The sequence below is a fragment of the Chionomys nivalis genome, chromosome 3 (genome assembly GCF_950005125.1).
Source record: "Chionomys nivalis chromosome 3, mChiNiv1.1, whole genome shotgun sequence".
In the NCBI taxonomy this organism is placed as follows: Eukaryota; Metazoa; Chordata; class Mammalia; order Rodentia; family Cricetidae; genus Chionomys; species Chionomys nivalis.
The window spans coordinates 9,386,072-9,458,160 of NC_080088.1; the positions used below are offsets into that span (position 1 = coordinate 9,386,072).

The 72,089-nt window shown below is 37.2% G+C and overlaps 3 protein-coding genes across 3 annotated transcripts; 2 read left to right on the plus strand and 1 right to left on the minus strand.

The window, feature by feature from the left end:
• Positions 1 to 21,931: 21,931 nt before the first annotated feature.
• LOC130870882 (keratin-associated protein 6-3-like) lies at positions 21,932 to 32,367 on the minus strand. The gene is made up of 3 exons (XM_057763823.1): positions 32,303 to 32,367; positions 31,615 to 31,724; positions 21,932 to 22,119 (listed from the first exon to the last, which is right to left on the minus strand). Exons 1-3 carry the CDS (start codon positions 32,365 to 32,367, stop codon positions 21,932 to 21,934), a joined length of 363 nt encoding a protein of 120 aa, XP_057619806.1.
• A 2,016-nt stretch (positions 32,368 to 34,383) lies between these two features.
• On the plus strand, positions 34,384 to 34,599 carry LOC130870781 (keratin-associated protein 16-3-like). Its single transcript, XM_057763601.1, has one exon. The coding sequence runs from the start codon at positions 34,384 to 34,386 to the stop codon at positions 34,597 to 34,599; it is 216 nt and encodes a 71-aa protein (XP_057619584.1).
• A 30,635-nt stretch (positions 34,600 to 65,234) lies between these two features.
• On the plus strand, positions 65,235 to 65,489 carry LOC130870704 (keratin-associated protein 19-3-like). Its single transcript, XM_057763447.1, has one exon. The coding sequence runs from the start codon at positions 65,235 to 65,237 to the stop codon at positions 65,487 to 65,489; it is 255 nt and encodes an 84-aa protein (XP_057619430.1).
• Positions 65,490 to 72,089: the final 6,600 nt, after the last annotated feature.

Here is a 72,089-nt window from a genome sequence, read left to right on the forward strand (position 1 = left end):
TTACTTCTCTGTATGTGACTCCTGAGAATGAAGAGCATTTAGAACTCATCCTGTGAACTTCTATATATCTTTTAACAGAATACTGTCAAAAGCTTTGCATTTATATTTTCCTCTTTTCTTAATAAACTTACTCAATATCATGAATTACTATACTTGGTATTTATTTATTTACTTATTTTTTGTGCATGTGTGTCTGTCCGTGTTCCATAACACATATATGGAAGTCAGAGGTAAACCTGAGATAGTTGAATGTTGGTCCCTTTTCTCCACCACCTGAGTGGTGTTGAATTCATGTTTCCTCACTTACAGACATGCTCCTATACCCCTTGGGCCATCGTCTTGGCACTATGATTCTATGACTTTTATATACTTATATTTCTTTGTTAAAAGATAAATGTATTTTAGGTTATACCTTTAAAATTTCTACTTCACTTGTGCTACCCCATCCTTTGTTTGTGGCATTAAGAACATAAAAATCTTTGCAATGCAAGGCTCTTATCCTGTTGAAAGTGTATTTATATGTGTTATATTAGTGTTAGAAAAATGCTTCAGCATGAAAAGAATAGGACCACTCTGTCCCTCCAGAATTGACTATTGATTGTTGATTGGTCCAGTCTTGTGCAGGCCCATTATAAGTAGCTACTGATGCTTTGAGCCCATGATTATATTGACTGTGTTATGACTACAAGAGAGTTTTTCACAGCAATTATACCTATCTTCAAGCTCTTGTATTATTTCTGCCTTTTTTTCATATTGCCCCCCCCCAGTTTTAGAGGGGATAATATCAGTATCTTATTTAAGGCTGAGCACTGCACAGCCACTTATTCTCACTACCTTGAGCAGCTATTAGTCTCCATATTCATCACTGTTATTTTGAGTTAATCTGATGAAAACTGAGAGTACTACTTGTATATGGGTAGAAACATAAATATTTAGAAGACAGTTTGGTGTTGTGCCAATTTAGCTAGATAATTATGGTTAAACTCTTCCTAGGACCTAAGAACTCCATCAGCCACTAGACTGTCACTGGATTAATAACTATATTTTTTTTCCTGTGGAATGGTCTTTAGCCAATTATAGAGCCCTTGGTTGCCCCTATAGCTCTTATGCTCCTTTTACACCAGTGGGCACATCTTGCCTGGGAGATTGATATTGTATTTCATGCAGTTCTTACCTTGGTAAGACCACTTAAGCCCTCTGTCCTTGACACCTACATTGCATCTTCTGTCCTAATGAAACATGGCCAGTAGGAGAAAACCTCTAGTTCAGTTTCAGAATGATCTTGCATCCAAGGTGTGTTGTCTCTAGCAACAGGGTCCTATCAATAGCTGTAGAAAATCCTATGGCCGGTAGTTACCCGGCCACTGGGGAATGGCCTCTTATACTACTTATGCTGATGTAGAGCATGCATCTGCCCTCTTTTTCAGCTCGAGATTTGGTTTCTGTTCTCCATTCCAGCAGAGGATTCTGATTTGTAAGTCTACCCCTAAATAAATAATCGTGTATTATCCTCAATTCTGAGTTAGTGTGAGATTTCTTTTAAGCATCCTTCTTCAATCAACTAACTAGAGAGGACAACCAAAAGGGATGTTAAAACCATGTTTAAGGGAGGCTCTGTGGATCCTTGTAGTCAAACTGTTGACTCCGCAAAAGAAATTCAGTTCTCTAGAAAGAGTTAAATTTTGGTAAGAAAATAGTCCCTGCAAGTGATGTTCATCTATGGCCTTTTAATTCTTATTATTTTATTCTTGAATCTTAAAATTTAAAATCACTACTAAGCAAAGCATCCATAGTATGTGCTTATATTTAAAAATACAAGTTTAATAATCTTGGTTTCCTGAAGAGAACTGAGCATGAAATAATGGCTCGGAAAGAAAGCATCCATGATTATTGTTAAGATTTTTTTAATACTTATACATGACTCATGTGTTAACAGCGCCAGAAATGATTGATAATATTTTATAATGCTCAAAACCTGAACTTAAATGTCAGTATTGATATTACCAAACGTGTTTTTACTCACATTGATTTGTTCACCTCTTTCTATTCATTAAATTATGAAATCTAGAATAGAAATAGGAACATGAAAGCGCTCTTTTGCCATTAACTCTGTATTTTACTTGTGCAATTCATTTCCTATACCCTTGAACCTCATCTCTAACATCATTATATTTACTTTTATCAAAAATATGCATGTAATTATTCCAGATTTATTGCATTGAGACATGGATCTGCTTCTCAATAGATATTGGCTTTGGGCATAGTATATACCTTTGGGATTGGTATATACTAATTAAATGGAGTAATGGAACCTCATGAAGGGTTCCTATGAGATATAAATATATTAAAATACATAAGAAAATAAGAATAAAGTTTGATATTTAGTTAAAGTGACATTTTACTATTACATGCATGATTTATTTTTGATTCCTTGCATATAAAATATTTTGTTGTCAAATTTGATTAATGTTGTTTACAAAAATTGCATTAAAACCATAGAAATAAACTACATTTATAGTCTAAATAATGACATTTAGGTAGCATTTAGTATATGTTTGTTATAGAATCATCATAATACCAGGGTTTTTTTTGTTGTTGATTTTTCTTTTCTTTTTCTTTTTTTTTTTTTGTTTTGTTTTGTTTTTCAAGACAGGGTTTCTCTGTAGCTTTGGTGCCTTTCCCGGAACTAGCTCTTGTAGACCAGGCTGGCCTCAAACTCCCAGAGATCCGCCTGCCTTTGCCTCCCAAGTGCTGGGATTAAAGGTGTGCGCCACCACCTCCCGGCTCATAATACCAGGTTTTTAAGATGTATCCTTAACCTTCCTGGAACATTTGTTAATACAACTAACAATATGATATCTTCATATTTAAGTTAAATGTGATATTTTCTTACATAATTGCTGATTGTTTCAGGTCAGGGTTCATTATTAGTGCCTCTTAATTATTAAAGTCTAGTTTTAATGAAAATACATCTGAAAATCAAGATTATTTTAATCTTTCCTCTGCAACAAGTTACTCCTCCCATCTTCCTCCTCTCATCTGTTGATTTGTGGAAACCAACCTCTCTAACAGAGCTATCTAGAACTTTATTGTGAGTCTTTTATACTTTTGATTTTATGTTTTCTTGCCTTAATTATAATTTTTAGGGTAATTGTTCAAACTTTCTTCATCTTATCTCAAGTTCAATTGAGTAAAGAGAAGGCACACTAAATGGGAAAGAATATTTGTCAGCTAAACATCTGACAGAAAGTTAATAGCCAGAATATACAAAGAACTCAAAAAGCAAATAGTTAAGCAATACAACAATGCATTAACAATGGGCTATTGTTCAGAACAGAGAATTGTCAAAAGAAGAACTAAAAGCAATTAAGAAAAATCTCAACATGTTCTTTGTTCCTAGCAATAGAGAACTTCAAATCAAAACGACTTTGATTTCTCATCTGTGGTGTACGGTTCTAAATCTTCAGATGTGATTCTATGTCCTCAAGTAACTGCAGAAACCATGAAAGCAAAAATAAATGAATGAATAAATAAATAAGACCATGGGAGTAGGAGCATTAGGGAAACAAGAAAGAAATAGGGGATACAAGAGATACAAAGGGGGTACTCGGAAAAAAAGGGGTTTTATTTAGAGAGAGGGAGGTAGGTCAATACAGAAGTAGAAGAAGAAGGATAAAATAACAGTAAAGCTGCCTGGAAAAAGTCATAAGGAAACATATTACATTAACTCATGTAAATTGCATATAATACATAAACATCTATTGTATGTGTTTGATTAGAGAAATCCAAGAGACTCCAAAACCATTACAGGCCATTACTATTGCACTTGATCACCCCCACTGCAAAGGTTGAAAGTAAGTCTGTCTTACTGAAAACACCTTGCACTCTGGATGCAGGGCCTTGAACATCTGAGCTGGATCTGGCCTGAGAGCTTATTCCCTTGAGAAATTGTTACAGAAAACCACAACTGATAAAACACACAGAACAAGTGACCTTCTAGTGCCCAGCTTCAACTGATGTATGCACAATGGAATTGCTGCACCTGAGGCTGGTTGTCCAGCTTCTAGAAGAAAGGAAACTGAGCAAGCCAGTAAGCTGCACTCCTCCAGAGCCTCTGTATCAGCTCCTGCCTCCAGGCTACTGCCCTGTTTGAGTTCCTGACATTTTTCAGTGATGAACTATGATGTGTAAGCACAATCCAAATAAATCCTTTCCTTTCTAAACTGCTTATGGTCATGGTGTTTCAGCACAGCAATAGCAACCATAACTAAGACACATACTAACATGGAAGGGGTAAATCTCAAGGTGTTCCATCCCCAGACATAGAACTACAGGGAAATAAGGAATACAGAGGTGGGTAAAATAGTCTCCCTCTGGGAAGATTCCCTGCATTGTTTAAACAATGCAAAGTGTCTTTTCCTGAAAGCATATCCACAAAAGTGTCAAAAAATTTTAAAAGATAACACCTTAGTTGTTTATAAATTTGTAACAAATATCAATTAAGATGCCATAAACACCTGCTCTAAAAGGGCACAAAATAGACAATAGGAAATCTCTCTGTAGGAGAGCATGCAGAGTCAGGGAAAGGCTCCTGATGGACAGCCAATGCAACCCCAGAGGGATACGTGAAGGATACCCACCCTTCATTGCAAAAACTTGATGTTATTTCCTTTAATGTGCGTAATGGAAAAACATATCATTTGGTGTCCCTAGAAACTGTGGGCTTTGCCTTGGTGATATTAGCTATCTATGTATTTAAAGATAAAGAATTAAATCATTCACCAGTTAGGATACATATACATATATATCAAGAATATGTTTGAGATTGAGTTAAAACTCTATAAACAATTAGTGAAAGAAATCACAAGAAATGTAGTTGGATACTGAGTGTTCCAGGGTTTTATATAGTTGACCAGTCTGACCGTGTCTCAGAACTTAAACAAAATATCAAAAACTAAACTGAGATGGAATTGGGGTAGGCTCCACAGGAATGCTGAGTGTCAAAAGTTCAAGTGGTTGAAGAAAAGGAGGTTAAAAGTGGAGCATGTATTTTAGAAATACACTTTGTAAATGAATTCTTCATATAGTATAATAGTGAATGATGTAAACACCTGGAAAAACTAAAGACAATTTCACTAGGTAAAGAGTTCTTTTGGCTTGTTTGTGGGAAATAATATTTAATTATATTTCAGAGCAGTAGGCGTGCAGAACCTTTTGAAAAAGCTACGCTGCAACATCCACGCAGGCATAAGAAAGAATTTGCAGGGCTATAAAACAATAAAACTGTAGTGGTGAATGCAGGCCACACAACACTTGTCAACGTCAAAGAAGATTTATTATTAAGAGTGAACATTAACTATGGACTCTGGGAGATAATGATGCATGGGCGTAATTCATATGTTGCAATGGGTGTGCCACTGTGTATAGCATACTGATGATGGGTGATGTTGGCAAGTGGAGCATAGAGATGGTCAATGAAAGATTTCTGTAATTCTCAATTATGACACAAATGCAAACATTCTCAGGAATAAATGTTATTCATTAAAACAGATCGTTTTAATGCACATAAACCACTCACTAATTATAAAACTAAACATTAATACTTTAGAAGACAAAAATGACTCGTTAAATTTGATTCTAAATTTTCTAACCTTGACTTATGTGGAAAACTGTAATTTCTATTAACATTTACCAGTTGTGAAAGTATTTACATGATTACTCTCTTCACTATTTGCAATTTTACAAAAACTTTTTACATATAAAATTGAAAATGACTTCATATTATTTTAATTAGTGACCATTTCAAAATTCAGGTTTTATCATGACAGCTGGTTGACTTTAAAGTATGAGATCTGAGGCAATTGATATTAACTTTTGGAAAATTTAAAGTGACAGAGTACAGACTTCCTATGAGTCACTAAGGAGGGACTGAAATAATATGTTGGCACATTATTGCATGTTGTTTACAAAGCGACATTTGGTAACCAAATAAAGAGAAAGACTGCTAGAGTGTATGGAGAATGATTGCATTTTATTTACTAAGAGGGAGATACTGCTTTATTATTTGGATTATTTTATTTTTTCTAATTTGCATTGCTTTTCAGGGTAGATAAACCAGACTGAATTTATCTTGTGTCTGGAATCCCAAAGGCTATTTAGCTTCATGTATATGGCTTCCTGCCTTCAACCTGATTCACTGCTTCATAATGAAATACCGGCTATTTAGCCTTTCTGGGAAACCATGGGAAAACTATATTTCATCACAAAGCACCTTTGACCCATGCTTCAGTTCTTTGTTTAGGACATGTTTGTAGAATGAAGTGATCTTCCTCCACCTTTCAAAGCTGTGCTTGGTTGTTTTTACACAATGGGAAAATGCTCTGTTGTGTGTCTTCACAGCCTGGGCAGTTCAGTGAAAATAACAAAGTCATGTAATATTTAATGGTTATTACAAAAAGTTCCAGATGGATGACTAAAAGCAGTTTTTCTGCTCAACATTATTTCATGTTGTAAAGGAATTTAATTTTGAAGAATATATTGGTGAAATCAATTGTCTGAAGGGAGAAATGCCCCAGACAATATTAACTTACTATAAATCACAAAATATGGACAATTTTCTTAGCAATTGCTGATCAATAATTTTTTTTTATTGTTGATTTTTGTAATTATTTTTTTTCTCATTTTTTTATTCTTTTTTAATTAAAATTTCCAACTGCTCCCCGTTTCCCATTTCCCTCCCCCCTCCTCCCACATATTGCCCACTCCTCCCGCTCCCCTCCCCCTATCCCCACTCCTCTTCTCCTCCCCCCAGTCCATTCCCCCTCTCTCTCGATACTGAAGAGCAGTCCAAATTCCCTGCCCTACAGGAAGACCAAGGTCCTCCCACTTCTATCTAGGTCCAGGAAGGTGAGCATCCAAACAGGCTAAACTCCCACAAAGCCAGTTCATGTATTAGGATCGAAACCTAGTGCCATTGTCCTTGGCTTCTCATCAGCCTTCATTGTCCGCCATGTACAGAGAGTCCAGGTTCAACCCATGCTTATTCAGTCCCAGTCCAGCTGGCCTTGGAGAGCTCCCAATAGATCAGTTCCACTGTCACAGTGGGTGGGTGCACGCCTCGTGGTCCTGATTTCTTTGCTCATGTTCTCCCTCCTTCTGCTCCTCATTTGGACCTTAAGAGCTCAGACAGTTGCTCCAAATTGGGTCTCTGTCTCTCTCAATAATTTTTTAAGTCATAGAAAAAATAACATTTCAGGTCTCACAAATTTTATAAACATAACTGGCAAAATCACATAAATTTCACAAAGCTAAAATACGGTATTTAGCAAAAACCATAATTTATGACGTTTAATTTATTGTATAATATCATTATCATTTATAATGATAGACCTGAGGAAAAATTGAAAACTGTAAAGGAAGCTAGTAGTTTCCTTTTATGTTCATGAAAAGAATAATCAAAAATCTAAAAGAAAAATTGATGTAATTAAAATTTCAGACACAAAATTGCCTCAACCTATTGCTTCACTGCAAGTTTTTACAAAGTTTTTTAAAAATAAATAAAAATTTAAAATAAAATGCAGGGATCCTTGTTAATTGCATTATAGAAATGAAATGGCATCGCAAATTCCTCTGTTGTTATTGGTAGACAGTAAAAACACTAAAGAACAAAAAATATTTTGAGTAAATAACAAGGATGAAGTGTACTGCTTCAAATAGCTACTTTGGGATGCTCAAGGGAAAGAAAGACATTTCATTTTGTGATAAACTATCACACATGTAGCTTCCAAAGATCACGGATGCATGCAGCAGGCACAATAAACATTTCTGTGTATCAGTATTCCCTCATCATTAGTGTGGAATTGTTTCATGGGACACCTAGCTTCCTTAATAACTTTGAGGTTTTGTCATATGGTCGAGGAAAAAAAATTCAATTAACTTAGATCAGTCTTAAAATTAGCCTATGGCATGAGCACATGGTCAGTTCCACCCATACTGAGAGCATATAAAAAGCCTCTCTGCAGGCAGAACCATACAGACTCAACTCTCTTCCACTCCTTCTCTACCAAGAACAACCTCAACGACCAGCACCATGTGTGGCTACTACGGAAATTACTATGGAGGCAGAGGCTATGGCTGCTGTGGCTATGGAGGCCTGGGTTACGGCTATGGAGGTCTGGGTTATGGCTATGGAGGTCTGGGCTGTGGCTATGGCTCCTACAGTGGCTGTGGCTACCGTGGGCTGGGCTGTGGCTATGGCTGTGGCTATGGCTATGGTTCACGCTCTCTCTGTGGTTGTGGCTATGGATATGGCTCTGGCTATGGATCTGGATTTGGCTACTACTATTAAGGAGCTCAAGCATAGCTTGCTCCCTACTTGTATGATATGCAGATCCTCCAGCTTTAGATCCCAAGGCCTAGCAGCACCGCACAAAACTGAAATAAGAAGCTGTGATGGTCAGAAATACATTGGCCTCCATCTGTACCCAGCATTGCTGGCTATTTATTCCATAGCTTTGCTTAAAGACAAAAAGATTAATTTTATTCTGCATATTTACAATAAACTTTGTTAAGCTAAGACCTGGTTCTCCTTCTATTTATTATTTATTCATATCAATTTATTATTTTATACTGTATAACTTCTTTTATATTTTTGGATTTTTTAAAAATTTATTCTTTTTTCATATATTACCCCTCATTCCACTCCCCAAGTCCCTCCCTCCCACCTTCCTTCTCTCTCAGATCCACTCTTCCTCTCTTTCCTGCGAGAAAAGAGCAGATCTCCCAGACATATCAGCCAAACATGGCGTAACAAGTTACAATAAGACTAGGCGCAAACTCTCATATCAATTCTAAATGAGGCAACCCAGTAAGAGGAAAAGGGTTCCAAAAGCAGGAAAAAGATCCAGACACACCCTGACTCCCTTTGTTAGGTGTCCCACAAAAAAAAAAAAAAAAAAACCCAAGCTACACAATCATAACATTTATGCAGAGGACCTAGAACAGACCATGCAGGCTCTGTGGTTGCCACTTAAGTGTCTGTGAGCCCCCACGAGCCATGGTAGTTGATTCTGTGGACCATGTTCTTGTGGTGTTCTCTAACCCTCTGGCTTCTACAATCATTCCTGTGTCTCTTATGCAGGATCTGCGTGTAGGATATGCAAGCTCTGCCTAATGTTTGTCTGTGATCTGAATCTGTTCCTCTTAGTTGCTGGATGAGGCCTCTCTGATAATATAACAGAATATCATTAGAAATCATTTCACATAATAAAATAGTAACATTACATTCAAAGGACATAAGAAGAAAAGACAAGCAAATGCCTTAATGTATTTATGTGTTGATTTTCTCATATTCTCTCCCAGTCATGACTCAAGCTTTACCTCAAACAGAAGCCAGATAAACTCATTGTTCTTGCAAAGTGAACCCCTTTATTATTCAATCCTGAGTGCTTTTCCTAAAGACGGATTTGAAAAAAATAAGCAAAACTTAAGATTCTCAAAAAAAAAGCATCTGTTCAGAAAGGACTACCTTGTTGGCACAAATGATTCAGGTCCAGAGAATCAACATTATCCTTTAGGGAATCACAGAAACACTTCTGAGTACTTCATGTTTCAGTCTGACATCAGAACAAGGTTTCATAACTTGAATGTGGAAGAGTCCTCTCTCCCATCTCTCCATCTTCTCTCTCTTCATTTTTAGTTTTAAGGTGTTTATCATAAAGTGTGTTTTATTTCTTCTTTACAGAACTGATGGATCATCAACTCCTAATGGTGAAACCTTAGCACGGCACTATTTGGAGGAAGTAGAACAGTATGGGTTCTGATAGGAGATCTGTGGTCATTGAACTTGAACCACAGGAGGAGGTTGTGGATCTGTAATGACCTGTAATGCTGCCCCATTCTCTTTTCCTTCTTTAGCATGAGGCACACTCTTTGTCATGATCCGTTGACTTGCCACAGATCCACACAATAGGATAATCAGTATTGACCTAAAAATCTGTCAGCCAACATTTGTCTCTTTCTCTTTATAAGTTGATTTATATTAGGCCTTTGCTATGATGGAAGAAATCTAATTCAGAATTCATTATCCAGAGTAGGGTGTTTGTTATTGCTTGCATGCCTTGTGCCTTTGGAATATGTTTTCAGGAAGAATTTGAAGAAGGAAGCTAGAACAATATAATACTTAGTGATTGTTCTAGTTCAGAAGACCAGGTCACTGATAGAAGCATTTATACTGGCAAAATTTCAGATGAAAATAAGTATCTTTCAGGAACTTGACCAACTCTTCTCCTTATGCCACAAGCAAACACATTGTTCTTTTGTTTTTTCTGTTTTCACATATTTTATGGAAAGTTAAACTTGAATGCTATGAACTAGTTTATCAGGTGTGGGGATCAGAACATTCAAACAACACTATCGTTCGACTTTTACCAAAGGCAAGAAGATTATAAAAATCTTTCACTTTGACCATATCTATGCATATAGATAACATTGCCTCTAATCCATGGGCCTTACTAGAACAATAGCACAGATGACTTGAATGCACATCAAGAATCTACATGAACTGCTAAAGCTTCCAAAAGATAAACATATTTCCAAAGTTAATTCTTCATAGAAAACAATCCAGAGAAATTCAAACCCATCAGACATATGGGTATTTATTTCTTCAAATTCAACTAAGAAAAACATAGGTTCACAGGGTCTTCAACTAATACTGCGAAGGATATTGATGAGTCCAGGTGAGCTGACTCCCTGCAAACAGTCTGCCCTGAGCCAATGTACAGGGAGATTTGGGAATGAAACTGTGGCTAGAGTTCAGACCCAAGGAGGATGAAGATCCCAACCATAGGTAGCACTTGGCAAGAGAAGCTGTAGCCAGTAAGATAACTAGTCCTAGAGAGTGATAATATTTGCTTTGGAGATCTTCATACTCTTGTGAGTTTACATCCTGGTTCAGTGCATAGAGAAGCCATATGTGAACATTTATTATATGATACTTTGGTTTTGTATTTTCTTTATATCACCTAATACTTTCCTTTGGAATAAGAATGTATATCTTTTGCCTTTCTTCCCACAGAATCCTGGGTACATATACTTCACTGTAATTTTTATAGAAGCTTACAAATAAACTAACCATAGATCTTGAAGAAAAGTTTGGGTATTTAAACAATGCTGTAAGAGTTAGAACATTATTGTTGGGGTGGAGTAGACTAAAATGTTATACTCCGTAAAACTGACAAGCACCTTGGAGGGTTGGGCAAAATGGAGTGAGTATACCTTATGTTTCCATGTGGAAACAGTTTGATCTCCAGATGACTATGCTTAGAGGCAGTGGGAATTTATAAATGTAGGATCAGAGGGAGGTCCTTCATGGCATGTTCTCAATTGTGGGTCCCAGCCTCTACCTTACTAGTTCTCCCTCATGTTCTGGCCATGACATTATCAGTTTTACTTTGTTACACACAGAAGCTGTGTGTGCAACTGGCACATATTCAGTATATTGATGTTATTTGACCATGGACTAAGACCTCTGACATGTTATCCCAAATTAACTCATTGTCTTTTAAAGGTTTTTTTTACATAAATATTTTATTTTGCTTTATTTTCCATAAGGAAGATTATTGTTTGATATAGAGTATTGGAAACTCTTGTGCATGCAGTGAACATTTTTCCTTTCTCTTTTAGACTATAATTTCTCATGAGGAATCAACGGAAATTAATTTTCTTTGCAAGCAGTGTATTGTTTATTTTTAACTGCTTCTGGTATGTTGTGCATTTTGGTTATCAAAAACACAGTTGTGATAAAGGCAGACATTCTTTACTTTGACTCTCCTCAATTGCTACCTTTTTTCAGTTTTGGAAATTTAAAACTTTCCATTATTACATTTTTTCTCACTTCAACTATTTCATTCCAGTATAAAATGCATTCTGATTTTTCTTAATGTCACCTTCTCTTTCCTCTTTCCCTTACCATTCAACTCCAGCTCAACTTCCTTTCTACAAGTTCTTTTCCCACTTTCATGTTTAGCGATTTGCTGAGTTTACTTAGGGTTGTCCATGTAGCTTTATGTATATAAATATGAGCTAAATATATTTTTACAACAATGTATGTCTTACTTGATATTCCATCGCTATGAATGGTTTCAATTTTCAATGTTATCAATGGTAGAACTTCAGATATGATCTCTATTTTACTCAATTTATACTCTAAAATTTCCAGAAGAAAAGGTTATACAATGCAATCAAATGGTCTCAAACATAAATTGGTGTGGGAAGTTTTTCTGTATATGTGTTGATTTTATTGGTTAATAAAAAAATTCTTTCAACCAATTGCTTAACAGAATATAACCTGATGGAGGAAGGTCATTGGTTAAATAATAAAGAAACTGCTTGGCCCTCATAGGTTAGAACATAGGTGGGTGGAGTAAACAGAACAGAATGCTGGGAGGAAGAGGAAGTGAGCTCAGACTCGATAGCTCTCCTCTCTGGGGCAGATGCGATGAAGCTCTGACCCAGGATGGACGTAGGCTAGAATCTTCCTGGTAAGTGCACCTTGGGGTGCTACACACATTATTAGAAATGGGCTAGTCCAGGTGCGAGAGTTAGCGAGAAGAGGCTATATATAATGGGCCAAGCAGTGTTTAAAAGAATACAGTTTGTGTGTTGTTATTTCTGGGCATAAGCTAGCCAGGCGACCAGGAGCTGGAGTGGCAGGAACACAGCCTGCAGATCCTACTACAGAATGGCACCTGACGTGGTAGCAGCAATTTCTTGGGTCTGCTCTACTTACTAGAGGCAAGCAAGTGCTCTCATCTAAGAGAAGCTGCCTGACTCAGCTTTAGTGGCAAATCTTGCAGCTCTTTTAAGAGATCGTGCCATGAAACACTTAAATGCTATCGATAAAAGCTGACTGCTTGCTTGTTTGTTTTCTGCCGTAGCAGGAAAAAAGTTGTGTTGTTTTAAAATGCAGACTTTCTGGGCCATCCTGCCAGGGCAAACTTTGACTGTTTGAGGCAGGAGGGCCGACTACAGAGAGAGGACTTGAGTGTTGTCTGTTGCAGCTTGCTTGCTGGCAGGGACCTTGAAATGCCATAGACTTAGACTTGTGGCAATAAAAATGGCTACAGCTGTTACCTCTACCATGAGGCTGGAAAGCTAAGGAATGGGCTGGATCCAGCCTCAAAAGCCACAGCTTTAATCCTACCCATATTGCTCAGTAATTTAAAGGCTCGTGTGGTCAGAAAAAGAGAGAGATACAGTAAAGAGAGATTCAAAGACAAATAAAACCTTTAAATGATTTACAGTGTGTTAAAGATATATGTAGGCTAAAAGTTAAAGTTCTTAAAGTAAAAGAAAAAACAAAAACAAAAATAAGGAAGAAAGAGTAGTTGGGTGTGGTAGTACACATCTTTAATCCCAACACTTGGGAGGCAGAGGGAGATTGACCTTTGTGACTTCAAGGTGTGGTAGCACACTCCTTTAATCCCAATGCCTGGGAGGCAGAGACAGAAGGATCTCTGAGAGTTCAAGGACAGCCTGGTCTACAGAGTTATTCCAGGTCAAAGATATACAGAGAACCTGTCTCAAAAAGCAAAAAGTTAAAAGTAAAAATAAGCGAAATAAAGGTTAAAACAAAGCTGCACAAAGATGGAAATTACACAGAGAATCTTGATACTGCATGCTATTATGCTCTCTTTGAATTGTTTGAATTCTGAGGAAAGAGCAACAGATGCTAAAGGATATTTGTTTATAAATGCTACTGAACTAATCCAACATAGATATTTTGAAAATACCTTGAATTTGGATCTAAGGATATGATACTTTGGAAAAGAGATTCTTCTTTTGTTTTCACAGACGATGACACCCTGCGGATTGCTTCCATTCCAATATGGTATGATAGACCATGCCCTCCTGAAAGGTTGCTGTGAACACCCTCAAAAAATTACTTTGCTCAACTGCCAACTGAGATGAACCTAGCAGACAAGTTATCCCATAAAAGACCCAAATAACAGCACCCCCATTCAGCAGGAAGCAGTTTAGAGAAAAAACTGCACCCATGTTCCCATATATTGTTTATAAATGTTCTTTTACATTTATAGGGGGAGATGATATAGGTGTGAATAATTTGCATTGATATGGATTTTGCTTTAGTGATTTAGATTTAAGATCAATTTTGTTATATGTATATGTATTTCTGATCTTGATTAAGGTATTGTGATTGTGTAGTTCATTTAAAAATGTAATGTATATAGGTTGTTAATGGATAATTATCAATAATAGTCAAGCTTGTAGTCATGTTAGTTAGATTTTCTAGATGTACATAGATATATTTTAGATAAGCATTCTTCATATCTTTCAAAGATTATAGAATATGGCATTTTAAATGTTTTAATAACTTAGGGTTTTTCATGACAATGAGACACTCTGCTCCTGGTAGCACCAATCTACTTCAAGCAGAAGATGGGCATCGAAGAGGCACCTTATGGAGTTTGATAGCCATTTGGGCAAAAAACCGCTCTTGCCTGGACTATTGCATAAACTGGATACAGAGAACCCGCAGAGAGAGGACTGCTGAACTTGCCTAAAGGTGAGATGATCTTTCGGGGTTCCTGATTTATGAAAGAGTCTGCGAGACATTCTGCAGGACACAGCAGATAGTGACTGAACTGCCTTTGAAATTTCCTGCTTCATGAAAACGTCTCTGGATACTATGGGACTGAAGGCTGAAGACTGATGCCCCAACGGTGCAGAGGAACTTTGGGTGACTGTCCAGGCAGCGAGATGTCTCTGTGATTTCTAGAGTTTTGTAAGTTTCTTACTTCTCATTTACTCAGGTAATATTATATCCTTCAGGAGTCTTTGATGGAGTTGAAGAATAGATAGATAGTTATAGTTTTTCTTAGTTATGATAAAGATAAAATAGATGTAAATATTGTAACTGTAATTCTTACTTGATAACTGTTTTGTTATATGTAATTTTGCTATGTTAAAGTTAAAGCCTTCCTTTTTTGTTTAAACAGAAAAAGGGCAAATGATGGAGGAAGGTCATTGGGTAAATAATAAAGAAACTGCTTGGCCCTCATAGGTTAGAACATAGGTGGGTGGAGTAAACAGAACAGAATGCTGGGAGGAAGAAGAAGTGAGCTTAGATGCCATGCAGCTGCTCCCCAGGGCAGATGCGATGAAGCTCCGACCCTGGATGGACGTAGGCTAGAATCTTCCCGGTAAGCGCACTTTGGGGTGCTACACACATTATTAGAAATGGGCTAGTCCAGGTGCGAAAGTTAGCGAGAAGAGGCTAGATATAATGGGCCAAGCAATGTTTAAAATAATACAGCTTGTGTGTTGTTATTTAGGGGCATAAGCTAGCCAGGCGACCAGGAGCTGGGGCGGCAGGAACACAGCCCACAGCTCCCACTACAATAACCAGGCTAGAGGATATATATATATATATATATATATATATATATATATATATATAGATAGATATAGATATAGATATAGAGAGTAGGCAGAGTCAATGAGAAGTCTTGTAGCTGCCCATTGGAGACAGACACAATGGAACCTTGCTGGTAAACCACAGGCACCTGGTGATATACAGATTCATAGAAATGGCTTAATTTAAGATATAAGAGCTAGTTAGTAATATGCTTAAGTGATTAGTCAAGCAGTGATTTAAATAATATAATTTCTGTATGATTATTTGAAGTGTGAGCAACCTCTGTCAACAAATTGGCATCCAACATGGGTAGGTGACTACATCCATAAAACCTGAAAGAGTATTTTTTGATGGGTTCTGTTAGCTTGCAAGGAGTAGATGTACCATGGTTTCTTTAAGAGAGGACTGCCTGATTCAGTGGTAGAAAAAAAAAACCAAAAAATATGAGGTTTCAAAATGGCAGCTTCCTGGTCTGTGCTGCCAGCATAAACTCTGGCTCTTTCAGGACACCAAGCACATTAATGGGTTTGTGAGCAGCGTGCTGCAAGTTACTTGGTGGCAGGATGGGACAACTGGTTACCAGAGTTGAGGTAGTGAGCATGGCTCCCACCTGGTAGTCTTAGAGGCAGTAAACAGACCTCTGCATGTTGGACTTGGCAGTGCTAAAAGGCAAAGCAACCTTAGTCCTAGCTATGCTGCTTTGCATTTTAAAAATTGGTCCTGGTCAGAAAATAATTAAGACTACACAATAAAGACAGATTCAGATTTAAAAGACCTCTAAATGGGTCACAGTGTTAGATAAATGTACATAGGCTTGGGAGAGAAAAGCAAAAGAATGTAGACAGTTATAAAAAAAAATAAATGGCTATAAAAATTAAAACAAAGTCTTTAAAGATAAAGAGTACAAAAAGTCATAGATAAAAGGACTGAAGAAAAATAAGCTACATAAAAATAGAATAGAGAGTCTGGATTAAGTACATTATTGAGTTTTCTTTGAATTTTTTTAACTGTGCAGGAGCTAAGTACAGAGAGACATTTCATTGTATGGTCTGCTAAACTAAACCAACATATATAATTTAAAGTTATCTTGACTTCAAAATTTAAGTCTAAGCATATGTTGCTTTGGAAAAGAGGTTCTGCTTTTGTTTCCACAGAGGATGAAAACCTATGTATTCCTTCCAGACTAATGTGGTTTGATAGGCCAAGAATTCCTGAAAGGTCACCATGAAAACCCCCAAACATTGCTTTGCCCAACAAAAAGTAGGAAATAGTTTGGAGAGAATTACACCCAAATTACCCAATATTGTTTATAAATGTTTCTTTATAAAGTTTCTTTCTGTTTAAAGTGGGATTTGTTATAGATATAAATACTTGGAATGGTATGGACCTTGATCTATTGATATAAATTTTAGGTCAAATGTATATAACTTGATTAGGGTATTGCATTTGTACAGCTTATTTTAAAATGTAATGTATAATTAAGAAATATAGGTTAATAGTGAGTCATATGTAATAATCTAGCTTGTAGTCACATTAGTTAGGTTTTCTAGATTATAGAGATATATTTCAGATGAATAGATATTATTCAAATCTTTCAAAGACTACATAATATGGCATATAAAATGTTTTAAGAACTTACGAATTTTCATGACAATGAGACACATTTGCTCCTGGCAGAACCAGTTACTTCAAGAGGAAGATGGGCACAGAAAAGGCTCCTTATGGAGATTGTGAGCCATTTGGGAAAGAAACTACTCTTGCCTGGAGTACTTAATGTTATGCTATATTAACTGGACTTGCCGGATGTACAGAATAATGACTGCTGAAGCTGCCTAAAGAAGGTGAGACAGTCCATTGGGGTTCCTGATTCATGAAAGAGTCTGGTAGACATTCTGCAAGACACAAAAGAAAGTGACAGACCAACTGCCAATATAGGCAGAACTGTCTGAAATTTTCTGCTTCATGGAAAAGTCTGCCGGATACTATGGGTCAGTAGGCTGATGGTGGGTGCCCTCAATATTAAAGACTAACTTTAGGTGACCGTTCAGGCAGTGATATGTCTCTGTCATTTCTATAGTTTTAGAAGTTGCTTACAATGCACTTCCTGTGTACTTAAGTAATATTATATCCTTCTGGAGTCTTTGATGGAATTGAAGAATAGGTAGTTATAGTTTTTCTTAGTTATGATAAAAGATAAAGTAGATATAAATCTCGTAACTGTAGACTTTGCTTGCTACCTGTTTTGTTATATGTAATTTTACTATGTTATATTTAAAACCTTCCTTTTTATTTAAACAGAAAAGGGGAAAGTTTGTCAGAAGTCCTTCTGTGTATGAAGCTGCTTTTGCCCAAAGGTGTAACAGAATATAATCAGGTTGGAAGATATATATATATATATATATATATTAGGCAGAGTCAATTAGAAGTCATGTAGCTTCCTACAGGAGACAGACACACCAAACCTTGTCAGTAAGCCATAGCCACATGATGATACACGGATTAATAGAAATGGGTTAACTTAAGATATAAGAGCTAGCTAGCAATATGCTTAAGTGATTATTGAGTAGTTATTTAAATAGTATAGTTTCTTTGTGATTGTTTGAGTCTAAGCAGCCTCAATCAATAAATGTCAATTCTAGAGTTTTGGAAATTGCTTACAATGCAGTTCCTGTTAACTTAGTTAATATTATATCCTTCTGCAGTTCTTGATGGAATTGAAAAATAGATAGTTATAGTTTTCCTTAGGTATGATAAAATATAATGTAGACATAAATATTGTAACTGTAATTCTTGCTTGAATTTTGTTATATGTAATTTTACTATGTTAAAATGAGAATCTTCCATTTCATTTAGACAGAAAAGGGAAAATGGTGTGGGAAATCCTTCTGTATGTGCTACTTTTATTGACTAATAAAAAACTATTTTGGCCAATGGCTTAAGAGAGTATAGCCAGGCAGGAAAAGATATATAGAGGGAGTAGGCAGAGTCAGTGAGGTGCCATGTGGCCGCCAAAAAAGAAAGACACTCACATGCTGGTACTGGTAAACCATGAGCCTCATGGAAAAATATAAAATAATAGGCATGTGTTAATTTAAGATATAAGAGCTAGACAATAAGAAACATGAGCAAATAGTCTAAGCAGTGTTATAATAATACAGTTTCTATGTATATAACAAATACAGCCTCTGCCTATAACAAATAAAGGATTTTACTTAATCTATTACTTTTCCAAAATGTTTAGAATATTTCAAAGTCATATAAAATTAGATGGAAGAGGAGAATGTTTACATCTCTATATCTCTTGGTATAGGACGCTATAAGGAATACTGCTGGTTTAAATATGTCACAAACTCAGAGTTTGTATAAAATAAGTATAAAATAAGGTGATGGAGGAAGGTCATTGGGTAAATAATAAAGAAACTGCTTGGCCCTCATAGGTTAGAACATAGGTGGGTGGAGTAAACAGAACAGAATGCTGGGAGGAAGAGGAAGTGAGCTTAGATGCCATGCAGCTGCTCCCCAGGGCAGATGCGATGAAGCTCCAACCCTGGATGGACGTAGGCTAGAATCTTCCCGGTTAGCGCACCTTGAGGTGCTACACACATTATTAGAAATGGGCTAGTCCAGGTGCGAGAGTTAGCGAGAAGAGGCTAGATATAATGGGCCAAGCAGTGTTTAAAAGAATACAGTTTGTGTGTTGTTATTTCGGGGCATAAGCTAGCCAGGTGACCAGGAGCTGGGGTGGCAGGAACACAGCCTGCAGCTCCTACTACAATAAGGTGCCAAACTTCATGTTTTTAAAAGGGTTTCAGAGAAAGACTTTTGCAAAATTGAACTTATGAATACATAGAGCTTGAAGGCACCTGTTAACTTAATTGACAAATTCAATCTCCTTTAGCACAAATACAACCCATCATTATGCTTGACGTAGCTCATTTAAGGTTAAAAGTATTTTTTAGTGCTTTCATTAGCATATGTGCCAATAATGGGTTTGATTATGACATTTTCATAGATGTATACATACATTTTAATGATGTTCTCACTGTTAATCTCTTTTCCCCACTCACTGCTAATAATTTCCTTCTTTCTTAACAGCCCCTTTCTACTCTAATGTCTTTTTTCTTTTATGATGCACCATTGTCATTAGGGTTGCTTAAAGAAACATAGGTGAGATTTTGCTCACTGATAGGTACACTTCTGCAACAGAAATCTCTCTCCTTTCTTTATTGATCCTATCTCTTCAGGGAAGGATTGACTTCAATATGCCACTGACCCTTCAGTGATGAGCGTTGACATGTTCAATATTGTGCGAATCATGGGAAGTTAATCATAGCTTCTGTGAGTTCAAGAATACAATGGTCATGCCAGAAAGTCAGTGTTTCACACCTCTCTTTTTACATTTGTTTTATCATTTCCAAGATAATCCTTGAGCTTTGGCAGTGATGATATAGATGTTCATTTTAGGGATGGATTTTCAATTGCAATTTATTTTTAGTATTTTGAACAGTTAGGGGTCTGTTGAGTCACTACTGATCACTTCAAAGACTAAATTTTATTTTATTATTTGAGATTATAATGTAATTATAGTACTTCCACTTCCTTCTCTTCAAACTTCCCATATAACCCTCTTAGTTTTTTCTCAAATTTATGGCATCATTTTCCAGTAATTCTTAATACATTTATCTATTCATATATATATATATATATATATATATATATATATATATATATATATATATATATATATATACTGTTCTGTTCTGTCTGTATAAACTTACTTGTACGTGTGTTGCTGGGGTTGACTTTTGGCACTGAAAAACCAGCTGATGTGCTCTTCTTTGGACAAGATCATGTCTCCTGCTACCAGCTTTCCTCAGTTGCTTTTAGTTCTTTGTGAAAGGTTGAGACCTCATAGGCTTGAACCCATGAGTTTGTTTAGTTCATGTTTGAGCAGTCATATTAGTGAGATGTTTATGGGTACAGCTTTTGACAATATAAAGAGACACTCTATTACTGCAAACTCTTTATCTTCTGGTTATTACAATATTTCTGCCCCCACTTCCATAATATTTCCTGAGCTTTAGGTGCAAGTATGAATTTACTAAACCAGCATAATTCCTAACAACAATCTATAAATATTTGTCCCATTTACCACAGATAAATGTAGTCTTCATACCTCATCAAGAAACCTTTCTCCAAAAGATAGAAATCACTTAAACCAACATACACACACACACACACATACACACACACACATCAATGCAGAGATGTACAGCCAAGTCCCAATAGATACAGGTACAGAGAGAAGATTGTCTCCTTAAGATAAGATCAGTGCAATAATTCTGACCAGCTACACAAAGTGATCCTACTGGTACAATGATGGCAAGGCCATTAACAGGAAACCAACTACTTTCTTAATGAATTTGATGCCCACTCTTCAGAAAGTAATATTGTTGACAGAGTTTTCTGCCACAACTGGTCCTATAGCTGTTAAGTCCCAAATAATACACAGAGGCATGCATTAATTATAAACTGATTGGCCCAGTATCTCAGGGTCTTTGTATTAACTAATTATTGTAACTTATTAGCCCATAATTCTTGTCTGTGTTAGCCATGTGGCTTGGTACCTTATTTGGTGAGGCAGATACATCTTGCTTTCTCTGCAGCTAGGTCATGACTGCAGACTGTGCATTCCTATTCCCAGATTTCTCCTGTTTCCATTGTTCCACCTCTACTTTCTTCATGGTTGCCTTGCCTATACTTACTGCCTGGCTACTGGCCAATTAGTGTTTTATTAAAAATATGATTGGCAGGGTACAAACCACTGTCCCACAGCAAAATATGAATTCCTTACTACTGTAAAAATGGTTAAAAAATAAATCCTGGATGGTAATAGGCTATAGATAGAAATTTACTGCTGTTGTTTTGCTAAATGAACATAATATGCCTGTCATTTTTTCTGAATAGTTATGCTTATGCCCAAAAAATGTTGTTTTGTTGCTACAATTTGACTCTATCATGAGGCAAATGTTTCTTTCCATAATTATCACTTTCAAAATCATTTATGTAAAACAGATAGTTCAAAAATCTCTACAAAGAGAATTTTAATTCATTTAGAAAAATAATAATTACTGGAATTTTAAATGAAAAGAAAACCACATTTATAGATTCAGTTGTGTAATTTTATTGGAAAAAGAAAACCTTGGTTGAAAGCTGGTAGAATATGTGACAAATCATCCCATGATGAAATGATAAAAACTTAGGTACCCAGAGCATGCATTTCACATTCTTCCTCTTTTTACAAGAAATTCTCGAAAGAATAAATTGAATGTACTAGGTCCAGAAGGAAGCAGAAGACAAGACTTCAGTAAAATTGTATCAGAAACCTGAGGTAGATCCTCACCATCTAAGCAAGAGGCTGATAATATATTAGGTTCAGAATGGCCTAACCCTTACATTGCAGTTGGAGAAGGTTTAGAGTCTTCTGTGGTGTCTTCAGTAGTAATAGCCAAATCCAGATCCATAGCCAGAGCCACATCCATAGCCACAGCCACAGAGAGAGCGTGAGCCATAACCATAGCCACAGCCCAGCCCATGGTAGCCACAGCCGCCGTAGGAGCCATAGCCACAGCCCAGACCTCCATAGCCATAGCCCAGGCCTCCATAGCCACAGCAGCCATAGCCTCTGCCTCCATAGTAATTTCCGTAGTAGCCGCACATGGTGCTGGTTCTTAACGTTGGTCTTCGTAGAGAAGGAGTGTAAGTGACTTGTGTCTGGATACTTCTCCCTGAAGAGGTCCTTTTATATGCTCTCAGTCTGGGTGGAGCCCACCATGTACCCATGCTATTCACTAATTTTGTGACTAATCTAATTATTTTGTTGTTTTTCAACCATAAAAATGCTTCACAGTCATTAAGGAAGCTTGCTTGGCTTGCTATCTCATGTGAGCATTCCTTATCTAGTTTAGGGTTTCAGTGAAGCAGCACACATCCCATACTCTCATAGCTAGACAATTCTGAAACAAATGAAGCTTTGATGACGATGCTACAGGCAGAGGCAACACTTTCCTGGTCAAAATATCATTTGCTTTGTATCTCCATTCCACAAAATCATACCTCCTCTTTGAATCAATTCTTCTTCACTCACATTGAAAATTCATTTTCTGCTCCAGGTTTCAATTTCTTTTATTTTCTGAAAGCAAACATATTTCTATCCCCTTGATGGTAATGGCAATTCAACTAATAAGTATTTCAGAAAATCACTCTAAGCCAAATGTATTGTTTTATTGTTATACAGCCTAGCCTAACCCCATTTGGATTTAATTTCTATAAACCAAAAAGAAATTTTATTTATCACATGAGATCTTATTTCTCCACTTATTTTTTACAAATAAAATCATGATGATTTAGTCAGTACTTTAATGCAATGATATTTCATGTAAGGAACTATACAATGACTTATAGTTGCCATCATGTATTTACATTGACCAAATTATTTAAGCATTCTTGCCTTATCAAGATTTGGCATCAAATACTGAACTTTCACAGTTTTGTAATAAGTCCTTAAACCTTCAGTGTGTGTGATAATACATCCTCCTACTGAAGGTAAAACAAAGCAAGGTTAGTTTTATATTTCAGTGGAACTCTGTGCTTTCATTGTAATAGGGACTAGGTCAGAAGTGAAATTGTCCTCATTGTAGCACATCTACCTTGGTTAATGGAGAAAAAGAGTCAAAAAGTCTCCCATAAAGTATTTTCCTATTGTTGTTCAAGTCAAACACATTTATTTCTTCATTTGTGTGTATGTGTGTGTGTAGAGATCATGATGGTCTCATAATGATGTCCACGAAGGCGTCAGACATGTAATTATACCACCACTACCTCCTGAGTACCAGGACTGCAGGATTTGTGCCATGATTCTCAAATAAATCTGTGTTTTTGAATGTACTTTGATTAAATAGGTATTGTTATATTGATTTTGTTAAAAAAACAGCATTATGACATTTTATCAGAAATATCACGATGTTTGAGAATTTTGAATTAGATGATATTTTCATTATGTATTTTTCAGATTTCACATAGTGACCTCTTTTATCACAATGTACTCAACCAATCAATAGCTCAGAATACATTTTCAGGAAAAAAGATTATTTTAATGACATGGTGGTTTGTCTTTCTCTAGTCCAAGACTTTTAAAAAGTCTTGTCAATTAACATGGCTGAAATTCTTTTGGCAAATAATAAAAAAAAGTATACTTAACTTTTAAAATATTTGACTAAAGTAGTTGTAAAATTTTATTATAATGAATAACATATTGGAATTGTAATACTGTAATGGAATAATCCCTTTGAGGAACTGTGTTTCTTATAGGAAATTTTTACTTAATTTTATCTCCATAGAAACTTTCTCAAATTAATCTCTTCATTTTTAAAATAATTGAGTTTCTCTTCCTACCCAAACAGAGCATTCACTCAAAAAGATTGCCCTCATTTTTTCCTATGGTGGTTTTCCAAACTCAGTGGCTTTCTTAAGTACAGTTGTTGATAATACTCTTTTAAAAGGAGCAAAATGGCTTCCCTTGGGCTTTTGTATCTTTCCCACAAATCTTAGATTTATTTTATCTAGTATTTAATACAATTTCATGTTTTAATCTCTGTCTATTCCCATACATTGTGATTTTTTTTTATTTTGATAGGCATATATTCTCCTGAAATTGCTAATATAGGATCATTAAGACTACTGTCTCAATAAATGTTAAACCTAAGTTCTCTCCATTTTTTTTTTTGAGTTTTGGGAATTCTTTTATTGCTGAGTGACGACCAACCATGTCTCTTCTCACAGCTTCACACATTTGCTTTAGTTTCAATATTTTTTTAACCTACTGCACCTATTCAATTGTTCAGCATCACTTTTTATTTTTTTTATTTTATTTTTTTTTTTTTTTGTTTTTTGAGACAGGGTTTCTCTGTAGCTTTTGGTGCCTGTCCCAGAACTAGCTCTTGTAGACCAGGCTGGCCTCGAACTCACAGAGATCCGCCTGCCTCTGCCTCCCAAGTGCTGGGATTAAAAGCGTGTGCCACCACCGCCTTTTCATTCTTATTTTCTTCTATGTTTTGCTCACAGTTGTGATGGCAAATGCTTATCTTGGGGTTTCTATTGCTGTGAAGAGACTCCATGACCATGGCAATTTCTTTTTCTTTTCTTTTCTTTTTTTTTTTTTTTGAGTTTGGATATAGTTTATTCAGTAAAAGTAAGAGACAGAGAGACAGAGAGACACACAGGGAGAGACAGAACGAGAGAGAGAGAGAGAGAGAGAGAGAGAAAGAGAGAGAGAGAGAGAGAGAGAGAGAGAGAGCAGAGGTAGGGGAGAGGAGAGGAGGCCACAGCCACCTCTTCTGAAGAGAGAAGAGAGATGGGACAGAACCATGACAACTTTTATAAAGACAAAAAGCCATTTAATTGGGGTGGCTTATTTTTTCAGAGGTTTAGTCCAATATTATCATGATTTAGCATTGTAGTGTGCAGACAGACATGGAACTGGAGAAGGGGCTGAGAATCATACACTTCACCTGCAAGCAACAGGTATGAGATACTGGGTAAGAATTTAGCATATATGAGACCTCAAAGTCCACTCCTACAGTGACATGCTTCCTCCAACATGACCACATACTTCAACAAGGTCACATCTCCTAATATTGCCAGTCTCTATGAGTTTATTGGTGTTCATTACATTCAAACTATCACAGTAAACAACCAGGTAAGTGTTCTTAGATTCACCACATCATCTCCCTTTTCTTAGATATGTAATTTTCTTGCATTAATATGGCATCACATTTCCAATACTTATTTTTAAATAACCATCTCCAAATGACCAATTGACATATCCATAGATTGGTGGTTACTTTAAAAAGTCAGCAATGTGTTCCTGACTTCCTTGCTCATGTTCTCCCTCCTTCTGCTCCTCATTTGGACCTTGGGAGCTCATTCTGGTGCTCCAATGTGGGACTCTGTCTCTATCTCCATCCATTGCCAGATGAAGGTTCTATGGTGATATGCAAGATATTCATCAGTATGGCTATAGGATAGGGCCATTTCAGGGTCCCTATCCTCAGCTGCCCAAGGAACTAACTGGGGACATGCACCCACCCACTGAGACAGTGGGGCTGATCTATTGGGAGCTCACCAAGGCCAGCTGGACTGGGACTGAAAAAGCATGGGATAAAACCAGAATCTCTGAACATGGCGGAAAATGAGGGCTGATGAGAAGCCAAGGACAACGGCACTGGGTTTTGTTCCTACTTCGTGTTCTGGCTTTGTGGGAGGCTAGCCAGTTTGGATGCTCACCTTCTTAGACCTGGATGTAGGGGGGAGGACCCCTTGGACTTTCCACAGATCAGGGAACCCTGACTGCTCTTTGGACTGGAGAGGGAGGGGGAGAGGAGTGGGGGGAGGGGGAGAGGAGTGGGAGGGAAATGGGAGACTGGGAGGAGGCAGAATTTTTTTTTCAATAAAAAAGTCAGCAATGACACCTCTAATACCCTGTAATTTGCCCTAAAAGTTTTTTTTTTTTTTTCCATTTTCCTCTGTACCTCTAAAATCATCAGCTTCTTTCTGGGATTATATACATCACGACCGAAAGGAAGACATTTTTAAAGATGAAAATTCTTTGGAGTTAAAATACATGCCAACATTATTATTTATGTTAAGTAGAAATGGATTAACTTTGGCATCAGGAGCAAACAATTCACCAAATAAGGGGAAGAACTTTTGTAAAGGACATATTATTTTATATTCCTTGACTCATGACAATATTTTCTTTAGTATATTCGTAGTAAGAGAAAGTTTAGATGGCTTCAATACCAGTTAATTGCTGATGTGAAGTCAACAGTTGCTGTGGTTTCCCCATTTACACTCACTTGGTATACCAAGATATATGAGTTTGGAATTCTAGAAGCTGATATAGCTGGACAACTGAACACTCTAATCCTGATACAGTAAAATTTAATGCTGATGGTGGTGTGGGCTTTGGCTATGGATGCCTGGGATGTGGTTGTGGAGTCCTAGGCTATGGCTATGGATGCCTGGGATGCTTCTTGGACAGTCAGGGCAATGGTCACAGTGACTGCTAACATGCCTACTGACATCCTTGCTGCTATAAGAAGACCTGGTCTTCTCCCTTCTTTTGAGAAACACAGAGTTAATCATTTTGTTATGAGGCACTGTTTTCTTCCAGCATTACTAATTTCAAAGCTATAGTCTGCTCACATGGGGAAAGACAGTTGTGTCTTAGACTATGGTGTACCAGTAGAAGTTTTTACATGGAAATGATCTAGAGTTTCCATCAATGAAAGAAACATTCTCTGGTACTTTATTTTCTATTGTATGATTGTTTTAAAACTTTCAATTGGTACAATACAGTATAACAAGTAAATATACAGTCTCATTTTGGCATGTCCAATCATTAACCAAAGACCACAGCAGAGTTATTCTTTCCTTCCAAGTAGATACTGCCATCAATTATTGTTTTTGTTACTTTCAATTACTGGAATCTGTAAAATGTTTTTTTTTCTTACATTTTATATTTTTACTGGTGCCTGTCACTCTAAGAGAGTAAGCATCTTTGAACTTATGTATGTTGCCACATGTGACACATGGTCTCTTTGCTGGCTCTTTCCACGTTGCTATAGGGAAACGTAGCAATGTAGAAGCTCGTGTTCCTTTTTGTGATGCTTGAGAACCAATAGAAGGGAAGCTCTTCTGTTGTAATTAATTATACATAAATAAACATAGCTGAGCAGGAAAGCCACCTTGGTTTAGAAATCTCAAATTTAGAAACATAAAAGAAAATTAAAATTATTTGTGAAAACACAATTGGCTTCACTGGGCAAAGAAATTATTGTATGTGTGATGAACAAATTCTGACCAAGGAAGAATAAATTTGAATAAAATTTTAATACTTATATTAAAAAAATATAGAATTCAAGGGAGTAAAAGTGAAACACAAAAATAATAAGAAATGAACTATATCTTTCCAAAATGTGACAAGGAAGGATTTTGCATGTTTCATAATAAATAATTTTGGAACAGATATGCACAATCTGATTTGAAGATTATGTAGCTCAATCATCTACCAAAAATTACAAGGCATTGCACAGGTATGTGTAAATTTTGTGTTTGAGAATGTAAAAGATAACCAATTAATTAATTGAGTGCAGTTATTATGATGGGTAGGTCCATCAGTTGTGGTCTGCAGCCTTCTCTGGGTGTGGGTGCTGGCCGGTGTAAGAGTAGAGAACGTAGGACGCAGGCATACATTCATTTCTCTTTACTTTTTACTGTGGAAGTGATGTGAGCAGCTGCTTCACAATCCTGCTTCCACGACTTCCCCACTGTATGCACTGTAGTAGGGAACTGAAAGCTAAAAGAGACCCTTTTTCCTTTAAGCTCTTCTTGCAAGGGTGGTTTATCACAGCAACAGGCATGAAAATAGAGCAGCAAGTACATCAATCTCATCCTATATCCTAATGACTTAAACAATACGAAAAGATTCTAGTTGAGCTCATGAGTGGTATCCTGTCTTTTTATGTTACAAACACAGGAAAAAGATATTCTGAAAGCCTGTTAAAAAGCATAAGTAACCCTAATAACAACATAGAATTCAAGCTAGAAAAAATTATGTTCACACAAGGAACTTTTTTATTAATTTTTATTAAACTCTACTTTTTCTCTGCTCCCCTCCCTGCCTCTCCACTCCCCATCAACCCTCTCCCAAGTTCGCCATACTCCCAATTTACTCAGGAGATCTTGTCTTTTCCTACTACCTATGTAGATTAGATCTATGTAAGTCTCTCTTAGGGTCCTCTTTGTTGTCTAGGTTCTCTGGAATTGTGGTTTGTGGGCTGGTTTTCTTTGCTTCCTGTTTAAAACCACTTATGAGTGAGTACATGTGATAATTGTCTTTCTGGGTCTGCATTACCTCACTCAAAATGATGTTTTCTAGCTGCATCAATTTGCCTGCAAAATTCAAGATGTCATTATTTTCTTTTCCTGTGGTGTAGTACTCCATTGTGAAAATGTACCACATTTTCCTTATCCATTCTTTGGTTGAGGGGCATTTAGGTTGTTTCCAGGTTCTGGCTATGACAAACAATGCTGCTATGAACATAGTTGAGCACATGTCCTTGTGGCACGATTGAGCATCCTTTGGATATATACCCAAAAGTGGTATTACTGGGTCTTGAGGAAGGTTGTTTCCTAATTTTCTGAGAAATCGCCACACTGACATCCAAAGGGGTTGAACCAGATTGCATTCCCACTAGCAATGCAGAAGTGTTCCCTTTTCCCATACCTCTCCAGCATAAGTTGTCATCAGTGTTTTCGATCTTGGCCATTCTCACAAGTGTAAGATGGAATCTCAGAGTTGTTTTGATTTGCATTTCTCTGATGACTAAGGATGTTGAACATTTCCTTAATTGTATTTCAGCCATTTTAGATTCCTCTGTTGAGAGTTCTTTGTTTAGGTCTGTACTCCATTTTTAAAATTGGATTATTTGTTCTTTTGTTGACCAATTTCTTGAGTTCTTTGTATATTTGGAGATCAGACTTTTGTCTGATGTGGGGTTAGTGAAGATCTTTTCCCATTCTGTAGACTGTCATTTTGTCTTGTTGCCCATGTTCTTTCTTTACAGAAGCTTTTCAGGTTCAGGAGGGTCCATTTACTAATTGTTTCTCTCAGTGTCTATACTACTGGGGTTATATTTAGGATGTGGTCTCCTGTGCCTGTGCATTCAAGTCACACAGGGAACTTTACATCCTGACCACTGCAGTTATCACAGATGGAGCTTCTAAGGAAACATTTTATTCGTGTGGAAAAAAAAAGAGAAAAATCATGTATCTCTGAGTCCAGCGCTTCCTTCCTTCCCCTTTCCTACTTCCTTCCTGTTCTGTTTTACCCCTCCCTTCCTTTGGTTCAGTCTTTTCTTTAATTATTGTTGTCTTTTGCATTTTAAAAGTGATTTCAGGACCCTCACAGGGAAAACATCTTTGGGAAGGAACAATGACAGAAGGATTCAATTGACTACTACATAACAATGTATCTAGTACAATAAAAAGAAAACCAACACACTTAAGTAATATAATTGGAGCAGCTGTTTTGATACACATTTGTCATATAATGTGTACATATTTAACCTTTACAAAAATAAGAAAGAATGAGTCTTTCCTTATGCTTTCAGAGAATGTACATATAAGCTGGTTGGGGAAGAAAGGAAAAGTGTTTGAGAGTTCTCACTGTTTGTCATGGGATGAAGCTAAACCTGCTCCCAACAACAACAGACAAGCTCTGGATATGGAGAGGAAATCCCTGATTAGACAGCTTTCAGGTAACTGATAAAATGTCATCTAATAAGTATAAAATTATAGTTTTCAATAATAATAATACCTGAAAAATCTACTAGAGTAAAGCAGCAATTAGAGAAAATTTATGGCACTGAAAACTTTCATCAGTAAAAATGAAGAGGTAATGAAACTCATTTTTTATTCACAAGTTAATGAACTTCAGAAAGCGCAACTCAGTAAACCAAAGTAGGACCTAGAAGGGAAACAATCACCGAGAACAGTTTAGTTACAGGGAATGTAGAAAAAGACATAAAAAAGACATAGTTTAGTGATATAGGGTATTATAGACAAGGCTTATCTTATCTGGTGAAAAGTCTGTATTATGAAAATGCACTCTTAATCCTTCGATTTTTTTTTTTACCTTAAAGACAAGCTCCCCTGGGTGTCTTTGAACTTGCAATTCTCCTTCCTCAGCCTTCTGAGCACCTCAGATTATTAGGTCTACAGCAAAGGCTAACAAAGGTCTTGTCAAAATGAAAATGCTAAATGCTTTATTTGACAAACTTAATGATAGCCAATCAGTTGACAAGGTTTATTTCAAATGACATGTGAAGATAGCTTTGCAGATATGAATGATTGTAATTTTAAATCTCTAGCTAGAATAGATATTTCCCTAATGAAGAACAGAGGAACAAAACTGACACCATAAAATTTAAAGGAGTCATGTTCCTTAGAAGAAGCAGTAGAAATTGAGAAAGCTGGGCTAAAACAGTGAATTTCATTTCTAGATGTCTAATGCAGAAAATTTTACCAAAGCCCTCTGACATAAAAATCCTATAGTGCATGTTGAATGAACGGATACATTGTAAATTCTTTTGTGGAAGAGGCATAGCCATTGTTTTGATGGGCAGAGTGTGAAATCCCATTTTGCATTTTGGGCATGCCCTGTGGTTTCCTTTTAATAGCAAACCAAAGGTGACATAGTATATGTGATCGTGTTTGTGTGTAATTATAAAGTATTCTTAGACCACAAATCTTTTTGTAAGTTAGAAATGAAGATGAGAAAGCAATAGTTGATTTTGAGACAAGAGGTATGTGAGTATTTTGGAAATTATTATTTTAAATTATTTATACATAAAGTGCCTATATTTGAGAGTTACATAGCAGGACTAATAATTCCTCACTAATAGAAGGTAAAGTTGAGATTTACATAAACACATTTTCAGAACTAACATGGACATAGTAAAGAAATAGAAATAGTAAGTGAAAATAATGTCTATGAAAATAATCACTGTTTTTTCATGGATGCTCAAACAAAACACTTCAATAAGACATTTTTGACATTAACAAATGAAATAAAAACTAGGATTAATTTTATATTAATTATGTTTATTCGAGAAGAGATAAATGAGGACAAGAAGGAAAGCCACCAAGGCCTTTGGTCTGGTGACATCATTCTGAGAACCATAGAAGTGACAGAGGTCAGGTAAACTTTATTCCCTCCGTTATGAGCTACATCCAGGGAGGCTGTGTTCTCTGTGTAAGTTACAGCATAATATGATAGGCTCCTTGGCAGTGTCATCTTCAGAGAAGAGGCTCAGTGCATGTGGGGTTCAGAACTGGGAGTCTTAAAGTTACAATTGGAGAAGGTTAGAGTCTCCCATGGTATCTTCAATAGTAGCCACCAAATCCAGATCCAAAGCCAGAGCCATATCCATAGCCACAGCCACAGAGAGAGCGTGAGCCATAGCCATAGCCACAGCCATAGCCACAGCCCAGCCCACGGTAGCCACAGCCGCTGTAGGAGCCATAGCCACAGCCCAGACCTCCATAGCCATAACCCAGGCCTCCATAGCCATAGCCTAGGCCTCCATAGCCACAGCAGCCATAGCCTCTGCCTCCATAGTAGTTTCCGTAGTAGCCACACATGGTGTTGGTTGTTGAGGTTGTTCTTGGTAGAGAAGGAGTGTAAGAGAGTTGAGTCTGTATGGTTCTGCCTGCAGAGAGGCTTTTTATATGCTTTCAGTGGGGGTGTGACCCACCATGGATTCATGCTATTGGTTAATTTTGTGACTAATATTTTAATGTGCTGTTTAGATGCCTAAGGTGTTAGAGAAGCATTCTTTACAACCCATGGTTACTTTAATCTGATTCTACAGCAATGTATAGAAAGCTGTAGTTCATACCAGGTATTTAGTTATAATCTTAAAACTAGCTGTATGTGAATGGGGAATGTTTTTAATAGTTTAGTTGACTTGCTTTTAACCACTAAGTTTTATTTTAGTCCTAGCTCTCCACAATGAGCCCTGGGATACTTTTTATTACTTGTATAGTCCAAGGTAAATTTTGGATTACTTGGTGGCTTCTTGAAGAAGGAGGAATCTACAGGGTGGGAGGAATGTTCCCCTACGTTTACCTGGCAGATATGGGAAGAAGTGTAATTTGTTGTTTTCATCAACTTTTGTAAGAAATGAAGATTTAAACACAACGAAAAAGTCAAATAACTTCTATTCACTTGAGTTTCTATACTTGTGCTTTTGTCTATACTGCTGGCTAAACACAATGTCAAACACGGTTTTAGGAGAAATCAGCATTTCTGCTTTTGTTGTTTAAATTTTTGAGAAAAATGTTTATTTACTTTATTTTGTGTGTATTTATTATTGTTTTCCATGGATGCATGTCTGTGCACCACTTGTGTGCATGGTGCCTATGAAGGCCAGAAGAGGATGTCATATCTCCTGGAATGGTAGTTAGATGGTTGTGAGTCACCTTGTGTGTGTTTGGAATTGAACCTATGTCCTCTGGAAGAGCAGTCAGTCTTCTTAACCAATAAGCAAACTCTCCAGTGTGTATATGTGTGTGTGTGTGTGTGTGTGTGTGTGCGAGTGTTATATGCTTGTGCTCACAGTGCACACGGGAAGGTCAGAGGACAAGTTGTAGAACTCACTTTTCTCCTACTAATGAGTCCTGGGCATCAAATTCATGTAGTCAATTTTGGCAGCATCCTTATTGATCCTTGATTAGTAGTTATAATTAAATAAATGCCACCTACTTGATCTTAAAATTTTTACTGTAAATTTTCCAATAAAATAAGTGTTTTTATTTACAATGTACTTTGAAGAGTCAGTAAATTTCTCTGTGTACATAAATATAAATCACAAATAAACTTTTGTAATGACAATTACTAGAAATAATGTAAAAATCATTTATTCTTCTGGAATTCCTAAGTTTACAATATTAGATAATGCCCCACATTGGAATCTATAGTATACACTTAAAGAAAAAACATTATCTATGAGTAATTTTATTAAAATTCAAATGATGAAAATAATGCATTTCTTATACCAAGTTGTTCTGAGAATGTATACTATAGAGTATACTATATGCTTTGAACATTGCAGAAACATGTGAACAAAGACCCAGGAAAATGTATCATAAAGACTCCAAAAAGTTGTTGCTTGCAAATTCCTAGAGAGGGAGATTCAGTCTTCTTCAGGGACCTGCTCGCTGTGCAGTTATCCAATGCCAGCGATCAGCCTAAACACTTACATATACAGCGAACACTAAATACACCCAGAAGCTTGTATGTATATCTGTGCATATACATACACATATAAAATAAAATAAAAAATTAAAGAAAAAGAACTCATGAGAGGGAGTTGGCAAGCAGGAGGAGTTGAACAGAGGAAGGGGTAGGGTAAAGCATGTAAACACAGTACACATATAAATTCTTCAAAGTAAAGGCGAAGAGTAGAGGAAAACACATTGATGACCTGGAAGTCAATGGAAGTGAAGATGCAGGGGGTCAGGAAATCATTAACCAAAACTGTGAACAAGTTCCTATTAATAAAGAAAAAGCAAGATGGAGAGGGGAGGGCCTTGGACTTCCCACAGGGCATGGTACCCTGCCCTCTTTTAAGGAGGTAGTGGGAGGGAGGAGGGTGAGTGGGGGAGCAGGAGGGGATTGGGAGGAGGGGAGGAAGTGGAAATTTTTTGAATGGAAAAAAATATTAAAAAGTTAAAAAAAAAAGAAAAAAAAAGAAAAAGCAAGAAAGGTATGGATGAAACTTAAGCCTAAAGTAGACAAAGGCATTTTCTTCTGAGGAAATAGGCATCAAGGAGGATTCAGATTCTGTTCATTTTGATACATCTTTGCCTGTGCATTGTAATGTGTACCGAAGGAAGTTATCAGCAGAAACATTTCTCAGATACACAAGGAATAGTCCTAACTAGAGGTATAAACAGGCTAACTTTAAGGAGTAACAGAATCTTATCGGAAAAGAAATCTTTTGATTTCTGGCACCGTGTTTGGACTCTCAACAGTTTCCTATTCGGAGTTTTGAACAAGCCATCTGTGAACAGCAGAGATGCCTGTGGCCAATAGGCTCATGACCTCAGCTTTTAGAAATTCTGACCATACTGTCTTGGACATATGGTCAGGATGTTTGTGGAGGGTGGACTTGTTCTTTCCTTTCATGGTAATGAGTTTGGAGGACTCTGTGGTTGGCCTCACATGCCATCCAGGCAGTATAAAAGCATCACACCTGCTTAGCAGATTCATACTCCAAAAGCTCCAGGTCTACCTCGAGGAAACTCCCATTCTTGACAGCATGTGCTACGGAAACTACTTTGGTGGCCTGGGCTACGGCTCTGGCATCCTGGGCTACGGCTCTGGCATCCTGGGCTATGGCTATGGTGGCCTGGGCTATGGCTATGGTGGACTAGGTGGACTAGGCTATGGAGGCTATGGCTGTGGCTGTGGCTCTCGATATGCATACAGCACCTATCGTCCATGCTGCTATGGAAGATTTTCCGGTTTCTATTAAGAATTTAGGCTAGCTGGCTCATTTTGGGTCATTTTCTTATAAAACCCCAGGGCACTAACATGTAGGAAAATTTATAATTTTACTTTTCAATAAAGCCTAAATTTCTTTAACATTATTTCCTGTTTGTCATATGTTTTTATTCCTCTCTGTCATTTGTGTATAAATTGTGTGTGTGTGTGTGTGTGTGTGTGAGAGAGAGAGAGAGAGAGAGAGAGAGAGAGAAAGACAGATGCACACATACAGAGAGACAGAGAGGGAGACAGATACACATACAGTGACAGAGAGAAAGAGACAGACAGACACACATACACAGAGGCAGAGGCAGAGAGAGACAAACACACACACACATACACACACAAAAGGAAAGAGAGAGAGAGAGAGAGAGAGAGAGCGAGAGAGAGAGAGCTATCCTTGTGGTACTTTAATAAATGCTGTGGCAGAAAAGACACTTAGATATGGAGCCAATTTCTGATCTTTAATCCACTCCAGGGCTGTGGTGGGGTTGACCCTCCTTTAAACAAGAGGCCTTATATAGTTAAATGCAGGAAGGTAAAACTAAATCTGTAATGCTTGCATGGTTTACTTCCCCTCTTCAAATGTGGTCCTGAAAATTCATAAAACTCTGACTTGAATTAATTTGCATAACCTGTCCAGTTTAATATAGTCAGAGGTAAACATGTGACCACATAATCCCACCTGGCTGAAAGTGAATGCGTGCTGTTTGTACCCTTTGTAAAAGGAATGATGTGCAGATGTGCATGGCTTTTTTTTTTTTCTGGAGGGGAGATGTTGTATGTCTTAATTTTTTTTAACCACTAATGGTGGCTTAAAAAAAAGTCTGAATGCCCCTGAATGCCCTGAAGCTGGAGCTACAAGTGGTCATGAACCAGCCATTGTCATGTTAGGAAGTGAGCTCAGGTCTTCTATACAAGCAAGTAGTAAGTGCCCTTAACTGCTAAGCCATCTCTCCAGCTCCAAAACGGAGTAAATTAAAGAAGAAAAAACAATGTGTAAAATTCTCAGTTATTTATAAAAATGTAATATTTAGTATTTATAAAGATATCACAGTGTGCCTGTTCTAATGGGAGCTCACCAAATTCAGCTGGACCTGGACTGAATGAGCATGGGATCAAACCGGACTCTCTGAAAGTGGCAGACAATGGGGGGACTTGTTTCTACAGATGTACTGGCTTTTTGGGACCCTAGTCTATTTGGATACAAAGCTTCCTAGACCTGGATGGGGGAGGGGCTTGGACTTCCCACAGGGCAGGGTTACCTGCCCTCTCTTAAGGAGGGGGGAGGAGGAGGGTAAGTAAAGGAGTAGGAGGTGAATGGGAGGAGGGGAGGAAGTGTAAATTTTTGAATGGAAAAAAAAAGATATCAGTGTGGTGGGTGATTTGATACCTTTAATCACATTGAGATGTAATTTCCTGAATGAGCATGTAACATTAAGTTAGTAATACTTTTAGCTTTTGCAGACACATTTCTTTTTCATACTCACTTTTCTTTGATCCCTGAACTCCTAGTATAGAAACAGGTCTTTCAAAGCATTCTGAGAGCAGAAGCAAGATTTATTCTCTGCAGGTTAGAGGCAACCCGGAAAGATCCCTTCATTGTCTGGCTGAGGCCCTGCAAGTTAAGTGAGTTAGTACTCTAAAGAGAAGACATTTTTCTGCTCATTACTTCTCTCAGAACAGATGTTGTGTGCCCTTGTCGACATCCAATTTTAACTCTCTTCCTTCATTGGTATTCTGAGGAGCATTAAAAAAATTCTCTGGAGAAAACAAAGAAGATCTGCAGGTGTTCCACCATCTTCTCGTGGAAACTTCCTGTCTTCCAAGGAATGACATTAAGGTTGTGAGTTAGCCTTGTAATCAGGAGCAGAGAATTTCACAGATGTAAAAAAAAATCATTAATAAAAAGAAAAGGAAGCATTGTTCAACATGGGCACTAGGTGTTTGTGCCCTGTTTCTTCCCTACAATTCCTTCCTTGTACCCCCAATTCTATCCTTCTCAAATGCATGGCTTCTTTTAATTTAATATATATTAAATTTAATATTATTTGATATTAAATTATATATATATATATAAACATAGTATGCTTAATTTGAATAGTGTTATTTGCATGCATATGATTTCAGGTCTGATGACTTGTGTGAGTGACCATTAGGGGTCTTATCCCAGGAAGACTGTTTATCCTGTTCTTAGTATTTCTTTATTGCCTATAGCTCTTTGTCTAGAGTTAGGACCCTATGAGATTTCCCCCTTCCATGCTAGCATTTCTATTGATGTCTCTTTTGGCCAGAAGTCATATTATTAAGGTATCATGGGTGAAGCTTCCAGTTCCTTTCTAGGAGATGCATTCTTAAACATATTTCTAGGTCCTTTGGCTATACAATCTTTTTGCCTCTCTTCTGAAGTGTTCCCTGAGCCTTTGGCATAGGTGTTGTGTGTTCTCTGCATTTGGACCGGTTGTAGTTTTCTGTAATGGTCTTCATCTGTTGTAAAGAAAAGTTTCTTTCATGAGAAGTAAGAACTACACTTCTCAGGGAGCATAAGGATGTTTTGAATGCAGTTAGGAATTATGGTGGTTTATTATGTGGCAGTCGCAGGTCCTCTTTTTAAGAGTCATGACCTCATTAGTTGGTTAGGTTTCCAGTACTCCTGTCTAGTGATGTTCAGTCCACTTAGACAGATGTTGATTATGCCCAAGATAAGAGTACTACTCTTGAACTCTTAAGGCTTTTATGCCATGCTGATAATTGTTGTTGTTCATAGTGGTCACTTCTGGGTAGGAAGTGTTGGTTGTTCCCTCCCTTGGCAGCTTCTATAGCATATTCATGTATTATCAAAGTTAGTCTTCCGGGAAGAGTCTTTCAATTCAGATCTAACTTGAATTGTCTGAGTCCTGTGTCTTAAGTGTATGGTATCATTAGCCATGGGGATTTAGTTTCAATTTCTAAGAGGTAACCAAAAACAAGAACAATAATCTATATTGTTTGAGGGCTATCTTGAATTCCCCTCATCAACTTAAAAGGGAGTTTCTTGTGCCTGATATTTAGGATTTTGTTAGTTAATCTATGACTCTTAGGTGCATTATTGTCTAGCCAAGTGGGGTAACAGCATTTAAACTAAATATGTGTATATACACACATAACCTTCCATGGACTAGACGCAAACTTAGATGAATAAATAACGATTTCTATGACTTGTTCAAACATATTGTCATTTTATCCTCTCTCTCTTCTTCTGTATTGACCTGCCATCTCCTAACCTTAACTGTTGAAAAATTAAAATGCTGACTAATTAAGAAATTTGATAATAATGTACAATAAAGAATTTTTCTCCACAATCTGTTCCTCTGAAGCCAGAAGTTTATCACTTTTTCTAAACTATTGTTAACAATAATTTCACCAAATATTTGGCAAAATATAATCTGAATCTTTTTTCCACCCTTCTATGAGAGTTATTCTCTCTTTATGTCATTTTAACATAAGACTAATATAATACTTATGTATTAGTATATACCTTTTGCAATAATTTCAGTGTGGCCAGTTTTGTTGAGGCAGAATTTCCAAAGCACAGATGATTTCAACATCCAAATGATTATTTATCATTTACGTGACTATGAGTGGTCTACTAAACATTTGTTCTTATCTATCATTCTGGGACCTAGGTAAAAGGACCACTCTTGAAGACATGTCATGAGAAAGCTGGATAAGCTGGATTGCTGGGAAATATCTGAGATACCTCACATGCATCTCTCTACATCACAGCTGCTCATCTCCTTAAAGCGAACATACTATCAGTGGAGCTTACAATGGACAATGCCTGTTAGGGAAGAATGAAAAAAACCACTTGGGAACAATGAGTAAATTATGCCGTCGCTTCCTGTGCAATGGTAGATGCTGATCTTGTGATTGTTTTCTCTCAATGCACTTTTGATATGGGAAGTGCTCTTTCCACAGCAGCTTCATTGTTGTTCACCGAAGTAGCCTACCTTGCCATCTGAGCCTCTTGTGCACTCCACCCTGCTCTTAGCTTGCCATCAACTCTATTTTCTTTCTTCTACCTTCTCGGCCCATTTTTTATTATTACTTGTGTTTTCATGGCTTGTTTAAGCACAGCTCCCTAGGGGAGTATTACATAAGACCCGTCAGGATACTGGGAAGGAAAGACAAATGTATTTTCCTCTGTGCTTAAAGAGAAATGGTGAAACAAGAGGCACGATATTGACACCTACCCCAGAGTACTTGCCATGTGGAGCTTTCTCTTCTATTGGCCTTGACTAACATAAACTTGTTTAGTTCTTTTTTCACAGCACAGGAACAACTTTCAATATCATTTTTCTTACACAGACATTAGGGACAAGTTTAATCAGCAATGACCCAGTAATCATATTGGTCAGGATTGCAGTTCTTTGCTGGTAGGCAAAGCTACATCTATGCTTGCATCTTCTGAGATTTTGTCCAGACAACTTGGCCTCCAGTAGACACTCTCATACATCTGGGTCTCATATTTATTTTCATCTAGCAACTTGTCATGTTTTCTGATACCTGTCACTTGTCATCAGCATGATCCCTAACTCAAAGTCTTTGAAAGTTGTGGTACCGCGTTTCATATCCTTACATTCATCATGTAGACAACCAATTTAAGCACTAGAGCTTCAAAACGCCTCTATCACCTCATCCCCCTGCTCTACTTTAAGATGTCATTCTAATCCGGGCTCACCATGAAATACTGCAATTCCCTGAAGCTAATGCTCAGACCCCTAAACCTCCAATCTTCTGGTTCTTCGCACTTGTATTGCAGCAGTCATTCCCCCTACATAATCAAGATTTATTGCTCCTTGCCTGCTTCGTTCCTCCTTAAGAAACGCTGCCGTGTCTTCACTCCTCTCCTACATGCACAGTAGTTTATATCTAATTGTTCTAGCCTTACTATTAACAGTGTCTTCATTGGCAGTCATGTGTGCCCATTTGGTAAGTAATCTGAAGTCCTTTCTAAATATACTGCTTGCTTATCACATTTATTCATCAAGCCCTCTCCTTCTATCATTTAATATTATCAGTGATAATTTGTACATTAATTGGACTCTACCTGCAGGCTCCTCTTAGGAGCTGCCAGAGCTTCAAACTATGGAGTTACACCTCTATACACTTGCAGTATTCTTCTCTGAACTCAGTCTTCAGGGCTGCCTGATGCACCTTTTATTTATGTGTGGCCACTTTATAACTTTCACTGTGGATTTTCTCCCCTCTCATTATTACCCCTCAAGCTGCTTGTCTGAGACTTCCATCCTTCCCTGTTCACAACACTTGCCTCTTATTTTGTGAAGAGTACTAAATCTACCAGGGGAAAATCTTATCATCTTTCTTCCCTCACACTTATCTGCATTTGCACCTGTCTTTTGGCAATTTACTTCAGTCTCAGTGGAAACCACAAACCCTCTCCTATCCAAAAAAATCATTCCTCCACTGTTCTTTCAATGCCAACTTCTTCAACACCTTGCTTGATAAATTATACTCTCTGCATACAATATTTCTGTATCTGTTTTTTTCTCTGCTGACACTTTCCCTTTAGTATGTAAATATGCTCAAGATTTTTCAATATTAAAAATCCTTCTCAACACAAGTTCTCTTGTAGCTAGCTTCCTCCAACTTTACATTCAATGCTTTAAATTATTTTTTCACCTTGTTTCCATTGTGACTTTTATTTTCTTGTCTCTTGCTCTCATTGAAAATTAATGAATAGCCTCAGTTCTTTAAAGACTGAAAATGCTCTTGACATGTCTTAGTGCTCCTTTGTACGGGCTTTGGTACTGATGACTACTATTTTCAACACTGTTTCTTGGCTTTTATTATGTTTCCAGTTAGTTTCTCTCTGATTCTTGTTTCTATTAGAGATAAATATCATAACCAAAATCCACTTAAGGAAAAATGTTTAATTGGTTTACATATCCTAGGTCACAGTCCATAGAGGGAAGCCACATAAGGGACTCAGGGCAGATATCTGGAGACAGGAACTGAAGCAGAAGCCATGGAATTATTATTGGCTTGCTCCCTAAGACTAGCTCAGTTTGCTTTCATATTATGCCCAGGATCACTTGCCAGCTAAGAAAGAATGCCTCCCACAGTGAGCTGTACCCTCCTTCCTCTATTGCTAATTAGGAAAATGCCCACCAAAACTGCCTCCAGGCCATTCTGATAGAGGCAATTTATCAGCTGAGATTTCCTCTCCCCTGATATGTCTAGGATTATGTCAAGTTGACGAAAACCACCTAGTAGAGCACCATTGTGGATTCATTCGTAGTTCTTCAGCCAGAGGTCTGCCTTTGGTTTTTATGCCCGTCATTTAATGTGAAAATCTGATCTCATAGGTAGGAGCTAAAATTTCTTCATGATTTATTCCCTGAGTTCGTGACTATTTCTGCTGTTGTCTTATGAATATTTGTCTCTGTTTAGAGTGTTGGTTGGTTTCAAGTTGTTATGGATAATGGCCATGAAAAAAGCTAAGTAAAGGAGATTAGATTCAGAAATCTTGTTTTGAAAAGAAAAAAAAGGTGGGGGAAATCCTGGGGAACAATGGTCTTGTACCCTGTAAAGATTTGTCACTTGTATTGGCTTAATAAAACACTGATTGTCCAGTAGCCAGGCAGGTAGTATAGGTGGAGCAACTAGAATAGGAGAATTCTGGAAAGAGGAAAAGGCTCAGTCTGCACTCTTCACCCAGATACAGAGGATACAAGATGAGGATTCCTCACTGATAAAAGGTACCAAACTATGTTGCTAGCACAAAGAATTATGCCTTAATGTACGATGTAAGAGTTAACTAATAAGAAACCTGAGCTAATAGGCCAACCAGTATATAATTAATGTAGACAGACCACTGTGTGTTTCTTTGGGACTGATTGATTGTGGGACCAGGTAGGACAGAAACTTCTGTTGACATCGTCTCATCAGATAAGAATCATTTTATTATATTTTCTCTAATTTAGAGTTGCTGATTCTATGATCAGCTGTGATTTCTATGAAGCACAATCATATGCAGCCTGATAAAATATCCCTAAAGGGCCAACAGGACACCTTTATCTTTCCTATAACTCACAACTCTCTAATTAGAGTGAAATCCTTAACAGGAGGAAAATCATGCCTGGTAATATAAACCCTGCCAACTACCCATAAATAGTGAGATCATGGCTTTTAGAGGAGAGCCTACTATTGTTACTTTTTTTAAACTAACATAATTCCTAACTGGATTCTAAATACCCTTATACCCATAGGTAAGTGTAGCTCGTATTCCTCATAAAAATAGCTTCTTCTCATAGTAAATAGGGAACATTACAGAAACCAATATGGGTCAAAATGCAGAGAGAAACTTATTGGGGAATATACAAACCTAGTTTATGTATCTACAACAATAACCTCTATGCATAAGGCTTAGAGAACATCACAGCAAAAAGTATAAAAGGATTTAAGAGATAAGGAACAAGGAAGTCTGTTGTGAGATTGTCTCTTAGATAGACAAGACATGAGGCTAAAACCATGAAATTTGAACAAAATGGCTGTCTAAAACAATACCAGAAAAATTCCAATATCAGTTGACATCCTTGTATGTATAAGGGAAATCTCATGGGGACCAATCCCTAGATGAAGGGCTATAAGCAATTAATAATTACTGAAAGGTGAAGAATTAGTCTTCCTCAATAATGAGTCTCCTAACTGGTTATCCAATATCAGGTGGTCAGTTATAAAATTATTTATGGTTACAAAAATACACACACATATACACACAGAATACTAAATGGAACTTTGCAAGTTGAAGTTATATATTTATTCAAAATGTTGGTTGAATAAGAATGACTCCCTGGAGAGGATGAGGTCTCCCATGGGAAGTCAACAAAGTCTGTCACATCACTTGAGGCAGTATCAAGGCCCTCCTCTCTGTGTCTAGGCTAAACAAGGTATTCCTCCATAAGTAATGGGCTCCAAAGAGCCAGTTCATGAAATATGGATAAATACTGGCTCCACTACTAGTAGACCGACAAAAGACCCATGCTACACAGTTGTCACCCACATTCAGAGGGCCTAGTTTGGTCTTATACTGTTTACCCAGCTCTCAGTTCAGGGCGTCAGTGTTGTGAGCTCCCACTAGCTCAAGTCAGCTCTTTCTGTGGGGTTAGGATGGGGAGAAGGTGGGAAAGAGACAGAACTAGTATTGGTATTAAAATAAGATTGTTAAAAAAGAGTAGCTCATATAGTCTCACATATTTGAATGTTTAGTCATTAGGAAGGGGTACTACTTCAGAGGGATTAAGAGGTGTAGCCTTGTTGGAGTAGGAGTATCACAGAGGGTGGGATTTGAGGTTTCACAAGCTCATATTAGGCCCAGAGTCTCTCTCTTCTTGTTGCTTGTTGATCCAGATGTTGGACTTTCAACTACTTCTCAGCATCATGTCCATGTGCATTGTACCATGATACCTTCCATAATGGATATAGATTTCCTCCATAACCTCTGGAACTGTAAGCAAAATCCATTTAAATGCTTTCCTTTATAAGAGTTGCCTTGGTGATGGGTGATGGCTTCTCTTTTCAGTAGTAGAACATTGACTAAGTATTCACCATATGTGTGTATTATGTATAATCATATATTATTGCTAATTCATTGATTTATATATTTGTAAGTTGAACATGTGAACATTTACCATTGTAAGATAAAAGAAGGCAGACAAAGGTGTAGATACATTACATGCCTAATACAAATATTAGTCATGGCTTTAGCCCTTAACATAGCTTAATCTGACTTAGGAGAAGTCTGACTTCTAACCAAACTATTAGAAAATTCATAAAATACATGCCAACACAAAGATAATAATTTATTTCTACAGATTTTTTTTTTGCTAAAATCAGTGTCAAATGTGGTGGTACCACAATAATTGTCACTAGTTGCTTCCAATCTTGCATTGATTTGTATACTCATTCACTCGTGGCACAGTCGACGCTCCTGCTACAGTCTGGAAGCCCAGCCCCTCTGGCACATCTTGTGACTGAACTCTTGTGCTCCAACCCTACCTCTGCTTCATCTCTTCCTGTCGACCTTCTCTGCGGCCATAGTGACATCTTCTCCTCCACTCCCAGCTGATGTTCTTCTACTCATCACCAGGAGATCTAAAGGGCAAATGCGTCCATCGTGCCTTTAGCTGCCTGCACTTCTTATACATGCCTACACTTTTATTCCTTTTTAAAGGTGATTTTGTTTTTATAGGCCATCCTTGGAAAAGTCTGTCGTTGAACCAATTTCAGCCTTTGGAATCAGTTAGTGAAGTGATTTACTGTACCTATTGCCCTGCACCGCGGCCCCTGTCTGCGCTCTAAGCACTAGAACCCAGTTCGCGAGCTTCAGGCAAGGGGCTGGAGGTTGAGAATACACACACAGAGACAGACCGACACACAGACCTTCTTACACTGGTACCAAAACCCCCTCTTTAATAGTAGCATGGAGGCTTAAATACCAATCAATGGCCAACAGGTGAAAATCCCATCCTCTGATCCTCTAAGCTAGGCACAGCTTCTAGTAACTTCAATTAGAAGGCTCTAGACAGGGAAGGGCAGTTCAAGGCCAGTACTCTATTAGTCCCAACAACCTATTATGCATATGCCTAGTCAATTAAAATATGTTGAGAAAAACAAAGCATTCAAACTCTTCATTTACCCAGAGAAGTAGATCAATTGTGATACTGATATTTTTAGAGTCAAATGCATCTACACATAAAATGAAAAATAACAGAACATAAATCCAATGTCTTATAGCTGGAGCAGACTTGATTGCTCTATTTGGTGTGATGAGGCCCATTATTTAAATAATCTTTATCTGAATTGTCCAATTTGAAAAACTGGAGCTATGCCAGTCTCATACAGTTTAGAATATTTAATGTAATAAAGATGAAAACAGTATTCCTAACATGTTATTTGTCCTGTGTTCTTGAACACTGACAACTAATTTTAATGAACTCAGAGCCGGAGGGGACAACGAGGCTTATATTACACCTGACACATCAGCTCTACTATAACCTCAATGCTGAATGACAGATAAATATGGATATAATGCTGTGTCAAGGGGAAGGTGAGACACACGAGTTGTCACATTTCAAGTTTTACACCATAGTATTAACCAATATTGTACACATAAGTATATGGGGTTTCAAGTGTCCCAGTTTTTAAATCAAAGAACAGTTTCAGTTTTTGGCCCAGAATAAGGCCACAAAGAAAATTATGACGGACTGAAAGAATACTATGAATAAATTCCAACCTGGTCTATTGTGAGGGGACCTCTAGAGGGATAGTTACTTGCCAGAAAGAACTATTTTCAGTAAAATTTAGGGTTGTAAAAATAGTAACTAGGTTAGAAAGAGACAATGCTTTTTCATATCAAAGTGTAAGAATATTAAGGAATATTTTAAATAAATCAGTAGAAATTATATTACAATAAAATTGTGAACTAGTTATTTAATAATTAAATTTATTTTTCCCTAAAAACTTCCCTTTTGTGTTGTTTATGTAGCATTAAAAGAGAAAGATGTCAGTTTTCTATGATGATTTCTTCCTTTATTGTACAGAAAAATTTAATTTTCATGTAATCCTACTTGTTGACACTTTAGTTAACTCCCATAATATTGATGTTCTATTTTAAAACTTAACTTTTGCAAAAGGAAGCAAAACCATACATTGGAAAAAACAGTCTATTCAACAAAGGATCCTGGCAAACCTGGGTTTGTACTGTAGGAGGAAGAAATTAGATTCTTAAGTATCCTCTTGTACAGAAGTCAATTGAAAATGTATCAAAGACCTTAATTTAAAAGGGAAAACAATACCACTTCTAGAAAAACATACCCTTCACGGCATTAGAGTAGGAAAAGGCTTTTGGAAGAGAACATCAATAGCTTCTGAGGTGACTCCAAATATCAACTCTATCATGAGCTTTTTCTGTTTTGTTGGTGGATAATACATAAAATATACTTTATTGTGAAAGTATAAAGCTAATGTGTCTCTGGAGCATCTGAGTGATAGCTCTCAATCTATACAGTCCAATGATTATATAGTCTTCAGGTCTGTCTAATTTCAGTGTGTCAAGTTCTATTTTTTTGCAACCTTTTTTTTAAACAACATAGCTTAAAATAAATTTAAAACAAACACGCACAGTATTTTCACATAAAACTAAGTGCTTTTCCCTCTAAAAGTCTTCCAACAACCTTTCTTCAAGTTGCTTTATGCAAATAGAACACAAGCTGTTTAATCATAGCTATCCAAACACCTGCGTCGTTCTTTCTTCTTGATGTTGAGGCCCAGGAGCATGAGGTAATGCTCTTATCTAAAGGTGCAATTACTCAAATAAAAATGACCACAAGACATTCATAACCTTTTGGATGTCTTTGAGTGACAAAGCATTGTAAGCATTACTGGAAACCTAAATGTGAATTATATGTGCCAATCACTATGTCATACAGACTGCTGACGCCTATGACTTTAATCAATCCTCAACTGCCTATACAGCTTTAGGGCGCATTGTTGGAATCCAGAACAAGTAATCAATACTTCTTAACAGCTGAGGGTGGAGAGTAACTGGTTGGTTGAGGAAAATTCCTGGTCCTAATGCATCTAATTTTTATCAGACTACTTTGTATGCCCAGACTCACATGTTTTCCACTGTAAAATACTTCTATGATCTCAGTTTTTATCTTAACAACCCACTTAAAATAATTTTACAAGAATAATGACTTTGGAGTCAAAATGGTCACCACTTTTGCACAAAACAATTGTGTGTAAATAATCATGTTAGGTGCATGAATTTACTCTAGGATTTTGCTGTAGTAATTAGGTAAAAATGACGTATCCTGTATAAGTACTCCTTTGTCTAAAATGTTGCAAAAATTATTTAATTTCATGTAAAATTTCACTAAAACATCCTCCATTTATCCATCCATTCATTAATTTAGCCAACACATATTTAAGTGCTTATTTGTTCCAGACTCTTTGCCTGGCGATGCTACATGTTGAGTGGGACAAGATCCTCGCCCTGAAGCTCATAGTTTCTTAGGTGAGGAAATAACCTAATCATGGAATTAACTAGAGAAACATTTGCAGTGTCACATTGTAGACACCCTGGATCTTGCAAAAGAATGAAACAATACGTTTAATACAAGATGTACTCATGATGCAAGAGTCTGAGAGAAACGAGTCCATGCTTTATCTGTTGCAGGGATGATCTTTTTAAAAAAAATTATTAGATTTTTAAAAAATACCAATTTAAGTTCTCACTCTCTCCCCTCCTCTCATTCCCTCCACATACCCTCCCACCCCAACCCTGCATCCAATCCTCAGAGAGGGTAAGGCACATTGCTTTGTGAAAGGTCCAAGGCCCTCCCTACTATATCTAGGCTGAGTAAGGTATCCATTGAAGAGAATAGGATCCCCAAAAGCCAGTGCATGCAGTAGGGATAAATTCTGGTGCCACTGCAGTGGCCCTTCAGTCTTCCTCCGCAATTCAACTGTCAACCACAGTCAGAGGGCCTAGTTTGGTCCTATGGTTATTCCTTCCCAGTCTGGCTGGAGGTGGTGAGCTCCTATTAACGCAGGTAAACTGTTTCATGGGGTGAACCCATCATGGTCTTGACCTCTTTGCTCATATTTCCATTCCTCCCATTTTTCAACTGGACTTTGGGAGCTCAGTCCAGTGCTCTGATGTGGATCTCTGCCTCTGTTTCCATCCATTGCTGGTTGAAGGTTCTATGGTGATATTTAAGATATTTATCAGTATGACTACAGGGCAAGTCAAGATTGGGCCCCCTCTCCTCTATTGCTTAGGGTCTTAGCTGGGATCATCCTTGTGAATTCCTGGGAATTTCTCTAGAGCCAGGTTTCTACTAACACTATAATGGCTCCGTCAATCAAGATATCTCTTTCCTTGCTTTTATCTCTGTCCTTCCTCCAACTCGACTATCCCATTCCCTCAAGTTCTCATTAACTCTCCCCTTCTCACCTCTTCTTTCCCTTTAGCCTCCCTTCTCCCCTAACCCCCATGCTTCCAATTTTGTCAGGCGATCTTGTCTCTTTCTAATTTCCAGGTTGATCTATATATGTTTTTCTTTGGGTTTTCCTTATTACTTAACTTCTCTAGGATCATGAACTATAGGCTCAATGTCTTGTTTATAGCTAGTATCCACTTATGAGTGAGTACATACCATACTCATACATATCTTATTCATTTTGGGGTGTCTGGGTTATCTCACTCAGGATGGTGTTTTCTAATTCCATCCATTTGCATGCAAAATTAAGATGTTGTTTTTTACCGCTGAATAGTACACTAATGTGTAAATGTGACACATTTTCTTTATCTATTCTTTGGTTAAGGGGCATCTAGGTTGTTTCCAGGTTCTGGCTATTACAAATAATGGTGCTTTAAACATAATTGAACAGAGGGGTTGACCAGTGAAATCAAATCGAACACCTGGATTTTAATCCGCACACCTATGAACACCTGATTTTTGACAAAGTAGCTAAAATTACACAATGGAAATAAAGAAAACATCTTCAACAAATGGTGCTGACATAATTAGACGTCTGCATGTAGAAGAATGCAAATAGATCCATATCTATCTTCATGCACAAAACTCAAGTCCAAATAGATTAAAGATCTCAATATAAATCCGACCACACTGAACCTGATAGAACAGAAAGTGGGAAGTAGTCTTTAATGCATGGGCTCAGGAGACCACTTCTTAAATATAACTCCAGTAACACAGACACTGAAAGCAACAATAAATAATGGAAACTGAGAAGCTTCTGTAGAGCAAAGGACACAGTCAATAAGACAAAAAGGCAGCCTACTGATTGGGAAAAGATCTTCATCAACTGCACATCTGACAAAGGACTGATCTCCATAATATATAAAGATCTCAAGAAATCAAACATTAACATTGTAAATAACCCAATTAAAAAGTGGGGCACTGAACTAAGCAGAGAATTCTCAACAGAAGAATCTCAAATGGCCAAAAGATACTTAAGGAAATGTTCAATATCCTTAGCCATCAGGGAAATGCAAATCAAAACAGCTCTCAGATACCATCTTATACCTGTCAGAATGGCTAAAATCAAAAACACCAATGATAGTTTATGCTGGAGAGAATGTGGAATAAGGAGGAACACTCCTCCATTGATGGTGGGAATGCATACTTGTACAACCACTATGGAAATCAGTATGGTGGTTTCTCAGAAAACTGGGAATCAACCTACCTAAGGATCCAGCAATACCACTCTTAGGCATATACCCAAATGATGATCAATCATACTACAAATGCAGGGATGATCTTTAAATTAAGGAAAATCATTCATACTTCTTGAAGGGACCATTGCTTAGTGAAGGCACCTGCCATTGGAACATCTGTCTGCTGAACTCAGTTTGAGTGGCTATGACTTTAGTGTTGCTATTATGATGGCTATCCTCCTAATTCTCACTGATATTGGTCTTATTGATATTACCTATGAGCTCTGGCTTCTTGCATCTCTGTAGAATTGTTTCCTATAATATTCTAGTAGTCTTAATTGTTTATGATCAATATGAATTATCAAAAGTGGACACTTTAGTTTATAGATTATCTTATAACACAATGTAGAGACTCAAGATTAAGTAAAATATCTCAATATTTATTATTCATGTGAAGTACTATTCTCTTAAGTCTGAAGTTTCCAATTAAAGTTATTTGTATGGGTGTCTTGGGTATAATTCCATTGGTAGACATGAGGGTATCCTATGAATTGATTTGTATATTCAGTGAGACTGGTTGTTGGTCATTTACTGAAGACAGCCTTGGGTTAGAGCTAGGGGTTTGTTTCCACTTCCCCTGTTTGTGCTTGGACATCATTTGACTCAGACACATGCAAAGTACACGCTGCCATGGTCTTTGTGACTTTAGATGTAAGCCAGTCCTGCTCTGCTTAAAAATCCCGTGTTTTCTTGGATCCTCTATCCCCTCTTATAATCTTCTGCAAGGTTCTGAGCATTGAGAGAGGGGAACTGATGGAGACATTCTGTTCAGGACTGAGTGTTTCAAAGTCTCTCACTCTCTGCACATTCTTTGGCTGTTGGTCTCTGTATATATTCCCATCTACTACTAGAGGAGGCTTCTCTGATGGTGGCTTGGCAAGATACTGATCTCTGAGTATAGCAGAATGTCCTTGGATTCATTTTATTCTTATATTCCTTTAGCAGTACAGTAGGTTTTGGGTTTCTCATCGTTTCCTGGCCTATCTAGTCTCAGGTTCTTAGTCACCTAAGCAGTGTTGGAGATGGGTTCTATCACATAGAATGGGCCTGAAATCCCATCAGATATTGGTTGATTAGTCCCACACACTGTGCAACACGACTGTACTAGCACATCTTACATGCAGTTCACTATTGTAGAGCAAAAAGTTTGTAGCTGTGTTAGTATTTGTTTCCCCTTTGGTAAAGTGCAGAGTACCTTCCAGTATCATGAACACTAGTAAGAAGGGATGAAGGCTGTAAGGAGACACCAGCAAGACCTCGCCATGTCCAGTGAGTTGTGTAGCTGTTGCCTTCAGCAATTAGGGATTTACCTTCAGTTTTAAAAGAAGTTGGTCTTTTAATTTCTAGGCTTGAACACACACTTTTCTTGAGTAAGAGTCTGAAGTGTTGCTCTAAATAACGAGAAAATTAACACAAACACATATTAATCTTGCCACTTTCCATAGTTCTTCAGTTTGACATGATCATGAAGTTATTCTCATCCATGCTTCAACACACAACTTTTGGGGTTATGTAACTATTTTCATAGAAAGATGGCAGACAATCCGTTGGAAGCATAGTTATTACCAGAAGTCATTTTATTGCTTCCTTTAAATTTTGATGAGATTAAAGCTTGGGGTTTACTCAATACTTTTAAATAGTAAAAAAAAAAAAAAAAAGTCTCGACTAGATTCTTGGACATGTAATGTAAGCAGTTAGCTTTAAAAGATGAAATGTTCACTGTCTATTTCACATCCTTCTTAAGGTCTGGGGAGTTTGACCTTGAATTGATGGACACGTGTTTTAAGGACAAAAGTGCCCTTAACCTGAGGCATCAAGCTCTTCTTATCAGGTTAGCCAGGATGATCTGCTATATTCTGTTAATGCTGGAAGTAAGTTGTCATGATATGCTGTCCTAAAACAATGAGTTTATGTAAATTCTTGTGTTTTGGTTCTTGCCTTGAACACAGCTAATTAAGAATCTCAAGTTCCATACAGAAACAGAGTAAGTTGATTGCAATGAGTTCCAGTCTTTTGATCACTCTGTGAAGTGATTTCTCAGGGTAAATTGACAAACTAGTCTCTGATTATTATTTCATTTTCCATATCAAAAGAGATGATACACTGACAAAGTAGACTGAACATTTCCTTTTCCCACCAAAGTAATTTGTCTGTGCAAATTAATACAATAATCTAATTATAATTTAAATTGCCCTGGAAGTTAAATATAGGAATAGTTTATGAATCATGCAAATACAAGTCCTGTAACCCATACACCAACGATTTATTATATATCAGCATATTGGTACTGTGTTTTATGGATGAACAACTATTACAAAAATACATATTTCTAAAGTTACTTTCAGTTTTTTATTTAAACATTAAAAAGTTGAAACAAAAAGACAAATACGTATTTAATCACTTTCCATACATTGATATAATTTGCAAATAAAACTCTATAAAAAAGGCATAAATTGAGGCACCATATTTTAATAACCTGTTATTTTTAGCAATTGTTTTGCTGTACTAATTTATTTTATTATATGTTGACAGTTCATGTAATGAACTGCTTCTTATAAAAAGTTCCTGATATTTAAAATGTGTATAAATTTTACTGTAGTATTGATTGTGATCTTTGAGTAAAATCACGGAGAATTAGTATCTTTTTATTCTATTATCTTTTTCAATAAAATAGGATGTCTTTGTTCATTACATTATTCAAAATTTCATTTGTTTGTCAATGTCATTTACATCTGTTATATCTAGTTCTATCTGATAAGATTTTGAAATTGAAATAAGCAACTATTCACTTACACTTCTAAAGTACTGTTCACATTACAGGGATAAAGCATTTAGCCAGGGACTGTTCACTTTCACACCTGTCTGTATATTTATATACATTTTTTATGCTTTCAGGCAGCAAAACTTATGTTCGTGTGATTTCTGTTGTTGTTTAATTCAATTTCATCTTGCTTACATTTTTCTTTCTTCTTTTCCTTTTTGCTCCTCTTTCTTATCTAACAAGCTCTCACTGTGTACACAGACCTTAAGCTCCTAATCCTGCAGGCTCAACTACCTTATTGCTGGGGTTGTGCTGGCTGCCCACTGAAGTTTAGCCTACAATTCCCACTATTTAAGCTACAAATCTTCTGTCATTTCTATGTGCAGTGAAGATTATCAGTTGCAGTCAACTGTCAAACTTTTTGCCCAGTTTCAATGTTCTTTGATTAAGCATACACACGATGTATACATTCATGAAAAGACCTGTTAAATAAATAATATAAATGCTTAACAGGTTTCTTAAGTTAAAATCATTATCTTGGATAACGTAGAAATAATGACCTGCTTTCCCCACAACAATGGAGCTGTAAAGTTATTAAATAGTATAAAGTTATTTTATAGTTTATTATTATCAATGAAATTATGCAAAAATGTCTATATATTTAATAGCAGATAGTTTTATAATCTCCATCCATAGAAAATTAATGTTTCTTGCATTTATTTATTTATTTATTTTTAAAAAATTTCTGCCTCCTCCCTGCCACCGCCTCCCATTTCCCTCCCCTTCCCCCAATCAATTCCCCCTCCCTCAGCAGCCTGAAGAGCAGTCAAGGTTTCCTGCCCTGTGGGAAGTCCAAGGACCTCCCACCTCCTTCCTCACCTTGTTTCTTGCTTTTAATGTTTGCATTTTATTAATACTCAAACCTATTGTTGGTTATAAGAGTTCTTACCTGATGCAACAGAATCAGAAAAGATTAAAAGACACAAAATATATTTTGTTAATGAAATTATCGATGAAATTGGATGTTGTGTTGGTCATGGAGAAACAGAATGTGAAACTGTAAAAAGCACTTCTTGGACTGTTTTGTCCCATGGAATCTCTATAACAATGCAACAATGTTTATTATTTGCAAACACATCCAGTCTCTAGAATTTAAAATGTCATTGACTATTCACCTTGTACTTTTGGTATGTTCCATGTTCACCACAGAATTAGATGAGTTCCCTTTGCAGGGCCATTCAGTGAATGTAGACTATTTTGAACAACTAGCTATTAAATCAGTTAATCGATGCTTGAATAACAATTAACTAATACAAGATCAGTATATTTTAGATGTTAGTATATTGATATAAATAAATCAGTATATGTTTTTCTTATACACATTGAATATATACATCATATTATACTGGATAGAACTGTGCAGTATTGAACATAAACAGTAATTGTGTCCCTAGGTCTTTTTTTACTGACCAATATATCTTAGCAATAGTTAAGATGCAGATGCATGCAAAACCTATCACTGTAAAACCATACAAAATAAACTAATAAGAATATGGACTTTTAAAATTAAACTAAGGTCATTGTCTACCATAGAACTTTAAAGTCAATCTTGTCAGACATGACATGAAAACAAATGAAACCAGTATCTGTTTGGACACATAAAAGAAAAACAGAAAAATCAATGCCAATATTGCAACAAACCCTCAACTACTGCTTATTAGAAGCTGTAATTTCTGTGCTTTACATATTTAGATGTGTTAGACTGTTAGTTTAAGGCAAGCTTAAGTAATATAAAACTAATATTAAATTAATGTGATGTTCTGTGCTATCCATACTCGGGAAGTTTGATTATGAACATATAACACGACAGTACCTATTGTCGAAGTGTTGCTAAAAGCATAAGACATAGCTAACAGAATTTTAGAAGTACCTATGAAGAGAAGTCAAAATTATTAGACAGAGAGAGTGTCCTCCAAACGATCAATGTATGCATGAGATGTTTTCATACACATTAGTGGATGAAATGGAAGGCTTGTAGGTTGCCACACAAATACGGAGGTTGTGCAGAAAGCCCCATGGAAGCAAAGGAGCTCACACTCACATCAAACACTTGGGTCTCAAACAGATCCTTAATCTTGACACCTTGAGCTATTACCATGGAAACTACTTTCAGCTAATTTCCCTGTTGCTCATTCTTCACCCCTCTACCAATCTGGGGCTCCTGTGATAGATCTTCTGATTTGAACATGCCAGAGCTGACTTCAGAAAAAAACACCTGCTCTTGCAATTTCAAGCTGAGAGGATTTACAGTTTGTGAAGCCATTTTCCTTTGGGATACATATTTCAAACTGCTCATGTGATAAGTATGACATCAATTTAACTTAATTCGCTTGACTTAATTATCTTTTGCACCCTCGTAGGCTTTTCCCATATGCAAGCATTGTGTGTGAATGTATGCATGTCTTCACCTGCAGTGTGTCTGAGGGTTTTGTGCAACTCTTCCGAGGATGATCTTCTCTCTCCAAACCTGGGAGACCAGGAGGGGAGGAATGACAAGGAGCAATTCACTTCACACTAAGCTAGGAGTGCACTGATGCGGCTGCAGCAACTCTTACCTGTTTCAGATCATCACAAGGGAATCATTACGCCAGGGGGCTGCACCATTTCCCACTGTATACTCAAGCTCAGCTCTACCTTGCCATTTCTAAGTAGGAAACCACACTACTGTGTGGTTGGGAGTCTTGCTCTTAATGGATTTCTTCCTCCATGACTGCCCTTTTCACCTCACTTCAATGGTCATTAAAGGAGCAGAGGTTAACTTCAGAAACTGTCAGCTCCCTGCCGTTTCCAGATGACAGAGTTCTACTCCAGCATGTAGGAAGGCAGCTAGCTCCCAATGTCCCCACAGTGGTTGCTCATAGTTACGGCTGTTTTTAAAATGCCTAAGAGTATTTCTGTTCCTATAACTAGTTTTAGTCTCAGTGATCATGCTAACTATCTTTATTTGACTCAGTTTATGAGTCGTTTAGCAAGCATAGTACCTTAGCTATGGTATGTATGTGTTTGCCTGTCATTTCTTTTAGAGAGCATAGTACCTTAGCTAAGGTATGTATGTGTTTGCCTGTCATTTCTTTTTCTAAACCCCCAAATGACTGTGTTATTCATCATTTCATGACTGTTTGTACCTCTTTGTATGATCTTTGCATCATTTTCATTTTACTTGATGTTTATTCATAATTGCTTGCTTCATTGATAAATTTCTGCATACATGAAGGTTTATAGATCTATATTGTTGTCTCTGAGGACTTGATTTTCTGGTTGCTTGAAGCAGTGTTCTTATAATCCTCTTAAAATGTATGATGAGTTTTAAAAGACAATTCTGTTCAGATTCTCATCCAACTATGTTAGCATCTGACCCACTACATATTAATTCATGGCAGTGCTATGTTGAATATTAAATTCTGTAAGAAAAGTCAACCAAGACAGAAACCTGCAGAATCTGTACAAATGGGAGTCCTTGAAAGAAAGCATGCTCAATTTCCACTAAGAGAATAGGATTTTCATAACAAAAGAAGAAAAATTTCTACTGGCAATACTGAAAAGATTAGTAATGTGTACCTACAATTACTGACTAACAAAATGTTAAAGGAAATATCAATAATAATTATTGGTTATGAGATAAAGAGAAATTATACTGTATAAATTCAAGAAATCAATATCAAGATTTTTATAAACTTACAAAATAAATGTATATTAGTTCACAATCCACAAGAGCAAGCATTGCTAGAACATTTGACTTGGGCCGTGATATAGGATGGCTGTTCTCACTGTGTCTACAAGAGGCTGAGTTTGCTCAGTTTTGCTTTTTTTCCATAGGGTGCTTCCTGCTGCATTCCTTAAATCATTCACTCCTACATTGATTCATTCATCCACACAACAGTTGTGGGTCAACGCATGGTGTCCAATCTGTAGGAAGTACCAGACGTAGCAAATAAAACTCAGTTTCTTGGCGTCTTGATGAGCCTACAAGAAAGATACAAACTCTGATAAGTAAGGTGCATACATTGGGCACAAGGCTATCCTACTGGAGTGAGATCTAATTACTCTTAATGTGATCAGTGAAACCTGGTGGCATAGAGAAAGTAAATAAACATATGGATCAAGCCTCTTTGTTGCTTTGTGGTGTTAGCTCAAGTGTTCTAGGCATCCCATTCACCATCACCTAAAACCCGATATAGATTTATCAGCTGAATAATGTAGTTACGTCTTCAGAGATCTATTAGGAACCTGGAGACTGGAAAGTTCAGTGGGATGATTGAGAAATATATTCCAACATCCTAAGTTACAATAATTCTCAAACTAATGATAACTGATATAAAGGGATTACTGGAAGAGAGGGGATGACATTAAAGGGAGAGAATCTTGAAAAATCAGGACTCCATTTGTGACTTCTAAATAGAAAAATATTAAATTTACAGATATAATTGTGTACAGAAATAAACTTTTTGGTGATCGTTAGAATACACTGTTGACTAGGTTAGAGGCTACTCTCTGTCATAACCTGGCAACTTTGTCTAAGTTTGGCAATATGGAATTTCCTCCCTCCCCAGCAAGGCTTCCTGTTCTCCATCTAACTTTATCTGGAGGATGTTCCTGGGCCTGAAGGACTGACCTTGTCTTACCTTAGCTGTCTCTAAACTAGATGCCTGATTCATCGTTGACTTGAACTTTGGCACAGATTGATGTTAGAAGACTTTGCTAGGAGTTCTGCTATGGGAGCCTACTACCACATTCCAAGCCTTGTGATAGGAGTGCACTACTTAACACAAAATAGGGTTTGTCTCTAGGTTCCCCAGTTCTATACATTCCTTTTACTCTGGAATAAAGTTGAGATGACTTACTCTTTCCCCTGTAGGACTGATGGTCTGTAGGCTGAAAAGGAAAGTGGACACCCATAGATGATTTTATGGTTTAATTGGAAATATATTACAAGAGTTATTTAGTAAAGTCTTCTAATGTACAACATTTTATTAATTAAAATAATTCACATAATCTTATGACTTTCAAAATATCTATATATATATACCGGGCTTAGGATTATATAGTCATTTTTTATTTTGATTTTCAAAATGAGGTTAGACTTAATAATCTCCCAATGTCACATTGAAACAGAAACAGATGAATTCACTGCACTAATCAGGTCTGTATAGAGCAAGAACATTCTTGAGATAAGAGCAACATGTCCCTTTGAGGTTGACAAACAAGGCAAGGCATCCGAGGAGTGTCAAACCACGTCCATGCTAGACTCACAGAGCCATCTTTAGCACTTCAACTTCTTTTAAGTTTTATCTTTGAGATGGAAGCATAGCCTGAGTTCTATGCTAACACTAATACTGGTTTTTGCTCCCCCAAAGACCTCTAAATTGTAACTGTGTGGAAAATTTGCCTGATGTTTAGTTGCCTCACTGGTGGTTTACTTGTAGTATTTTGAGTGGAAGGATGGGAACACTAAAATTTTCTATTTGTTCTCTATGAAACATGAAATTTGTTCTCTATGAAACATGAAATTTGTTCTCTATGAAACATGAAATATTCTCTATGAAATATGAAAGTGACACCACATTTATCAATGCAAAATAGCAACCACCTTTTAGCTCACACTTGTATAGGTCTGTAGTTCTGATCAGGGTATTCTACACTTGAAAGGATGGTTTCAGACAGACTGGGGTCATGTCTTCAGGCTCTGGGAAAAAATCTACTTCAAACTACATTTTGGTGGTTAGCAGAATTAAACATTTGTGGTTGCATACCAAATATACATTTTTTTTTTGTTGTTTTTGTTTTTTCGAGACAGGGTTTCTCTGTAGCTTTGGTGCCTGTCCCGGAGTCCCGGAACTAGCTCTTGTAGGCCAAATCTACATCTTACAGAGTGTGTCAACTGGGAGCCAGTCTCATCAACTAGGGTCTACTGTCATTCACTGCTGCACAACCAGAGACCCGTTCAGTCCTGCAAACATATTGCAAATCTTCCTCATACCCCAATCTGTGAGTTCCCCTGCTACTAGCTAGAGATGTCTCTTAATGGGATCATATGATTAGGTCAGGTCCATCCCAATAGTCCCTCTTTCTTTTTCAAAAATTCTTACTGTATATTCATGTACAGTTAAAAGTTTCTGTGATGGCTATTTTTAGTTATCAATTTGACTCGATCTGGAGTTAACTAAGAAGCTTCTCTCTTTATCTCATTGCCTTCATGTCTTCTTGGATAGTTAATGATACTGTTTGTGATTCAGTTATTCTACTCACATACTCATTTTTTCTGTTTATCAATTCATCTTTCTCATTGTAGCTACTTTGGCTGCTACATTCCTTCATAGATAGCAGAACCCAATTTCTTCTGGCTTCCAAAGTGGTATGAAGACCAACAGCTCTCTAAGAATCATCTAGCCCTTCAGCAACTGATTTGGACCACTGAAGCACACAGGCCCAGAGGCTGGGCAGCTACCAAGTTCAGAACTTCTTCAGTATGAAGGAGCCACTGATAAACTCCCCATGCCATATCATACATACCTCTCTAATGAATCTCTGTCTTTCTGTGGGTCTATCTGACAGTCTCTGTACCTCTCCCTCTTTCTGTTTATCTCTTGCCCCCTGCCTCTCTCTCTGTCTAATATAGGTTCCACATATGAGAAAAAAAAAAACCTTATTTGTCTTTCTGAGTCTCACTTATGTCCCTTAGTACAATGATCTACATATCTCTTATCCACTTTCCTGCATGGAAAACAAAACCACACTCTACATATATACCACATTTTTTTTTATCCGTTCACATGTTAAAATTAAAATACTTCTTTACAATAAAGAAAACAATTGATAGTATGAGAAAACTGCACAGAATGGTGATATGGGATTCCCTTTTGTATGCTGTGAATGCCATTGGTTAATAAAGAATCTGCTTTGAGCCTATGGAAGAACAGTATTGGGCAAGGTGGGAATTCCAAGCAGAGATAGAGGAGAAAGTGGGTGGAGTCAGAGAGATGCCATATAGTCACCACCAAAGGAGACAGACACCTGGGAACTTTACCTCTGAACCATGAGCCTCATGCTAAAATATAAAATAATAGAAATGGGTTAATTTAAGATATAAGAGTTATCTAGCAATATGGGTAAGTGTAGGCCCATATTTCTATAAGGTAAGGCAGCCAGGCTATCAAGCCATAGAGCCCACCTGAGGTGGTCATGTAACCTTCCAGACAGGCTGTCACTACCTAACAAAAGGTTGGCATGTTGTTTTGCACCCTTCTTTGTAATTTGGAGAATGCCTGATAGAGATGTAAATTCAAACCTATGTGACAGCTAGCATATAGAGCACACAGGTAATTGTGGATGTGACTAAAAGCCATTCACCTGGTTACCTAGGAGACAGTATGCTAATGTGTTTACCCCTCAGTTTATGTTTTGGTATAAAAGCTGTTTGGAGAATAAAGCAAGAGGAATTCTTCAGGATGTGAACTCGGGATTACATGAGGGATCTCTGAGAATCTCCATCCTGATAAAGCCTGTGAGTTGTGCCTTTATTCCCACATCTCCACGTTGGTCAAGAGAGATAGTTTATGTTGGGGTCTGGTCGAGAGACATAATTTATGGCCTGGGCTAGCACTGGGCCCTGACAGGTAAGTGATTGGCCAAGCAGTGCTTTAATTCATATAGATCCTGTGTGGTTATTTTGAGTCTGTGTGGCTGAGAACGAATCAGCAGTCTTAGACAACAGAACAGGAGAAACCACCCCCTTTACGAAAGTCACCTCTGCCTTATGACATTATTTAGTTATGAAAAAAGGTTTCACCATCTCCACAGTACCAGTGAAAACCAGAGTGTGTTCATTAACAAGTGTCAGAATCTTGGGGAAATCACTCAAAATTATTTGGGACTTCCTATATATCACATGAGGTGAATTTTCCTAAGGCCATCAAAGAGTTTTTCCCCTTGATTTAGAGTCAACTCATACCTTGGCAGTGATACCGCTGTATATTCTGTGAATTTGTGTGCACAATGCTGCTGACGGTATAAAATTTCCCTACAGAATACATGATTTTATGTCTGATGTCTTTCCTCTATCTCCTCCTAGTTAATTTCATGTTAGTTATGTAAGCGAGTTGACAATTGCCCTTTAGCTCTTTCCTCAATCTGACATTCTCTTATCTAAGAAAGCTATCAGTTTATAGGGTCATGTAAGTCCATACTCAAAGCCACACTTATAAGACACCTTTCCATCACAGTTCATCATCCATCTCAATAACTTCCATGGACTATTGCATATTTTTCATCTATAGTCTCTTTATTATCTTAAAACTTACCACTATTCAAAATATTTTGGTTGGTTACATCATCCACTTCTTCACATTAGAATATGCTCTTTGGAAGTCTGGGGTATTTTTCCTTACTTTCTTTTCTACCTTGAGTTAGTTTTACCAATATTCAGAGGATGTCTTGGACCTTATTAGCCATTCAATGAATGTTTGGTTGAGAGGATAAATGAAGTCTGTATTTGTTTATGATCTGTCTCACGCACTTAAATGTTAGTTCTAGAATCTTGGGGAACTGGTTTTTCTTTACACTACTTTATCTCCAAGTCAAGTAGATAAATATCATCTATTATTTATTGAAGTTGTAGGTTAGAATTAATTTGAATTTAAGGCAAATGAAGAAAAGACTCACAGATGAGTTCATAGGTTCTCTCTTGAACAATGTGAGAATGTACTGCACACACACAAATACGACAAAATATAATGTTTAAATCACAGAAAAGTTAAAACATGGGCAAGACTTAATATAGCACTCTGGCAATGTGAGGCCAGGAAGTAACGTTGGGAGAAATATTGGATATGTTGCTTTGAAAAAGAGGTTTTTCTTTTGTTTCCACAGAGGATGAGAACCTGTGGATTCATTTCAGGCTAATGTGGTTTGATGAATAAAGACCCCTTGCAAGATAGCTTTCAACAAATTACTTTCAAAAAATTACTTTGCCCAATAAACAGCTGGAAGCAGTTTAGAGATAATGACGCCCATATACCCAAGCATCATTTATAAATGTTTCTTTACATTTAAAGTGGGATATGCCATAGAAATTTGAATTAGTATGGATCTTGATTCATTGATACAAATTTAAGGTCAATTTTGTCATACTGTGTATATGTATATTTCTGCTCTTGATTAAGGTATTGTGTATGTGCAGCTCATTTAAAAATGTATTATATAATTAAGAAATGTAGGTTAATAGATAATCATCTATAATAGTGAATGGCTCATAGCCATGTTAGTTAGATTTTTCTAGATGTACAGAGATGCATTTCAGATGGATAGGCATTCTTCAAACCTTTTAAAAACTACAGAATATCGCATTCAAAATATTTTAAGAATTTAGGACTTTTTATGACAATGAGACACATCTGCTCCTGGCAGCACCAATTACTTCAAGAAGAAGATGGGCACAAAAGAGGTTCCTTATGGAGTTTGTTAGTCATTTGGGTAGAAACTGCTCATGCCTGGATGGCTTGATGAACTGGACATGCAGGACATGCAAAGTAATGACTGCTGAACTTGCTTAAAGTTGAGATGATCCTTTGGGGTTCCTGCTTCATGAAAGAGTCTTTTAGACATTCTGCAGGAGACAGAAGAAAGTGACTGACAAACTGCCAATATAGGTGGAATATTCTTTAAGATTTCCTGCTTCATGTAAGTGTCTTCTGGATACTATGGGCCAGTAGGCGAAGATGCATGCCCCAATGGTACAGAAGAACTTTGGGTGACTGGACTGTTCAGGCAGTGAGATGACTCTGTCAATTCTAAAGTTTTGGAAGTTATTTACAATGATCTTCCTGTTATTGTAGGTAATATTATATCCTTCCAGAGTCTTTGATGGAGTTGAAGAATTTATAGTTATAATTATAGTTTTCCTTAGTTATGATAAAATATAAAGTAGATAGAAATATTGTAACTGCAATTCTTGCTTTTTACCTGTTTTGTCATATGTAATTTTACTATGTTAAAGTTAAAACCTTCCTTTTCATTTAAATAGAAAAGGGGAGGTGATATGAGATTTCCCTTTGTATGTTGTGATTACTATTAATGAATAAAGAACCTGTCTTCGGTCTGTGCACGGACTAGAGGTAGTTGGGGAAAACTAAACTGAATGCTGGGAGAAAAGAGGCAGAGTCAGGGAGAAGCCATGTAGCCCTGACAGTGACAGATTCTAGAACTTTACCCAGTAAGCCACAGCTTCATTACAATACACAGATTAATAAAAATGGGTTAAATTAACTTTTAAGAGTTAGCCAATAAGAAGCTAGAGCCAATAGACCAAGCAGTGTTTTAAATATTACAGTTTCTGTGTGATTATTTCAGGTCTGAGTTGCTGGGAAATGAACAAGCAGCCTCCTCTAACATCATAATGTAGCTTTCATCAAATTCATTGACTAGTTTTGTTAATCAGTTGATTTATGAAATATATAAGCAATCAGTAAACATCTGAATGAATTGATTCTACACTGCATATTCTAGCCACTGTCAGTGAATGAATAGCTCACATGAATTTTTATAAGAAACACCTAATACATTCATCAATACTTATAATGAGTTTACTTAAAAAGAAGACAGGTTCAATTTGGAGGGCATCTCTTTGCTTAATTAAAATTACCAATACAATTACACATCCAAGGTCAAGAACAGCTAAAACTCTGTTTAATTTCATGTTTAAGTAATTATATATTTTCTTAAATATTTTGTGCTGATCACGAGAACTGAATATAATCATATTTAAAGGAGTTATTCCCACAGAGCAAATCATGTAGATTTTATTTTCATGGGCAAGCTAGAGGAAGGTTCATGGAAGCAAAAGAAGCATTGGGTTGCTGGCAATTGTGGTTAGGCGGAAGAAAAGGGAAGAGGGAGAAGAGAGATAAAGAGTAGTTGAGCTGTTACTAGGGTCACAGTACAGTGTATGCTTGCGTGGAGTGTCACAACGAAGCCGTATGCGTACAATGACAATGATGGCAATGTAGCAACGCATATACAGGTGCAAGTGTGTATTCTTCTGTGAAGTCCTCCTCATCATCAAGAGAAATCCACTCATAGGCTTCCTGATATTGAAGCAGTGTTATCCAAGTCCTGGGGTATAAAAACTAGTTAGAGTCTCATTTTGCTACTAGTTAGTTCGGGGACATTAACCAAACAATTAAGAAGGATAGTGATCATACAAAAAGGGATTGTTGAGAGTTGGAGTTTAATACCCCAAATGGTGGCAAAGAGTGCAAGCTCCCCATAGAGATGTAATGACTGCTTTTATTTACTTATAATATCAAGTTGTGCCATCTATGCAACACTCTGACAGTTGGTACACCCCTTCTATGTATCCTGTCACCAGAGACACATCTCCCGATGACTTTTCTGTCCATTTCTAATTTCCAGATTGTTTAACATTGATGTACCCATTCTAGTTATTTGAAATCTAGTAATTAAGTCCATAAAGTTATACCTACTTTTCCTTTATCAGAATGAATGACTCCCAGCCTATTTACCTAAAAGATACTGCAAGTCAATTGGATCTTTTCTGCTTGAATTTTTAACTTATTACTAAAACATGTTATTTGCATTTTTGTGGATATGCACTGCCTACATGATTAAATAAGGTTAATTAGCATTTTCATCTTCTTAAGCATTAATCACTTTATGTTTTATGAACTTTGTGTTCTTATTTTCTTCTCATTCCATACATCTATCTCTCTATTCAGGGTCCTTCGTCTGTTTTTTTTTTTTTTTTTCTCCTGACCTCACCCTTCACCACTGATGATTTCTGTCTCACACTAGTCTTCTGTCTTCTGTGAGATAACTTTCTGGTTGAGTGAGAAATGGGATATTTGTCTTTTTGTATCTAGCTTGTTGTACTTAACATGGGGACCTCCAATTCTATCCAAGTTAGGACTTGAGATCAACCTACCTCAGGATCCAGCAATACCGGTAACTCTTGGGAATAAACCCAAGAGATGCCCTATCATATTACAAAAGCGTTTGTTCAACTATGTTCATAGCAGCATTATTTGTAATAGCCAGAACCTGGAAGACTCTTAATTACTGAAATATAATAGTTCCCTTTCAGGAAATATTTACTTGGATCATGACAAATATTAAACATGAGTTCTTTCCATCTTAAATTAGGCTTAGCCAAAATTATTCTAATGGGAGTATAGGAAAAACAAAATAATTCACACCAAAGATTAAGTCTATTAAATTTGCAGATTGCAGAGGACCACTATTATAGACACACATGTTCAACCAATTGCACTTTGATCTCAATTTTTTGTCAATAAAGCACATTTTTTGTAATCTTTGGGGAATTCAACTGTTCTAACTTACAACATAGACTTACCTGAGCACTGCTATCAATACATTTAATGACAAGTATGTTCTTATTATGTGATTATTAAAAATAAGCAGATTAATAAAATGGGAGAAAAAATAACTTAGACTCAAATTTAACTTTTGAGCTATGTTCAATAGATGAAAAACATAAATATATCTGACCTGCCAAGAAAGATGACAGCATGATTCTGCATGTTCCTGAACTTCTCCTTGATTTACACGCACATGCAGAGAGAGATATACAGACACAGAAAGACAGAGACAGACAGACAGACAGACAGACAGATAGATAGATAGATAGATAGAGTGCAATAAATTGTGTTAAATTTCTTTAAGTATATAGCTGTAGAATTTTCTGAATGATTGAAATCTACAACCTAAATAAAGGCACCTATTTATAAACTTGGAGGTACCTATTTAAATGCAAACAGCAGGGTTTTCTCTGTTTAGTGATGTCTATCAAGCAGACTATATGGGAGACATGACACTTCAGAAGTCCCATTGAGTTAGATCTATGATTATTTAGAAAACTTAGATATGATCATTACACTACTAAATATGATTCTCAGTTGACTGTAGAATGCATGGCATTAAGATACACATTTTCATCTTTTAATTGTGGCTAACATTTCTACAGTTATGATTCAGTGAATGAAGATTCTTGACAAAAGAATGATGGACATCTACTTGGCTTGGGAAAAAAATTCTTCAACAGTGGAATGTCAAAAGAAGGATGAAGTTGGAGGGTAAAGACAACTTCATGAAATACCATTTCAATATTTGAAGTCAAGGAGTTTATTGTAGAGTTTCAAGCTGAGCAGCTCAAGCATATACGGGGACTGTAAACAGCACAGTATTTTTTTTTTTAATTAGAGACAAAGCAATTTTCTAGGCATGCAAAGAAAGAAGAACATCAAACATGCTGCACAGCCTTTAAATCACCAAGCATACAAACAAGGAGAGCATGGGGTTGAGTCCTAAGAAACAAGATTGTTCACATAGTTTTCGATTTTAATGAATAGTTTTAACGAATTGCATTTAGAGGTGTGGTTTCTCCAGGTATATATAAATGGCCTTGTGCAGCTGAACTGACAACATTGTCCTACAACTGCAAACCAAACCTACCACTCCAGACATCATGAGCTACTACAGCGGCTACTACGGAGGCCTGGGCTACGGCTATGGAGGCTTTGGGGGCCTGGGCTATGGCTATGGAGGCTATGGCTGTGGATGTAATAGCATCCGCAGACTGGGCTATGGCTGTAGTTGTGGAGGCTATGGGTATGGCTCTGGCTACGGTGGCTATGGATTTGGCTCTGGCTTTGGAGGCTATGGATGTGGCTGCTGCCGCCCTTCATACTATGGAGGGTATGGATTCTCCAGCTTCTATTGAATAAATATTTGAATCTACAACCCATGGATTACTGTTCTGTGATGCCTTATTTTTTTCTAAGCATCTTACTCTGTGACCTGAATTCTTTGCTTTTTCTCTATCCAGAACTTTACTTCCTTTTGTACTACTTGGTTTCTGTAAATAGTGTGGAGTATAATAGATGAAGTCTGAATCTTTGAGTGTTGATCTTCAGGGATCTATTTCTATACTGACTGGGATGTTATTGCATTCTCACAACTTTAATAAGAAACTTTTTCCTGACACAGTTTATTTGCCTTAATCTCAATCGTTTTTTATAAGATTTTATTTATTTTTAATTCCATTTTGCATTTCAATCTCAGTTTTCCCTCCCACCCCTCCTCATTCCCCCCAATCACTTCCATCCCAGCCCAACCCCCACCGACTCCTCCCAAAGGGGAAGGACTCAAATGGGGAGTCAACAATGTATGACAGATTAAGTAGGGGCAGGACCAAGCCCCTCCCCCCTGCATTAAAGCTGAGCATGGCATTCCAAAATAAGGAATGGGTTCCCACATACTAGCTCATGCTAGATGGATGGTGCTCTCACTGCCAAGTGCCCTCAGAAGTCCAAGCTTCACCACTGTCTCTCACCAAAGCATCAGTTCTGCAACAAAAACAATTTATTTGGATTTATTAATATAATAACTGGCTATGTGGGTTTTTTCTCATAGGTAAAACATTCAACAAACATTGATTTATTAACCCCATCCTCTACCCGATTTTTTCTTTTCCATCACTGCTTCCACTAAACCATCTTTCTTAGCTCCCTGTGGCTTATCAGTTGTCTTTGTCCTCTTTATCACCCTTATCCACAAATTCCTGTACTTTTCGTTCCTTCAAAATATAATAATTCTATGTCTAAGGATTAAAGAAGCGTTTACTGAAATAAATCAATATAGTATTAAATTTTAAATAGATTATAAATTTTAAATAGATTATACCCGGCTTGATATTACCTTTTAATACTCTTCTTAGAAGTATTCTTTATTTTATGTTTTTTTCTGAGATTAGAGGAATATTAATCTGTGTTTTCTATTGCTGCAACAAATCACATCCCATAAATCCATGGCTATATTAGCCAAACATGGCTTTTCCTCTTTGCCCATCTGGCCCTATACACTCCACCCATATTGCACATTGTTTTACCTGACATAAACTTCCAATCACTAGAAGCTGAATATTTATCTCCTAAGAGGCCAATCTGGATGCTAAGAATTTGCTGAATTTATGCCTACCTCTAATTTTGTGTCTACTAAACCTTCTATTTCAATGTCATTTATTTGTAATTTTAGCTTTGGTCTCTGATAATTTATAGCAGTTTGCCAAAATACTTGTTTTCTGGTCTTCCCTGAATCTTTTTTTATCTACCGAGCAAGGGGGTGGGAGGGAGTAGAGAAGGCAGAAGAGGAAGATGAGGAGAGAAGGGGAGGGAGAAGAGAACTTGAGGGAATGGGATAGTTGCGATGGAGGAAGGACAGAGACAGAGAGCAAGGAAAGAGATATTTTGACTGAGGGAGCCATTATAGGGCTAGCAAAACACCTGGCACTAGAAAAATTCCCAGGAATTCACAAGGATGACCCCAGCTAAGACCTTAAGCAATAGAGGAGAGGGTGCTCCAACTGGCCTTGCCCTGTAGTCAGATGGAATATCTTAAATATTACCATAGAACCTGCATCCAACAACTGATGGAAACAGAGAAAAAGACCTACATTGCAGCACTGGACTGAACTCCCAAAGTCCAGCTAAAGAGAGGGAGTGAGAATATGAGCAAAGAGGACAAGACCATGGTGGGAACACCCGCTGAAGCAGTTTACCTGAGCTAATGGGAGCTCACCAACTCCAACTGGACAGGGAAGGAAACAGCGTATGTCCAAACTAGTCCCTCTGAATGTGGGTGACAGTTGTGTGGTTGGAGCAAACTGTGGGGCCACTGATAGGGGCACCAGGACTACTGCTTTTACTGATGGGTTTGGAACCTATTCTCTTTGGATGGATGCCTTGCTCAGTCTAGATGTAGTAAGGAGAACCTTGGACCTTCCCCAAAGCAATGTGCCTTACCCTACTGAGGAGTGGGTGTGGAGTGGAGTGGCGGGGTTAGGTGGAGAGAATAGAAGGAGGGGAGGGAGTGGGAGCTGGGATTAGTATGTAAAATGAAAAACAATAGTTTTTTTAAAAAATAATAAAAAGTATACTTGGGAGCCAAATGCAGGAGTGAAAGTCTGATAGGTCAGAGAGGCTGTTGTAGGAGAGGTCGTTTGTGGTTCCCAGTCACCTGGCTATCTTAGAGCCAAAATAATCACATAGAAACCATATTATTTAAATAACTGCTTGGCCCATTAGCTCTAGCTTCTTATTGGCTAACTCTTACATATTAATTTAACCTGTCTCTATTGATCTGTGTATCACCATGTGGCAGTGGTTTACCAGGTAATGTTCCCAGCATCTGACTCCAGCGGCTCCAAGGTGTCTCTCTGACTCTGTCTTCCTCTTCCCATGCTATAGGCCAAAGCAGTTTCTTTATTCATTAACCAATAAAAGCAACACATAGACAGAAGGACCTCCCACACCAAGAGGCAAAGAAAGCACCTAGCAGACTGAATTCCTTCTCTGTTGACATCCCAGATATACCTCTTCTTCTCCACTGTCTCAAATGAGACTACCTGAAACTGAGTGTCTGTCTCTTCCACTTCCCATGCATCTCTCTAGCCATCCTCCTGACTCCTTTTTACTCTGTTTTTTATTTTGTTCATTTCCCGTGAAATAGTTGCTTGCTCCACCTCTTGACCTTTGATTGACTTTATTTAATCCTGTCTACAATATTCAAGAAGAAGGCTCTTGAATTTAAGGTGTGTGCTAGGGTTGAGTCACACCATAACTATAAACAGTTTTTCTTCATTAAATAATGCAATCTCAAGGTTCATAGTGTGATTAAATATCCTGCAACAACAATATTATGTAGGGAGAAAAGATATTCCTCATTAAGTACAAGTCTTAGCAACAATATAAATCTTTTACTAGTAGTATATTAAAAAGGTTCATGTCTGAATTTTATTTGAAGAATTCTAGAATATCTTATCATTTGATAATCTGAAGTATAATTTAATATAAGAGTGAAGGGGAATCTCAACCAATCACCATGTTTGGGAGGTGTGTTTGCTTATAAAATCATCCATGTGCATTTGTTTGTCCCTTTTGTTTCCTGCTCTTCACTGGAACCCTGGTTTTGTAAGTTCTCCCCTTATTAAAGCTGAATATATTATATTGAACTTGCCTGGTTAATTCTGTTCGCTGTTCATTTACGCCATAACAATAAGAGTAAAATAAATTATATAAATCAAAATAACATTCCCACATCTAATCTTAAACTTTGAAGTTGCACATTTCAGAATTATGTTAAATCTAAGTCTGATAATTTCTTGTTCTTTAAAAAATGTGGATTTCAGCCAGGTGGTGGCACACGCCTTTAATCTCAGCATCCAGGAGGCAGAGGCAGGTGGATCTCTGTGAGTTGGAGGCCAGCCTGGTCTACATGAGCTAGTTCCAGGAGAGGCTCCAAAGCAACAGAGAAGCCCTATCTCGAAAACCCCAAAAAGGTGGATTTTATTTCCCTTTTGATATGATTTTTATTTTGTTATTGTTAAACATCAGCTGTTTTTATTTGTTATTTTTAAGAGGTAAGTGTATTGCTTGAACACAAGGATGACCCCAGCCAAGACCCTAAGCAATAGTGGAGAGGGTGCCTGAACTGGAATTCCCTGTAATCAGATTGATGACTACCTTAACTGTCATCATCGAACCTTCATCTAGTAACTGATCGAAGCATATGCAGAGATCCACAGCTTAGTACTGGACTAAGCTCCAAAGTCCAGTCAAAAAAGAGGGAAGAGCAGTAATATGAGCAAAGAAGTCAAGACCATGATGGGGTACCCACTGAAACAGCTGACCTGAGCTAATGGGAACTCACTGCCTCTGGACTGACAGCTGAGGACCCAGCATAGGACAAAACTATGCCCATTGAATGTGGGTGACAGTTGTATGGCTGAGGCAGTCTATGGGGCCACTAGAAGTGGGACCAGGATTTATCCCTACTGATTGTACTGGATTTTTGGAGCTCATTCTCTTTGGAGAGATACTATGCTCAGCCTAGATATAGCGGGCAGGGCCTTGGCCTTGCCTCAAAGTGATGTGCTAGACTTTGTTGACTCCCCATGGGAGACCTTACCCTCTCTGAGGAGTGGAGGGGGGGAAGATGGAGAGAGCAGGAGGAGGGGTGGGAGGGGTGGTATTGGGATTTGGGATTGGTATGCAAAATGAGAAAATAAAAAAAGAAGATATTATTAGGCATTCTATGTAACCTGTCCATATTGGTGTAAGACATTGTAAGAAATAAAAATTTTCAAAATAAAAGAGAGACAAAAATAAAATGATGTTTAAGTAGCCAGTTACTCCATATAAACATGTGAAGTCAATGGCATCAGCAGTTTGAGAAATGTGTGCTCAAATCTGAGTTAGGGTTAGTACCACACAGCCATTAAAACATCAAAACACTCAGCATTTGTGATTATATGTAAGACTGTAAATCTGAAGGGACTTTTGCACAGTGTCTCTTAAAATACACAATAATAAAAGCACTTTAGGAAACATGCCATGGCTATTAAAGCTGTGCATTCATATTTCCTGTGACAGTGATTTCACTTCTGGGAATGCATCCAACAAATATGAGTGCATATAATCATGAAAACAAATGTGTAAAGATATTCATAGGACTTTTGTTTACAGCCAACCCAAACTAAAAGAAAAAAAAAAAAAGATTTCCAGGATAGATATCACATAATTGATAGCTAAATCTTGTGGTATATTTCTCCATAGCCCCCAGAAGGAACTATGTATTACTATGTGGAACAATAGGAGAAACCATGCCTGTCCTGAACGAATAACCACTGTGTGTTCTTGTGAATATAAATTTCAAGGAGTAAAAGTGTTGGGAACAGTGAGACCCCAGATCCTGAATTTCTTGTAATCCCCTGGTCTGAGTGCCTGCAGCTGCTCTGAGCACGAGACCTTCAGGAGTTCCTGATGGCAGGAGAGTGGTTTCTGGTGGGTTTGGCTGGGGCGTGGCTATCTCTATATAATCTGACCCTGAACACAATAAAAGGGGGCATTTTTGGAGAATTGAAGGATGACCCATGTCACTGTCTCTGTGTGTGTGTGTGTGTGTGTGTGTGTATTTTAACCTCCTGCCCCTTGCCCGAAGCTTGGTAACTGGGTTCAAGCGCACCAAGCGCAGACACGGGGACACGGTGCATGGCACAAAAGGATGCATGCTGATCATATTAACACTTTTAAATTCATCTCATTTATTCTGCCAGTACCCACCTCGTTTGCATCCCTTCTTCTCTGAGTCACCAGGATGACTGGTTCATGGATTTTGGTTTCTGTTTTTCTTATTACATAAACAGCTTAGTGAGTAGATATTTTCAGCAAACTTCTTAAATTTGCATAGTATACATATTTTAATGTACTATGTCTTCTTGAGATTTGTCTATCTGTGTGTATGTTTGTGTCTCTGAATGATTATGGTATATAGCTTTGCATGCCCATGGAGGCCAGAAAATGGTGTCAAATTTCCCGAGGCTGGAGTTTAGGTGGTCCTGAGCTGCTTGATGGAGGGCCTGAGAACTGAACATGACTCTGCAGGAGCAGCAGCTGCTCCTAAGTGCTAAGCCATCTCTCCAGCCCCTTGTATTGCAAACAGCAAGAACAATAAAAACAGAAATCTCAAAGGTATTTCCTGAAAATTGCTTAATATCTTTTCTAAGATATTTGCATATTCATCATTATTAAAAATGCTTAAATTTTGGTAATACTTCATTTTGAAACATACTATATTTAACTATCTTATTTCCTGTGCTCATTTGCCTTGTCATTTCTGGATTAACTATATTTTAGATATCCCCAGAAGAAAGTCAATATGTAGGTGACACGATGGTTAATCCTATTGGTTGGTTAGATGGAATTTGGACTTCTGTAGGAGACAAGTCACTGGCATGTTGCAAGGAAATTTCTAGGCTGAATTGAGGGAGTGTCTAAGAAGCTCAAAGACCTGCACTTACTGTGGGCAGGACAGATCACTGAGCTGGAGTGATTGACTGAACATAAAGGAATAAGGAAAAACCAAGCTGAGTGCTAAGATGCACAAGTGTCAGCTTTCTAAATGAAGACACAATGTGACCAGCTAACTCAAGCACTTTACAGCAGGACTTCCTAGCCTGGTGCCTTCAATCACGATGGTACCCTCAAATCATGAGTGAAATAAACACAGTCTTCCTTTCTTGAGTGGTTTTTGTGAAATATTTTGCTGCAATAGTGAGAAAGCAACAGAAATAGGAAATAACGAGCAAAGAGTATGGTGCTTACTTCGATAAACCTGGTACTCTTCAAGTAAATCGCATTTTCTTTTGTGTTATATTTTAGCATGACATTAGATTTTATTTGAAAATCTTTCCTTTAGTACCCTTGTATATGAATTTATAAGTAATCATTTATCTATCTGTGCTATGGTTACTGAGTTTAAATAA

What these genes read in the sequence shown, in the direction of transcription:
- LOC130870882 (XM_057763823.1), bottom strand. Translation starts at nt 32,367, where the DNA reads ATGCTGATTTCTCCTAAAACCGTGTTTGACATTGTGTTTAGCCAGCAG. An exon ending in CAGTATAGACAAAAGCACAA is followed by an intron (nt 31,725 to 32,302) that starts GTATAGAAACTC and finishes TTCTCTACCAAG; the next exon opens with AACAACCTCAACAACCAACA. An exon ending in CTATGGCTATGGAGGCCTGG is followed by an intron (nt 22,120 to 31,614) that starts GTTATGGCTATG and finishes ATGGAGGCAGAG; the next exon opens with GCTATGGCTGCTGTGGCTAT.
- LOC130870781 (XM_057763601.1), top strand. Translation starts at nt 34,384, where the DNA reads ATGTGCTACGGAAACTACTTTGGTGGCCTGGGCTACGGCTCTGGCATC.
- LOC130870704 (XM_057763447.1), top strand. Translation starts at nt 65,235, where the DNA reads ATGAGCTACTACAGCGGCTACTACGGAGGCCTGGGCTACGGCTATGGA.